The sequence below is a fragment of the Heterocephalus glaber genome, unplaced genomic scaffold (assembly GCF_053883595.1).
Source record: "Heterocephalus glaber isolate CG9 unplaced genomic scaffold, H.glaber_assembly_v1.0 deba00001497, whole genome shotgun sequence".
Classification (NCBI taxonomy): Eukaryota; Metazoa; Chordata; class Mammalia; order Rodentia; family Bathyergidae; genus Heterocephalus; species Heterocephalus glaber.
In genome coordinates this window covers 9966636-10038724 of record NW_028258320.1, presented here as the reverse complement: position 1 = coordinate 10038724, position 72089 = coordinate 9966636, and the positions used below count along the sequence as shown (strand labels likewise).

General features: G+C 49.3%; 1 long non-coding RNA gene across 1 annotated transcript; it reads right to left on the bottom strand.

The window, feature by feature from the left end:
* Positions 1-32461: 32461 nt before the first annotated feature.
* On the bottom strand, positions 32462-44589 carry LOC110349588 (uncharacterized). The gene is made up of 4 exons (XR_002395619.2): positions 44463-44589; positions 40437-40603; positions 39604-39866; positions 32462-38525 (listed from the first exon to the last, which is right to left on the bottom strand). It is a non-coding gene; the product is annotated as an uncharacterized LOC110349588 (long non-coding RNA).
* Between the last annotated feature and the right edge of the window lie 27500 nt (positions 44590-72089).

Genomic DNA, 72089 nt, shown 5'->3' with positions numbered 1-72089 from the left:
CCCTAGACCAGCAGCTTTCTGAAGGCAGAGTTATGTCTTATTCTTGTGTTCCAACTCCTCCATGGAGAGATGAGCAGAAGGATGACCACAGGTGAGTCCTTGGAGTTCTGCTAACAAGAATGACAGGATAGACCCAGGGGAGGGTGGAGCCTGGGACAAGGTGACTTCTGCAAACCAGTGACACGTTCCTCCAATATCTAAAATATCCCTGACTTTACCTTCTCAGCACCTCCACTTGCAAACACTAATCCCAGAAATAAACAAGGCAACACAATAAAAGCAGACACATGCAGATCGTTGCTTCTCTTCTCTCTGGAAGCATCTCTTATTTCAGCTATTCCTGTTTTCCAAGCCACTCTCACAGCCGTCACAGCTTTGGTTCCCTGAAGATCACCGTGAGGGGACAATAGAACCATTTCACAGAAAAAAATATGAGTCTGGCAAAGGCAAATAAGTGAACTTGAACCCTAAGATCTGACACAATTGATCATAGACAGGGGCTACGGAGAAAACTCCATGGTGGCTTTCCATCCAGGGCTGTACCATCAGACTGATAAGGTACTGTGTCCCAAAGGACCATCCCATAATAGCCTCCCTGTTTTCTGGTTTGATATTTCAAGTACCTTGGGATACGAGATGCCAGCAATCAGATACGCTCCAGTAATCAGCCGCAAAGAGTTCTGCCTGTGAACTTGTAGCACTTTACCAAATGCCTCCTAATCTGGCCACCTTCATATAAATTGCTCTAAAATATTATTTTATGAATATACAGTATCCAATAACAAATAGTATCTTTTTGTGAAATTAATTTCAATTTAGCCTTAACTAATACTAAATTGCTACGGAATTACATATTACATACACATTACTACAGAAAGAAGTTCATCATGATTAATGTTATTACAGTGAACACCAAAGGAATTAATAATGATTTGCAGTTATTATAAAGTGGTACTGGTGTAGGAAAAAAGGTTAAGTCTAATTAAATTCTGGCAACCACTTTAGGGCTCTGCAGCGGTGAGGATGCTGGGTTTTATGTTAATTAATTCTATATGAAAGGTTGCTGAAGTGTTTTAATATTGTTCAAAGAACCATGTCTTTATCACCAGTATATGTTTTGATTTTTTTTTCACAGTGACCCACCGGCAGGGGTGAGGTGTTAAATTCCTGGAAATCATGGAATGTTAGGAGGCTGAGTAGATTCTTATTCTGCTATCAGAGTAGTCAGGTCTAGTGATAAGGTCAAAGTCTCCCAATTGCTTCCAACAACCCAGACTGGAAAGTGGATAACTATGCTTTGGAAATTGGTCTTGGGTTTCCTGAGTTCTTTTCTGGATTGGACAGGGTTCCCTGATCATCCCTTCATATGAGTGGAGTGGGCAACTTGGTCATCCTAGAAGGACCTCACCTTGCCCAAAGTGGGACTTGGGTAGCAGTGTGCCTCCTGGTCCACCATTGTGAGTGGAAGTCAGTTTGGCTAAGCTTGGGGCTTGAAGGAGTCAGAAGATTCATGTCTTGCCAGGGTTCCATAGCTCATTTCCTTTGTGTCTCATGGCTAAGTCATTTAAATTCTGAGTCTGAATTTCCTCAGACTTCACAGTATTGTTTTCAAATTAAATCAGAAAATAGATAAGACAGAGAGGCGGGAAGCTCTAACAACTAAACAAATTAGCGCATTTATGTGTCTCCTGGTTGAAGTTCTACCCTTAACAAGCCTAATTTCTATACTCAGCCTTACAAGCATCTCAAAGATGGGGTCAAACCCTGAAGTAACATGTCGCCCTTATTCCGTGCCACTCAGAATTATCTAATCTAATATGTTAGACAGGGATGTTTGGTGGAAAGCTGTTTTGTTTAAAGTAGATTGTCAATCACTCAAATGCTTAAGTTAATCACAGCACACAGTTGGTATCTCTGGTCGTCTCATCTCTGCCAACCAAGGCCATAGCTAAGTGCTTGGCACCAAGTAAATTCAATAGATTTTGTTTGAAAGAAAGAATGAAGAGAAGGGTGGAAGGACAGATAGATAGATGGACAGACAGGTAAATGGATGGATGGATGGATGGGCCCCTGGCCCTGATTTTACCTTCATGACCTAATACAGATATAACATTTGTGATCATCTAAATGAGATCAAGTCCAAATTCCAACTCCCTGGCCTTGTGGTCACTCTGGGTACTGAGTGGTGGTGGAAGCAGCACAGGCTTTGGCAGATCTGCCTTCAGCTTTCCCTTCTCCATGTACTATTCCACATTCAAATGCCTCTCCGGGACCTAATTCCTACCTGCCCTCCAAACATCCATTTCTGAAACCACCTAGGAAGCCTTTCCTGACAAAATGTCTCAGTTCATGATGGTCTTCCCCTACTCCGAGCCCATGGAAAGTGAATGTGTAGCCCAGCAGCTCCCAAACTCAGGAGGCAATAAGAGGCATGAGACCCTGAAGAACTTACAGGAAGTTAGTTTGTCCTTAGAGGAAGGCTAGCTCAAGAGTTTGTTGAACTCTGATGGAGCACCTGCATTCTGTCTTAAGCACCCCCCCAAATATGGAATCGTTGTCATCCTCAGTTTTCAGAGAGGAAGCAGGCTCTCAGCCAATGAGGGAGCCACTCAGCTGAGGCCACAGGAGTCCAGATTGTCCCCGCTAACCTGTATTTACAGTCTGGCTGGAAGAGCAATTGCCACATGAAAACAAAGTGACTCTACCAGGGACAGTAGCCGATCCGATGAAGTACACCACGTGTGAGCTGGGGGGGGGGGGCAGTGGTGGGTGGATTGATTGATTAAGGGTCAAAGTAGAAAGGACTTAAGAAAGGAACAGCTAGCCCTGGTCACTTGACCAGCTACGTGACCCTTGGCAAGTCAATTAGCCTTTCTGGGCCTCCAAGGTCATCTGGCCCAAAGCTGGAGTGCTCATTCCCACCTCTGACTTCTGCACATACACACACACACTGGGCATGCGAATCCCGAAGGCTGACCCTCCCCATCAGAGCATGTGGTAGCCCAGTGAAGAGGACCTTCCTCTGGGGCTTCATGCCCTGCATGCCACTCAGTACAACAGGAGAAGGCACGAGGTCATCCCTTTGGCCCCCTTCCAACCCTCAGCTCCAGGGACATCTAATCAATTCTCTTGTGGCCTTTAGAGCGCCAGGGAGGAAGTTACCAGAAGCCAGAAATGCAGACAACCAGTTTCTGATTAAAAGGAAACCTATTGTGTGGAAGTTATTTAAAAAAAAAAAAAAAAAAAAAGAACCAGTGAGCTCCACACTGCAGGGCTGTGTCATCAGCCCCGAATCCATTCTGAGTCCATTAGCGGCCTAAGTGCTGGCGCTGAGCACCCAGACTCCGTGGAACCTCAGGAGTGAATCCCCCGAGAGCTGACTCAGCCCTTAGTCCTTGCAGAGGTAGAGAAATTGGATTCCATGCTCAGAGGACGACAGGTCTTTATTCAGAGGCCTGGGAGAGAGATAGAGAAAGAGAGAGGCTGCTGCCAAAGAGAGGCAGCCCAGTGTAGCCTTCAGGAACAGAGAGAAGGAGGCCCGGAAGAAGGAGGTGAGGGAGGATTGATTATTGCCCCTAACTACAGGCAGGAGCTAAACATGCTGTGTCATTAATCCCAACAGTGGGCTCTCAAGGTTCACATTTATTTATTTATTTATGTATTTATGTATTTATTTTTATTTACTTTTGTGTTTTTTTTGAAACAGGGTCTCCCTATGTAGTTCAGGCTGATCCTGCACTCATGGCAATCCTCCTGCCTCAGCCTCCTGAGTGCTAGGATTATAGGCATGTGCCACCACACCGGGCTCTCGGGCTTTCCATTATTATCTCCACTTTAAAGTTGTCATAACTGAGACTCAGACTGTGGAATGATGAGGCTAGCCAGACCTCGGCAAGTGCCCACATAGTGCCCAGGGCTGGCTACAAAGAAGTATCTATGAGGAGAGAGGAGAGCGGACTGCTATGGGGAACACCCTGCACTCTGCTTGGGCAGTGGTATGGTGGGGCATGGACCCCAGGTACCCGGCTAAGGCTCACCAGACCCTGAGCCCGTGGTCCCAGTCCCTGCAGAGAAACATAAACAACACTTGGGGGTGTGGGACAGGTTAGATGAGCAATGGTTTATTCATGGATATTTGTCTTGATGCAAATGCACAAGTGATAAACTTGGAGAAGAGAAAGACGTGGGATGCAATGCAGTCCCACCCACAAGAGAGTGACACAAAGAGGTGTGGATGTGCAAGACCTGTTTGCACACCTCCTGGCCCTGGAGGGTAGTGTGGATGGAACCACTCGTTCCATCCTCGGCAACACCAGACTCGGCGTCATTCCTCGTCTTCTTGCATAGAAAGTCCAGAGGACAGAGCCAGGCTTCCCAGGGGTCACTTCTCTCCTGCCCACATCCTACAGGTAGAAGTCATGTCTCCTGGGTCTTCTTCCTGATGTCATGGTAGCTTGTGACTTGAGTCCACATGGGCAGGTTGTGGGGTCGCAGCCACTGAGCTGTGCTGCTTAACCTGACCCATCTCATTAACTCTCTGCATGTCCTTTGGAAGTAGATGTCAGTCGTAGCAAATCCATGCTCCTAGCAAGTGGCAGAGATGGGAGGGATAAACACAGAGCAGGACCTGGGCCCCCACCCACTGGCTACAAACCTCTCTTCAGGTAGAATTAAGCCCCTTTGCCAGACATGATCTTCTGGACCCTACCTAACAGTCTCTAGGTCAAGATACCCACAAGGTCCTGTCCTCCTGACTCCACAGAGAAACAGCCGCCAAGTCCTACTGTTCCTGCTGGTGTGGAAGGGTGCAGGGGGCTCCCTAGGTAAAGGATGCAGCAGGGGCAAAGGGTCTCCCAGGCAGGGAACTCATGTGTGCAAAAGCCAGTGCTAGAAGACACCAAAGCTCTCAAAGGATAAAGGTACCCAGGGCCTGTGTAGAGCTCTCCCGGGCAAGGAAGAAGAGGCAGCAGAAGCAGGCAATGTCCTGGTACATAGACCGAGGATCGGGGTTGCCCCAAAACCCACAGAAGATACTGCAGCCTTTCATGCCTTTAAAGGGTCTCTCCAGCTGCTAGGAGCAGGGTGTGCTGGGATGCAGGGCTAACCCCAAGGCAAGAACACTACCCTAAGCTGGGCAGTGAGGACTCTGCAGCTCAGGGGTGCTGGGGACCCAGACTCACCCGAAAGCAAACACAGATGCAAACCAGCCTCAAGCTTTAAAAGTTCTCACTCGCCAGGAAGCCCTGCCAGCTCTCTCCAGCTCCCCAGGCTGGCTCAGGGGCCAATGCTCACCCCAAAGGTAGCTCCGGGTGCGAAGCCCTTATCTAGCACTGGGCCCTGGCTTCACCTCTCATGGCTGTGGTGCCTCTCCCCCCAGCTGTGAGTGTCCATGGTCAAGGACTCTTTCTCAGCTCTTGTCCCTCTCCTGTGCAGAGTAGCACAGGGTCAAACAGAAAGAGCCAGACCACTGCTGTCCAACTGAACTTTCTAGGACCCACTGTCCACAGGTCATGAGGATCCACTAGCAACCGGTCACAATTTGGCCACTTGAAATGTAGCCAGTGCAACTGAGAAACTGATTTCTTAATTTTATTTTTTTTTCAGTTAATTAAAACTTTAGCTATCAGACTAGACATTTCAAAAATAGAAAGGAAGGAAAGAAAAGAGAGGAATGTGTTGATACACCAACTCCTGTTCTGCATTTTTGATGGGCACATAAGAATTGTACACATTTGTGACTCACAATGTAATGTTTCAATATGTGTATACATTGTGTAATGATTAAAATCAGGGTAATTCATCCATTGCCTTAAGGATATATCATTACTGTTAACTGGACCCACCCTGCAGAGCAGAAACCCAGAATTTATGCCTCCTACCTAACCACCAGATTGGATCCCTTGCCCAACCTCTCTCCTTCCTCCATCTACCCTCCCCAGGCTCTGGTAACCACCACTCTAATCCCAGCTTCTAAGAGATCTTCTTTTTGGGCTCCACATCGGAGAGGGCTTAAGCCATGCTCTTCTTCCTGTGGGACCACAGCAAAGGCGGCTGTGGATTGGTGCCTGGCTTCTATCTGCCTTATGTTGGAGCCCAGCCCCAGGGGAGTCTAAGCCCCAGGAATCGAGCAAACAACACACGCTCATTGTGTCCAAAGCCTCAAAACTTACAGCCACAGGCCAAGCACATCAGGCAGGTAGGACCCTTGGACCCCAGCTCGTCCACCCTCCTTGTCCCACCAGCAAGATGAGAGCCCCAAGAAGAAAGGGATGGTGCAGAGCAGCCATGCAGCAGATGAGTCTCAGAGCGCTGAGTCCCTGGCCCTGCCTCAGGCCTCAGTCAGGTGAAGGCTGAGGCCTCTGTGACATTAAGGCCAAGAGAGGTGGCATCCATAGTGCCAGGTGTTACATGCCCTTGCCTGCCCCTCACCTCCCACGCTCCCAGCCCCACCTCCATCTCCGACTTAGCAATGTATTTCCAGGACACTCTAATGAAGTACGTCTTGAGTCTCCTTTCCACAGCTAATGAGGAGACAACAAGAATTTGACTAATACCAGTACAATTACTGGAGCAGTGAAGCGAGGGCCTCTGATTAGACGTGATAATTTGCTAGGCTGGGCTCTTCACATTAAGTTTGCAAACAGTTTAAAAATCACTTCCTCTATTTATCCAGCTAATCCCTGTTTAATGACTCCAGACCCGAGGAGAGAAAAGGGAAATGTCTCTTTAAAAATTAATAAATAAATAAATTAAAACACTAACAACCCAAACCTTATTTGCAGAGACTGTGGAGGTGATGGGAGTACGAAGAATTATCACCTTTTCGGGAAGACTCCACCGACACCACATAGCCCTGAAGGACCCTGCAGTCCCCAAACCTTGGTCTTTGCATTAGCTGTGACCACGAACCACCCTGGCTATCCCTTCTCCCACCAGGACTACTTGTTCTGATTGGAGAAACAAGATCATTCCCTGCTAGTGGCCTGAAGGGCTGATTCAGAAATGTCTGTAGGTGGCCACCGGTCTCCAAATACAAGGATGGACCCAGGTGAAATTTCATTGTAGTGTAAGGTTCTTCATCATTTTTCTGTGCTAAGTGTGGTCTCTGGGCCACCAATGGCCTCCCTGGGAGACTGTCACAGATGCAAGACCCCAGCCCCACTCGGCCCTGCTGATGTGGAATCTGCGTTTTCACCAGCTCCCCGGGTGACACATGTGTCCCCTGTGTCTCGGCAGTGCTGCTTTATGACATATCATTTTCCTATCTCCAGCCTGTGACCTGCAGACACATGGCTTTGTTGAGTTCCATACTATTGATCCTGCTGAGCTGTCCCCTGTCACTGTGAGTTCTGCACGGCTTTGTAGCAGGAATTATGCAAAAGAAGAGAACATTTGGGAATCACTGGGCTCAGCCAAGTTAAAATTATTTGTTTTCTGCAGGTTTTATAGCTTCTTTTTTCTCAGTACATGTTTGCAGCTCATGAAGTTCACATTCGTCTCGGGGAGCAGGTACATGTCCATAACACTGCCTGTGTCTTTTTCAGTCTCCTTCCCTCCCCCCTCTATCTCTAAATCCCCTTCCCCCGTTTTCATTCTTACTGTTATTATTAATCTTTGTTCATGTTCATGACATATAATATTTACATGCATTGTGGGGTTCTGGTACCTGGACAAGGCAAATCTCAATTCTCCCTACTTCGCCTTCCCCTCCTCCTCTCCCCTCCCCCTCAGTCTCCTGGACTCCTTCCCATTGGCAAGAGATCTAAGCCCTTGTTTCCTTCTATCCATCCTTCATTTTGTTCTTCATTTATACTTTGCCTTACTCAAATGAGAGATACTATATAGTGTTTAAACTCATGTGTCTGATTTATTTCACTTCACATTATGGTCTCAAGGTGCACGCATTTTCCTACAAATGATTCATTTATCCTTTATGGCAGAGTAATACTCCATTGTGTGTAAATACCACATTTTCTTTATCCATTCCTCTGTTGATGAGCATACTGGCTGCTTCTAGGATTTAGCTATTATAAATTGTGCTGCATGGTGATGTGTATATCACCGTAATATGATAATTTTAACTCTTGGGAAGATACCTAGAAGGAGAATAGCTAGGTCAAGTGGAATTTCTAATTTTAATTGTTTAGTTGTTTGAGAATGTCATACTGATTTTCATAGTTCTAGTCTACATTCCTGCCAACAATGGAGTGCTCCTTTTTCATTGTAGCCTCCCTCATTCTTTGACTTCTTGATGACTGCAATTCTTTCTGATACAAGATGGAATCTTAGCATGGCTTTAATTTGCATTTCTCTAATGGTCAGGGATATTGAACTTTTTTCATATGTTTGTTGACCATGTGTACTTCTCCTGAGAAGTGTCTGTTTGTTTCACTTAGCTGTTTCTTGCTTTGGGTCTTTTATTTTAGGTGATCTAATTTTTTGAGTTCTTTATATACTCTAGCTACTTTTACAGCTTCTTTATAAAACTAAATGAGCATTTTACTGTCTATGAGGGTATGTACTGTTAGGTGAAGTGTTTCCCAAATTCACTTGATGAGGGAACAAACCCCTCTTGATGCGTTCAAACCAGGCCACGTGCCCAGCAACCTAATGGGCACCCATTTAGAAAAAGCCATGAAAGACAAAGGGCGGTTCCCTACAATGACTGTATTCTCTGGTCCCAGCCTCAGGAGGAGGAGGCTCCTCTACCATAAAGGATCTCTCTATGTCTCTGTCTGTCTCTGTCTCTCTGTCTCTCTCCCTCTCCCTCTGTCACTTACCCCAGCACTCTGGTCTTCTAGCAGAAAACCCCACCTAAGCTCAAGCCCCTAGCAAGGACCCTCAAACCCAAGTGACTGGAAAAAGAAAAGGACCGGGAGGTTGGGAGGTGGGTGATGCCATCTGTGTTCTCATATGATTCCCACCAGAGGTGACAGCATTCACAGCACTTCTCTTCCAGTTCCTGTGGAAGTCAACACAATGACATCAGAGCTAAGAGCTGCTAAAGTGTGACTCCTAAGCTCAAGCAGTGCCCAGCACATTATGTGCTCCATAACATCTGGAGGCCCCATTTCCCAGGCAAGGACAGTGAGCCACCTGTAACACTCACCTTGATCAGGTCGACCCAGAGGGGCAAGGGGGCAGCTGGATTCACACACAGGCAGACTGACCCTGCTCCACCCATGCAAGTCGTCTTGAGGACACAATTATAATTGCATCCTAATTACCACAAACAAGCACCTACGTACTCAAAGGCATGACCCTGGTCTCCACACACTCTTAAGAAAAATTAAATTCAGGTTTACACATGAAAGCAAGTATACATATCCATTCACACAACAGCATACACAGTGCGATGAAAATGCACAGTAATGTTTAAATTTTTAACAATTTATTAGACTAATTAGTCTTGCCAGGAATCCTGCTCAATATACTCTCCTTTGATTGGGTCAAAAACACTTATCCCATCATCCTCGCCACTTACTGAGGCAGTTCTAGAAGTCCTCTTTTGTGAGTGTTTCTATAAGCTGTGATCAAAAGTACTGTGAATGCTGCTGCCCGGTGCCATGCAATGGAAAGGCAGGCTCGTAAAAACATGACAGTGTGTCCTCATCCACCTTAGTCACCAGATCTGGCACCCTGTGACTTCTGCCTCTTTCCAAAGTCAAAATGACCATGAAAGGGAAACATTATGAATTGACTCAGGACATCAAGGCAACCACAAAAGCACAATGAAGGCACTCTCCAAAGAGGACGTCGAGAACTGCTTCAGAAAGTGGCAAGACAATGGGATAAGTGTGCTGGTGTTCGAAGTGAGGGGGAGCGTCTTGAGGGTGCTCAGTAGCAATGTGTCTTTTACTATAATAAAGATATTTTGATCCTACAGCATATAGTGAGTTTGGAAATCTCCAGATTGGGAAGAGTTCCATGTAACTGCCAGCGGACGGCTCACGTCATCCTCATGGTGCTCCTGGAGTAAAACACTGATTCTTACCCCCGCCTAGTGGGAGGGGTAACTGAGACCAAGGACTGGCAGTGATCTGTTCAATGTCTTACACTCACTGAAGGTGGTTTGGCATGGATTAGTGCAGTTCTCCCTGTCCCTTGAGGCCTGAGTCACCGTGTGGGCCACCTCTAGCCATTCTACACTTCTGTGCTCCAAGAGACCCAAAGGCCCACCCAGGTCCTGAGAAATTCTGCGTAATGGGAGGATGGTGGGAGAAGGTGCCACTGAGGGAGAGTTCATGGGGTGAAGGCTGTAGTTGTGTTTAAGCCTCAGCTGTCACACACACTCAGAGCTCTAGTGTCACACTGCCCGAGGTGTTAGTGCAGACCTTGCCATCATCCCATACTCAAGCCACCTCGCTCTCCCCACTGGTGGGGGCCAGCTGTGTCCGCTAAACACCTGGAAACAGAGGCCTGGCTGTGGGAAGGCAGACAGGAGTCTGGAGGAAGTGGCAGGGAACCAGTACACAGTGAGGAGGTGACAGGACCAGTCTCCACCAGGCTGGGAGGGGTCTGGGGAACACGCCAAGGCCTGGGGCTAGGTCTTGCAAGCCTTCCTGCTTCTGCTCCAGGTGCTCTGAGTGCTGCTCCCTTTCTCTCTCCTGCATCGATGATGCAGTGGTACTCCTCTGTGAGCAGCACTGAGTGTGGGCAGAGGAGGGAGGCCGAAGCCCTCTGCCCAGGAGTTCCAAGGGGCTGCCCCTTGCACAGGTCACAAACCCATGGGAGATGCAGCATTCCCCTGATGGAGAAGCAGTGCTTCCCCAGGGCACTGCTGCTGTGCCACTGTATGGCTTCCACGAGTCACCCGCCCTCTCTGGGCTTAGAAACTCCACCTGGCCCCAGAAAATGAAGGGCTAAGTAGCTCTACTTTCCCAGCAGCATGACATAGGAGGAGGAAGGATTTTAGACCCAGATTGCCACCTGGGTTCAGGTCCTTGACCTCACTGCTTACCAGCTATCCCCTCAGGTGTGTCACTGGCTTCTCAGTTCCCTGGTTTTTTCCCCAGAAGAATGGGCACTGCAGTGCCAGCTGGACACTTGGGAAAGCGAGTGAGAACAAGTTAGACTGTGGGAAGGAACTGGCAGATAAGAAAGGAAATTTTGCATCATGGTTGGGATTCCAACAAAGATAACCTAAAGAAAGCCCTGGCTGAGGGTTTGCACGGCATCTGTAGGTGCCTGGGTGTAAAAACTCAAATGCCTGACAGCTATGGCACTGGCCTGTGGACAGAGCACGCAGACTGCTGCCTGCAATACGGAGGGATCTCAGGTAACACTGTTCCACAGAACAAAACAAGGTGTGAAGCAGCCCAGGCCGAATGTTTCCTCCAGGGTGAGAAACGAGGGAGATCACATGTAGCTATGTAGCTGCTGGTATTTTGCAAATAGAGCACTAGATTAGATGAATAAACAAAAACTGGGAGGATGGGGGAGTTTACTCATGGGGGCAGGCGGGTAAGGGAGGAAGAGACAGGGGTGGAAATGAATGTACCTTTTCATTTTGTAACCACTTTTGAGTCACATTCAAAAAGATTCAAAAATAAAACTCAACAAAGTACAGGCTGCCTTGCAGTAGACAAACGGCTGGGGCAAATGGTGCAAGCCAGCTGGCTTCTCTAATCCAGATGGACAGGCAGACAGACAGATAAACAGCTTAGGGGCCAAGGTCCCCGAGGGGCTGAGGAATGGGCCAGCGGGCAGGGGCCGTTAGTACTGTGCTGCTGCCACCCGGCCCAGCAGGCAGCCTGCGCCCTTCTCCCTCAGACCGGACTGGCGGGAGCGGGAGCGGGAGCACAAGCACGCCACTGCCTCCTGCTTCCCGGAATGAATGCTCCCTCTAAGCTCATTGCAAAACATCCTGGCTGAAGCTGCAAATGGGAATGCAGAAGCACCCCCTGGAGAGAAGGAAAGGCTCCTGAGGACATTCTGGCCTGGTGTGAGGCCTGAGGTGGGAGGGGCAGGGAAGGCCAAGCTGCCCGCTGTTCACAGCCAAGCCCAGGCCCCCGGTGTGGCCACACACTCACCAGGCCCACATCTGGGTGAGGCAGTGGCTCGGTATGGGCGGTGATGGATGTCAGGGGTCCGCCCCACCCTACCCCACACTCTGGATGGCTTTGGGGGCCAGTGCAGAGCTTGTTAAGAGAGGAGAAAGGAAGGCCCCATGATCAGGTCTCCCCAGCCCCCAGCCCATCTCCCCAGGGTTCAGTTTAATGCACTAGCAGAGCACTGGGCTGGGGTCAGGGCCCAAGTTTACCACCTCGATGGGTCAGCCAGGCAGTCCCTTCTCTCCCTGAACCTCAGGTCCTCTATCTGTATTAGAAAGGAACTTGGGAGTATAGATTTCTATTTTCAAACATCTGGCTTAGAACCTGGCATGTAGCAAAAGCTCGTGCTGACTGCGGATGGAGGGTGTGTACCTCCTGCCCTGAGCACTTCCTGGAATCCTTGACTTCCTTCAGCATCCCAGGTTCTGTGTCCTTCCAAATTCCAGTAGTCACACGGACCTGACTTCTGCCTTGTCCTCTGTCCACTCTCCAGGGATCTCACGCCCCACAGCACACAGACTCGCAGCTTCGCCAATGACTTTCAGACCTCCGTCTTACTGGACTCCCCACCTGTGTGTTCCCTGTCGGTGGAACGCTTCCCCTAGAACCCCCAGCAATCTCAGGAGCCACTCTGACATCCAAAGCAGGAACTCTGGGCTCCCCCACCATCGGTCTGTCCTGTCCTCAAATGCCTTATGTCAGCGCTTCCTCTTCATCTCTATTTTCCTAGCCAGAACTTATCATCCTCACCACCATCCTCGCATCAGCACAGGCATCATCAGCATCCCCATCTTCAGCAGCACCATCACACGCGTCGCCTGCCGTCATCACTGTCACCATCGAGTTTGTCATCATCCTTGCCCCTTCCCAGGTCGCCAGTCTTCTATATGTGACCTTACTGACTCATCCTCTCCCTACTGCAGACATTGTTAAGGTCTAGATCTAAAATGTCCCCCCAATGTCCCACGTGTATGGAAGGTGATGAGGGTGCTGCACTATACTCACCAGGAGTCTCAGCCGTTAATGAGTTCACAGCTGAATGTACCATTAGGAGCAGAGTCTGGTGGGAGGTGGTCACTGGGAGCGAGAGCTGGAAGGGTGCATTCTTGTCCCTGGCTCCTCCTCCCTTCTCTTTCTGCTTTCCACCTCCATGGATGAGCAGCTATCCCCCACCAGGCCTTTTCACCATGCCATTTCTGCCTTGGAGCCAGGCCACTTTGGACTGAACTCACTGGAAACTGTGAGCCAAACCTCTCCTTTAAATTGTCAGTGTCAGGCATTTTGTCCCAGCAATGGGAATGTGACTAAGACAGACACTGTTTCTGAATCACAGGTATAATCATGATCTTCATGGATTGTTTGTTCCCACTGTCCTCAGAATAAAGTTCAAGTGATTTCCTTAGCCTTGGGTCATTCCCTGCCTTCCACCATGACCCATCTTGTATGCCAACAGCACAGAGCTCGGCCCCACCATATACTTCCGTGAACATACCACATCTTTCCACCTCTGACTCAGATCTCACCCTCCCTTCTCTTTGAAGACCCCATCCCCCTCTCTGCTCCCTGAATCCTATTAATCCCTCCAGGCCTAGATCCATGCTGGTACCTCTAGGGAGAAAGCACCATCCCCCCACTGGGGCTCCTGAGCCTCTCCAACTCCACCGCAGGAGCCAGTCCTGTCTACAGCTTTTGAAATCCAGGACTTAACAATAATTCGCCCACTAGACGGTAAGCCCTAGGGGTCTGGCACAAGAAGAAGGCTAAAGGAAGTACAGCAGCAGTAGATGAGAAAGGAAGTTGGCAAGAACAGGAAGGCGTTCTTCCCTAAATGTATCGATGTGAGGTCCAATATCCTTTATCAGAGTGCAGCCCACATCCAAGTCAGCCCAGCTCCAGAAGACGGAGAGGCCCTGAAGCCACTCCATGAAGACAAGACACAACTCCTCCCCCAGGCACACCAGGTGGCTGGGACAGGAGGTGACCAGGCAGTTCAGATACTCAGGACCTCTCATACACCAAATCCCTGTGCACTGCTTGGCTCATCTTGCTGTCTCCAGTTGGGTTTCGAGCTGAAGACCAGCACTTCATTCCCCACAATGACCTCCCTTCCACTCAGCTCTAAGGCCTTGCTCCTCAGAAAAGGCACCCCTCTTGTTGAAGCAGACCTGGGGAGCAAGCCACTGCCCTCACCATTCTCAAGTGAGAAGACCAGCATTTCTGCACTGGCCACAACCTTGCAGCATGACCTTGGGTGGGAGATATGGAGTAGAGGGCAGGGTGCCCCTGTTAAAGAAGGGTGAACCAGATGTACTCTTTCCCCAGAAGCCAAAAGGGTGGGTCAGTTCCTGACCCCAAGTGGTTCAATTCCTCTGGGACCAACTGTCCCAGAGATGCTACAGGCCACCACATCTGCGGATCCAAGAGCCTGGGCAGGGTCAGTTGAGAAAGTGTGACACAATTCTCCAGCTTGCCTACAGGGATTGTCACCCTAGGCGAGGAGAGCTCCAGCTGGGGAGGAGGGGACGGAAGACCCTAACCCAGCCCACAGCTGGTCTCCTTTCCTGGCCTTCGCATAGAACAACAGAGCGATGTGTCTCCCTGAGTTGGTCTTTGTTAAGCATAGGCCTCTCCTTTAGAGATAAAGAACCTAGGAGCCCAGACAACAACCACTTAACTGTCCTGGGCCCCTGGCCCTCAGGGTCATCAAGAGTGACAACACACAGGCCTACTGCTCTGAGTAGGGCCCACAGTGCCTGGCACACCTGTCTCTCCCCTGCAGGCCAAGGGCCCCTGGGGCCAGGGCTGGGAGAGTCCACACAGCCACCGCAGCAAGGGACTGGGACCCCAGCTGGGTCAGAGCATGCCCAGCAGGAGAGCTGGCCCAATCCTATCCAACGCCCCTTGCCCTGTCACCTCTGCCCTCTGCCCCTCAGCCTCCACCCCCTGCCTCACTCAGCCCACTTCACATACCCCCTCCGGCACTCTCACTGTCACCACGTCTTGATGTCCCTAGTTCTCCTGCCCCCTTCCTCTCCAAATCTCTGTCCATTCTTCTCCCCACATCCTTCCTTCTCCTGCCTCCACTTCCTGTCCCTCCTGTACCCCAGCCCACCCAGGCCAGCCCCGTGTGGTCCCCAAGCCTGAGGCACACAGTCTGGCAAATGAGGCCCCCCCAGCCACCTGCCCAGGTTTTGATTCACATTCCGGCATTTGTTTACCTCTCTGCCGTGTCGCCTGTGCAGTTGAGAGCTCACTTTCACATTTATTACCGCATGTGCTCTTGGCAAAGACTCTGTGAAGATCGCAGAGGGAGAAAAGGCAAGAAGAGTCATCTCTTTTCTCTGTGAGCAGGAGAAGAGACGACACGAGGTCACACAGCTGTCCAAGATGTCTTCCCAACAGGAGCATCCGCAAGTACTGACACAGGCCTCTGTACCCAGTGAGCCCCGTCCGCACAGTTCCAGGACTGCCAGTTGCACCCTGAGAGGCTGCAGTGCCCTGCGCACCCCTGAACTTCTATGGGTTTGTTCTGACCCAGACTTTTTCAGTTCAGCTGCCTGACCACAGATGGCCACCTCCAAGGTCCCCGGTGTGCAACCAAGGCCTGCTGGTTCCTGGAAGTACCTTTCTAGGGACACCTCCTGGCCTTGCAGAGTGGCAGGAGCAGCAGGTCCCGGGTGAGGATGGCAGTCTTGGGACTGTGCTGAGCAGTGCTCCCACTCTCACTGCACAGAGATGCTGCATCCTTTGTCCTGGGCCTGGAGTGAGGCCAGCTGCAGAGTGGCCGAGAGGGATCTGGCTCCAAGGTCAGTAGGGAGGTGATGCTTTGGAGCACAGAGCTGAATGCTGCCGAGTGACTGCTCTGTGGTCCCACCAGCACCTACAGCTCCTCACATCCACCTGAGCTCCACATCTCTGCCACCATCTCTGATCCACGCTCCCTCCTGGGTGCTCCATGGGAAGCCAACGGTACCACTGCCTCCAGCCACCTGTGAGCAAGCTGGAGGGATCTGGGACTCCTCAAAACCCCTCACCCCCAACCAGGCTCTGGACCAGGTTCCAGAAAAGCCACCTCCCACAGGCTGCCTCCCCGGGGGCTCCTGCCTTCCATCCCACCCCTGCCTGTCCACTTGCCACCTAGGGGCAGCAGGAGACGAACAGCTTGGGCTCTGTGGCAGGTAGAGCCGGGCTTGAATTCAGCCACTTTTCTAAGTGTGCGACTTTGGCAAATTACTTGCTTCCAGAGCATCTTGACATTGCTGTGCCTCCTCTCCCCACTCTGTCTCATGCCTACCAAGTGGCCTCTAATTACAACTTGACTTCCTCTTAGAATCCCCACCCAGAAGACAAGATGTTGAATGGGGTCATGAGGCCACTCAACGTGACAGTTGTAGCTCTCCTTGCAAATTCATTATGTGTTATTCTTGTTTACCAAAAATAAAACACAATAGGATAAAATGTCCAAATGAGATGGAGAAAACGGAGGCCATCAACATAACACCAATGGCAACAACTAACATGAAGGCAGAGGAAACCAGGATATTCAGGGCTCTCAAAGCCCTGGGAAGCGACTGTGCTGCAGGCTTGGGTTAAAGTTTGCCACCTGTAGACCCACAAGTAGACAGAGTTAAACTGTAAGTACACACCAAGCACCTCTTATCGGAAGTGCATGAGCCCAGAAGCGTTTCATTTTTTTCAGATTTTGGACTATTTGCACATAAGTAATAGATACCTGGAGGTAATATACAGTATCTTTTGTTCCCCTGAGTTCTGACCATGAGCTGTTGCATGAGGTCAGGTATAGAACTTACCCCTTGTTAGTGTCATGTCAGTACCAAAACAATTTTAGACTTCAGAGCACCTTAGGTCTTGGATTTTCAGAATAGGGATGTTCAACCTGTACTAAGCAGACAGTAAGCTTCCTGACCCTGAAGGTATACAAGAAGAGTCTGCACACCTTGTTAGCAACGTTTCAGAGAGGTTCTTGAGTTTCTCTCCTCCTTTCCACTGCTAACACATTCACTCAATCACAAAGCACTAAGTGACTGTTAATTCTTTCTGTCCCCCTCCATCCCCACCACCCGAGCCAAGTGACTGTCCCCTTTTGCCTGCACAATGACAGCAGCTCCAAGATGTTCCCCTGCACCTAGTCCCCCTCCTCTGCTTGTTTGCTTCATGGAAGCCAGACTGAGTTCCAGAAGCAGAAAGAAGCTCAAACCTTCTTTGGGCCTCCAGTGCCCTTGGGGTAGGTCTGACTGCCACAGTGTGGCCCCAGGCCCTTCTTACCTGGGCTCACGGCCTCTCCAGCACCTCCTACCCAAGTGGACACTGTGCAGGCCAGGCAGAAGTGCCTGCAGCCTGCTTCTCCTCCCCACCTCTGGCCCTGCAGACCTCTGTCTTTACCAGCATGCTCCCCATTTCTCTATCAGGTTCACCTGGCTGTCTCACCCATCCATCCTGTTCCAGCTTCCACCTGTCCCTCTGGAGCACTCCTTGGAAGCAGAATCTGTCCAGGGCCAGCCTGGGCATAATTCTGAGGAAGCCTGCATCTCCCTCCTCCAGTATAACATGCACAGTGAGGGCCTTTTTTCCAGCACAAGACCTGGAGCCCAGGGACTGTGGTGTGGCCTCAGGACCCCACCTTTGTCCCTCACAGCTGTGTGGGAAAGGCTGGTAGAGCAGGGCAGGCTCCTGGAGTAGGTCCCACCTGGCTGGCTGTCCTAGAGCCTGGTCTGACCACCAGGAGGGAGAGCTAGGAGGCCACCTAAATAAATTTCTGCCCACCCCGTTGGCCCAGGAAGCACCACTTCACCACGCCAGGGCCTCGCCAAAGCCACAGCTCACTGGGGGCTCAGGCCGTGCTCCGTGTCTGCTGGAGTAACAGCCCCACACACCTGGCTGCCACAAAGCACCAGGGCCTCCTTGCACTGTGTGGGGTCCATTGCAGCGAGGCTGCCTGGACACTGGGTCTGGCTCACGTTATCTCAGCATCTTCAGGGCCCCAAGCGTCTTCCCCAGCTGGTTCCCAGGAATTGATAACACAGAGAGGTCCCCTCACCCTCCTTGTACCCACCTGGGACAGCCATGCAAGCCTGAGAGGCAGAAGAGTATGGGACAAGGAGGAGCCCCAAAGCCACAGCTGCCATCTGGGATCCAGGCCATGGGCCTCATAGCAGGAGCAACAGAAAGAAAGCCAGAGCGGTCACCCAGTCCCCCCGGACACTGTGCATTCCCTGCTTTACACTAATTATGGCTTGTACGTGCCAGCACCAGGTCTGTGCCTGTTACACACAGAAATGGATTCGCCCCTTACAGTGCCGCTGGGCAGGAGCTGCTACTACTGCCATTGTTTGACAGATGGGAAATGGGGCCACAGAGAGATTTAGAAACTTGCCCAGAGTCCCAGAGCCGTATGCATGCAGCCAGAATTCAAACACAGGCAGGCGAGCTGTACGCAGGCTATGCCACTTCCAGAATATTCCCCGGCCCTGCGGCCAGGCCTGAAGGCCCCATTCAATGTCGAATCCTTCAAGCTGGACCGTCATCACCCGTGAGCCCCAGTGGGAATGGCTTTGTCCACAATCCCACCACAGCACCGGCCCTTCCTAGGTGCTGAGGGAGAAAGGAAATATTTCAGAGAAGTGCTTGAAAAGATGATGAGCATCAGCAGACGCCTGTGGAAGTCATTCTGGGGCCCTCTGGGATCTTTTCAGAAGGACAAATTGATGAAAAGCTGATGAGGGAGTTAAAGAGCGAGAAGAAGGCAGCAAATTGGTCCTGGCCCAGCCCCGCCTCGTGCCAGCTCCCAGCCTTAGGCTGCTCGTGCCACCCTCCTGAGCTCAGTTTGTTGCCTTATAGACTGGGATGGGAAAAGCAACCTTGTAGTGAAAAGAGACGGGTAAAGAGAAAAGGAGGAAGGGATTTTTGAAAAAGAGAGAAAAAGAGAGAGGAAGAGTGAGAATCAAAGCATTATGTACATCTAACCAAACATAGAGTGAATGTTTAATTTTTTTAATTCATTATAGTAAAAGACACATTGCCATGAATCGCCTCACTTCAAACACACTCATCCCATCATTCCTGTCACTTTCTGAAGCAGTCCTGGGAGTCCTCTTTTGTGAGTGTCTTTAGTTGTGCTGTTGTGTCTGCCCTGATCTCCTGAATTGATTCCAAACATTTGCCTTTCAAGGTCATTCCGACGCTGGGGGAAGAGCCAGAATCAGACAGTGCCATCCAGTGAACATGGTGGATGAGCGCGCAAGCCTTTCCACTGGATGTCACTGGGCAGCAGCTCTCAGCGTGTCTCTGATCACACCTTATAAAGACACTCTCGAAAGAGGACCCACAGAACTGCCTCAGAAAGTGGCAAAAACAATGGGATAAGGGTGTTCAAAGCAAGGGGGAGGGTATTTTGAAGGGGATTCAAGGCAATGTGTGTTTCACTGTGGCACATTTTTTTTTAAAATGTAAACATTCGCAGTGTATTCTGAACACATCACGTAAAAACACTTGGCCCTGGCCCAGCACACAGTAGGCCTTCATAATGGAGCTCTCCTCTGGATTCTAAAGCAAAGCCAACATGGATCTGGGTGGGAGCTGGATGGCTTCAAAACAGAGGAGGAGGGGGTTGAAAAGCGGGGGAACATAAAAACATAGGAGCCTTAGAAGGGGAGGCCAGGCCCTTGAGGGACAAAGGCCAGCCTGACTGAGCCTGCTGGTTCCCTCCTAGCTATAAGCCACCTTAGAAGTCCTCTGCAGGCCCATTCAGAGGAGGTTTTATCTCATGACAGCTGAGGGAAAGGCTCCGGCTCCATTATCCTCCAGCTCACTCTCGATTCACAAAGAAAACACAATTTCTCTGGATTGTAAATCAGTGGCTGGTGACCCAGGGAAAGGGAAGCCTGAATCACAATTCCCAAGGAACATTTTACAAAGCCACTGAGAGAAAACAGTTTTCTGAGCCATGGATGGTGGTGCACAGGAGAAGGAGGTGTGCAGAGCTGACAGCGATCACTGTGAATATAAAATGAAGCCCCCACATGGGGAAACTGACATCACAAGAGCGGAAGGAACCGGCTCGGGTCTCTGGATACATGGTGGTCGAACAGAGGCTCACTTGGGGTCTCCCAGTCTAGAGCTAGTCCTGCTCACCTGGTGCCCTTCCCAGGACCTGGGAGCTAAAGGACTCACGAGGAGAGGCACACTGAGCCCTGAGCAGTTGAGGCCTCAGGTTTGCTGGGTAGTAGGAAGCTGTGCTCAGCTATGGAGAAATGAAGTACGGTCAGGCTGCCTGCTGTATCTCCGCTTCCACCCCTGCTACAGATGGGGGTGAGGCTCCAGCCTAACCCTTCCCAGTCCCCCTTTCTTGCTTCTGGGAGTATTCACCGGAATAACTCACACCTGAGTGCACCCCATGCCAGCCCCAGGAGGCTCTCAGCCCAACTTGGAAAGGACAACAGATCTGCATCAGTGCCTTGGAGAGACTAGAACATTCTACCAAGGGCTCAGGTAGGTTGGGGTGTGTGGGTCTGGCTTCTACCAAGGTCTAACAGAGCCCTTTTTCCTGGTAGTCAGGTGTAATAGCACATGCCTCTACTTCCAGCTCTTTAGGAGGCTGAAGCAGGAGGATCACAAGTTTGAGCCAGCCTGGGTAATTCAGCAACTCAGTAAGACCCTGCCTCAAAAAAAGAGGGGGTGGCTGGGGATGTAGCTCAGTGTGAAGGTACTAGGTTCTCTCCCGAGTACAGAAGGAGGAGGAGGAGAAGGAGGAGGAAGAAGAGGATGAGGAGGGGGAGGAAGAGGAAGAGGGGGAAGAGGAGGAAGAAGAAAGGACTATGCATATATGAATGTGAAAGTTCCAAGAGGCTAGGACGGAGCAGTAGGACAGGCACTGACCCCAACAGGCTTCCACAGTATGGGCCTAGGTGGCTGTGATCTATCCCTTCCCCCCTCTAAAGTCTGTCTTTGCCTTTCGCCTTCTTAGAGCATGGCTCCTCTAACATTTCAGCAGGACCATAGCCCATCACTGCTCTTGCCTGTGCCTCAGGTTCTCTTCTGTGAAATGGGGACAGCAAGCCACTCACCTCCCACCCCCACCACCAGGGCTGCTCTGGTCCCAACCTGCTATGGTTCATTGGGACATCATGGCACCAGCAGCCTGGGCCTGCTGTGGGGCCTCTTTCTCTCCCAATGCTCTTCTTCGACATTTCCTGCAAGACATCAGCAGAAGGATGTGAGTCACACAAGGTAAGGCTGCAAAGCTACCAAGGCCTCCTCGAGCCACCAGATCTGGTAGCTCAGGAGCCATAGCTTCCACCCTGACCCCTGTTGCTCCTGATGCCAGCAAGGCAGCAGTCCAGCACCATGAATACAGAGAGGATGCAGGACTGGGACACTGTAGGCAGAGTAGCACCACAGTGAATCTGTTGGGCACAGGAGAGCTTGTGTCACTGCCACTCTAGGTCACCTGTGCCCAGCAGTCAGTATCAGCCCAGACCCTTCACCCTCAGCTCAGCCAGCACCCCCATCCTTCTCCTGCCATGGGATCCCCACGGGCGGTTCCTGGTCTCCATCCTTGGGGCAGCACTATCACCTGCCCCATCAGAAACTTGGCCCTCACTCCTAGTTCCGCCTTCCTGTGGTATCCTCCCAGCTGAGCCATTGCCAGTTGGTTCCACTCAAACCCTAAATTCTCTTTCTCCTTCTTTCTCTGCACCCACCTAAACCCTCATTCAGCCTCATCACATGGTGCTGTCCCACAGATGGGGAATTCTTTGGGACATGGCAATTCCTCTTACAGCACCTTATCCCCAAGCCTAGAACAGGGGGACCCAGCAGGTGCTTAGAAAAGATTTCCCAACCAGAACAGACCAGAAAGTCTTGGATGGTGGAGACTCTTGAGAGGGGTCTATAAGCTTGAGTACATGTTATCCCAATGGACCCAAAGGGAAAACAAGTTGAAAGCATACCCCAGAAACGTCCTCTGACAGAGGGACCCCCCTGGCAGAATGACAAAGTGGGGAGGCAGGATAGGAAAGGCCACCCAGCCCGGACACTATAGGGCCTTGAATGCCACACTAAGGCACATGTTTGGAGGGAGATTGACTTTATTTACTTTCCTCCCCATTTGTCTTTTAGACGCAGAGGACTCTGACAGCATTTGAGGAAGACAAATTGGGAGACAGACCAACATTTGGCTCTGAAAGCTTTGCCCAGCCTCTCATGAGATCACATTTCCCTTCTTTGGGCCAAACTCTTTAAAGCACTTTGGCATCGGGTGAAAGATTGTCAGAGCCAAAGAGCTGGCGAGGGCACCTTGGCTGGAAGCCAAGGTCATCTGGGGCTTGCTCCACTCCTGCTCTGATGCCCCATCCTGGTAGCCCCTTTGGACCAAGGACCCAAGGCAGAAGTGGCCAGGGAGACATAAGGGACGAGACAGAGAGCAAGGTACCACCTAACCAAGGGTGTCCACTGGGGTCCCTGGAAGGTGTCTCTGCAGAGCAAGCTTCATGGCTGGGAAGCTGGAGAACCCACCTCCTCCTAGATGCCAAGAGGCCAGTGGATTCTCGTCTCAGCCATTTGGAATGAGAGTGAGAGCACCTGGAGGCTGTGACAAGTGCCCTCAGCATCACACCTCCCCTCCTCCCTTTTTCACTGCCCTCCTTGGACTGAGCTGAAGCACACACCCAGCAGCGCCTCCCGAGGGTCTGGAGCCCACAGGGACTGCACACCGAAGTCTTTATCCTGAAATCCTTCAAACTGTTCATCACTGTATTCGCATCCCCTCCTTAAGGCACAGTGTGTATGCCACCCCTTCCAAGGAGTCTCCCTGGGTCCCCCTCAGTCTGTGCTAGGCACCCCTCTTTGTGCATCTTCCCTCCTCTGCCCTCACTGACCTCCCTCAAAGCCTTAGCATTGGAAATAACCAGATGGAGCAGCTGCCTGTGCCTCCCTAGACTGCATCTCCTCCAAATGTTCCTGGTTCAGTGGGCACTGTAACACTGGCACCTAGCAGGTGCCCGATCATGCCCACGAAGCCCAAGGAAAGTAGGATAGAGAAGGTGGGTGGGAAGAGGACCAAGCTGGTGGGGAGGAAATGGTGTCAGCCTCGGCTGGGACGGAGGAGGGAGTGAAAATGAAGGTGGGGTTCAGGTGTCTTCAGTCTTGTGCACGCCTCAGAACACCTAGAAGGGTGCCAAACCTGGAGAACTGGCCCAGCCCAGGGCTTCTGGTTCTGCAGGTCTGCACCCCCAGGGACTGGCATTGGAACAGGTGCCAGGAGATGCTGATGTTGCTGGTCCCAGGATTGTGCTTTGAAAACCCGACCAGACCGACCAGGGTGGTGCAACTAAGTGTACAGAAAAGGAGTCCAAAAACAGGAGGTGGCAGGCTGGAGCCAGGCTGTGCAGGGCGTTAAATGGGGGCTCAGAGACGGCACCAGCACTCAGAGGTCCAGCGGGCAAGAGGAAGGAGGAAGAGCTCTGTACCCAAAGGTTGGGAGGCAGAGATATCCACAGCCCTGAGTGTAGCTCCCAAGCCCACCCGACTGCACTGCCCCAGGGGCCGCACTCCCTCCTGTGTGAGGGCGCACAGTCCGGGCCTCCCACCTCCTGAGAGCAGGTGTGCCTGGCTGGGGGACAGCCCTGTGAGGGCTTTGCGCACAGGAAGGCCCCCAGCAGATGTGAGAGCGATTATTATAATCTCCCCTCCCCCAGATGGCATGGTCCCGGTTGCCCCCTCCGCCGCCTGCCAGGCCCCTCTCAGCGGTCCCTGGGGACAGGACAAGAAGGGCCCTGCCGGCCAGCCGCGCACTGGCCGCCTCCTGGGGGGGTTCTAGCCCTGCCTCCTTCGTGCGGGGCCTTTCTTCAGGTGCAAGGACCCAAGTGGCTATCAGCAGGCGACTCCTCTGCAGGGCACCTCAGGCGGTCGGGAGGCAGTGGCGGGGGTGGCTCGGCACAGCCAGGGAACAAAGGCCGGCGGGGAGCTGGCAGGGCTCCACCAGGGTTCAATGCACAATGGCCTGGGGGGCTGGCGGCTTCGCTCCTGGACTGCATTTGCATAATGTCTGGGGCAGGAACAGGTGCCCGGTCAATAGCCGATTGTGAGGCTGCTCTGTCAAAAGAGAAGGGCCTGCATTGAAGGCCAGGCTTGCTATTGCAATGCAAATAGCATTCAAAGCCGACCAGCCTGGCCAGGGCTCCCGGGAGCCCCAGCCTCATGAAAGCCACCGAGCCAGCCGGGCTGCTGCCGCTGCTGGTGCCCGCTTTGTCTGAGGCCAAAGGGTGGCATCAGCAGTGGGGGCTGGGAGCCCGTGGCAGGAAGCAAGACAGCCCTTCTAGGAGGGCTTCCGGGAAGAGGAATGGATGTGGCTGAACTTGGGCTGGGTATTGTAAGGAAACCTCGCAGTTTGTTTGAAGACAGCTCAGAGTAAGGCCCCAGGGCAGTGTGCCACAGTGCCATCTACAAGGACCACTTATGCCCACCCACCCAAGATTCAGGGTCATTTGTCATGGCCAACGCTTACTGAGCTTTGTTACAGATTGGCACCACTGTGGCTCCTTCATATGGGTTAACTCATTCAATCCTCAAAGCAGCCCTATAAAATAGTGTTCTTACTCTCATTTAACCAAGGAGAAACTGAGGCACAGAGAGGTTAAAGGCTGCCAGCTATCAGGTGGCAATGCTGGGGAAACAACCTGGTCTAGCAGTTATCCTTTTCCTGTGGCGATGCTGAGGATCAAACCCAGGGCCTCACACATGCCAGGCAATCTTGCTACCACTGAGCTACTCCTGCAGTCCCAACGTCATACCCTTGATCTCCGTGCCAGAGCTGCCAAGAGGATCCCTTAAAGCAGAAAGTCCTAGCTGGACCGGAACCCGTGTCCTCCTCCCTGGCTGGCTTTCATGTCTAACTGAAGAAGTGTCACACAGGCAGAGGCATCAGATTGACTCAAGGACGGACAGAGGGGAGGTGGCAGAGGTGATGACACCGAGACCGTATTTCTCCTGACATCAAAGGTAAGGAAACACCCACTCTTTACCTCGTGGAATTATCCCCAATCATGGGGACCTTTATTTGGCAGGTTGTGGAGGCTGACCAGAAACAGAAAACCCAGAAGCAGGCCTGACCCTTACCCTGTTGCTAACAAGCCAGGTGGAACCTGACAGTGATGTCTGATCTCTGGAGCTCAGTTTTCTCACTTGTAAATAGAAGCCTCTGCTGAGTCACAGCCCAGAGATGTGGGGAGATCACAGTAATGTGACACGAAGTGGGTCCCTGATCCTGTCATCTCCTGCCTCAGAAATCCCTGGCCCCACCCAGTTTCATGTTGAGATGAAGAAGGACCACAAGTATTTGGGCACGTGTGAGAAGCGTATTAAGTCACTCACTTGCAGTCCACTGGCTGTACAGGGTTCGTTCCTTTTTTAAAAAAATTTTTCATGAAATTTTCTGGGAATTCCCCCATGAAAGCTACCACAAGCTGCTATGCTCGAGATGCTTGGCCCAGATAAAAGAAAACTCCCTACTGCACTGGGCAGGCTTGAGGGACTCTCCAAGCTTCCTTGGGGGGCCTGGTTGTGCTGGAATTACAGCCCTGGGTACCTGTTCTCCCAGAAAATCAATGGTGGCTGCCTGGAGGTAGTGTTGAGAAGGGTGCAGGTACAGCATGGAGGACCTCCGCGATCCCCCACCTGGCCCCCTGTGGAACCCCTGAGGCAGTCTACCTGTGCAATGTTTGACCTATGGCTGCAGGAGGGATCCAAATGAGGAGGGGACCAATGGAGTCTCCAAAATCCTCGATGACAATCTCAAATCAGAGACACTGATTATTTTCTTTTACACAGAATATTCCTGAGTGTTTTTAAATGTACCACTTTTAGAATTAGAAAAACATCTTTGGGGGAGGAGAAACTCTCCATGGTAAGATGCTTGCCTAGCAGGTGCATGGACGAGGCCCTGGTTTTGATCCCCAGCATCGCAAATTAATCAATCAATTAGAATTAGAAAAACCATAAGGTTTTTTCAGTGAAAAAGTTTAAAAGCTGGGAAAGGACCTTCCTGTTACCACAGGAAAGGGAGGCATAGGTTGGTTGGGTAGAGCCATCAAGATAAAGGTGGCATTAGTGGCAGGGACAGCTGTTGTCAGCAGTGTGGTCACATACACTTGCAGAGTACTTTCCCCGTGTCCTCACCCACTTTCCAGTTGGTCCTCATCAAGATGCTAGCGCAGAAGGAAAAACAAGCTCTACTGACCCTCATGTTGCCTGGGAAAAATAGAAGCTTGGAAATTTCACGTGATTCATCCAAGGTCACAGTTAGTGGCAGAGCTGAGCTGTGACTCCCGGTGATAAGCTCTGGGGAAAGTCAGGAATGAGCACCAGGGAGCCTAGGGGGAGCCAGAGCCCTCTTCCCATGGGGCTACATCCCCAGCTCTTTTCTAGTTTTATTTTGAGACAGGATTATGCTAAGTTGCTGAGTTGCCCAGGCTGCAGTCCTCCTGCCTCAGCCACCCAGAGTGCTAGGATGACAAGCTTGTGCCACTACACCCAACTTGAGTTGCTGCACTTGAGGAGGCAGCTCAGGCCCCACCAGCACTGTCCACAGGGTTGTTGGTGCTGGAAGCGTGGACTTTTCCCAGTCATGACCAGGGTGCCCTCAGGATCCCAGGCCCAGGGCCGCATCAACTCCCTGCACCCAATGCACCCTTCTTCTTCTGCTGCCCCAGCCCCAGCTCTCCACTAAACTACCGATGCTCACCCTGCTCAGCTGGGTGCAGCAGCTGCCATTGCCTTGCCCTGGCTACCAGCAGATACCCAGGAGGACCCAGGACCCAGCATCTGAAGGTCCAGTGCCTGATCCCAGTAAAAACACCAGCATCAAAACAAGGAGTGCCCAAATTTCTTATTAAACATCTGGGAAAGCAATCACAAGTGGTTGATGGGTTTGTTTCATGAGCAACTGAACTGGGTGTCCATCAGTGGGAAGCAGTAAGAATGAGCTGTGGTGGAAAGATCTGGAGTCTGTGAGGCCTAACTCTACCTTAGGCAAACCAAGTGGCCTTAGCTGAGCTGCTGCCCGCTGGAGTCTCTGTTGTCACAGTTACAAAATGGGAGTCACAGAAAAATGCACCTGAAGAAATGACAGGAAAATATAAACCAAATGACCAGGAAATTTAGAAGGCTCGGTGTAATTGAAACCAAATGTCTCCTCAACCCCATCCAGAGGAAGCCTCCTTCTAACCCTTCCAGTTACCACCTCTAAACAGTCTGCCTGTGACCTTCAGGATGTCCTTGAAGAGGAAAACAGGTCATTGGGGAGATTGCTGCTTTCTTTCCAGTGGCTTGGATCGGGAGTTTATGGGGCTGCTTCTGTGGCCCGCTGAGAGACAGAAAGCCCTCCACAAAAGTTGGTAGTGAGTCACTGCAAGGCTGTGACCTTGCAGTTTACCTTATGGCCTGATTGGCCATGGACTTACAGTTGAGGGGATGAGGTGCTCACCCCTGAAATCACAATCCTCAGGCTGTGAGCATCCATGGGCCCCAAGAGCCATGCCAGGAGAGGCCATACATCATAGGGCTCTTTCCAGAGCTCAGGCTCTGAACAAAGCACAGACCCAAGTTTGAATCCTGATGCCCAAGATCCAAATGCATGGGCCAGTTACCTAACTGTCCTGAGCCTGCTTCCCTATACGTTATAGTTATTTCTACCTCTCAGAATTACTGACAACAAAATGAGCCTATGGTAAGGAAGACAGGGACAGAGAATCAGCGTGTTCACTTTGCCCAGCCCCTCCCCACACAGCCTCCTAAAAGACAACCTGACCATGTGCCACCCATGCAGTTCTTAAAACCTGCGAAAGTCCTCACTGCACTGAAATTCGAAGTCTTTAACATGACGCCCAGTCTGTCTGCCTCCATCCCTTGTATTTCTCACCAGCTGTCTCTTCCCAAGATTTCCCCAAACTGTGCTCCAGCAGCGCCCCCATCCTAGGGTCCCCAGATTGTGCCACCCACCTCTCGGCACCAGTCCCTACAGGCGCCTGCCCTTGCTCCGTCCCTCACCTGCTCAGTTCCCAGCTCTCGCCTCTCTCCTTTGAGTCTCTCTTTTTAAATGTGAATGATATTTATTTTTTGAATAGGCAATCCATTCACATGATTCAAAATCCAAAAGGCACAAAGAGGCGCAGAGTGCAAAGTGCCCCCTCCTGTCCACACCTCAGCCTCCAGGCTCCCGACTGCACTCCGCAGGAACAGCCCTCGGCCACAGGTCTTTGTCCTTCTGGGGGAAAGATATGGAAACAAACCACCCATACTGTGTAGGAATATCTACATGTACATATATATTCATTTTCTTCACTTTTATACAAACAGTAGTAGAGTCTGCATTCCATTCCTCTTTTATTTCCTACCTTTTTCACTTAAAAGTATATCTGGGAGTTCAGGACATATTAGTACATAAAAGCACTACCTGTTACCTTGTTTTGTTTTGTTGCAAAGACTGTATAACATTCAATTGCATAAACCCACCATAAATGATTTAGCCAGTCTCTTATATGATGGTCATGTAGGCTATTTCCAGTCTTTGATGACTCAGAAAATGCTTTCCTGAATGATCTTAGGCACCAAGAATCTTGCACACATATAGGGGATATAAATTGCTAGAGAGGGGCTTGCTGGGGAGAGGCTGCGTGCACACATACGCTGAAGCATCGCCAAACCATCCTCCAGAAGATTTGGTCAAATTGATCTTCAAAGTGTGTGTACCACGGCACACCCTCCAGCAACACATGTGTGTGTCATCCTCGACATAATCTAGGGTGGACAGGGGACTTGTCCACAGACACCTCTCCCCCTGTGAGTGGGAGCGAGTTTTCCTTAGGATGTAGTTGCTGTTGGAGCGTTTGTATTCCCTTCCGTGAGCTGTTTGTGCACATCCTTTGGCCAGATTCCTATTAGGTTGTTTATTTATCTTAATGATTTGTAGGAGCTCTTTATTTACCAGCAAAATCAATCTTTTGCTATGACTCAAATTAAAATATTTGTGGTCCTTGTGGGAAGGCTCCTTAAAGAAGATGGTATGTTAGAGGAATTAGGTACCTCTCCCCCATGCTAAGTGACAGCTGAATGAATTGATGGACAGCAGATTGAATGAACAAATGAATGAGTGAATGAATGAATGAAAGAATGAGGCTCATCCTGCTCAGCTTCTTAGCCAAGTAGCCAAGCCAGAAGACCTGGTCTTGGCCTGAGCCCATTAATAGAACTGAGACCTCAGTTTAATAGTTGCCCACTCAAATGAAGCTCCCAGGGGATCAGGGGGCTCCTGTTGCCTCTGCTTCCTTCTCCACTACACAGTCCCCTCTTCCTGGACCTCAGCATCAGTCAAAGCTCTGAAGGGCCCAGCAGCAGGACTGCTGCTCCCACTGCAGAATCTCTCTCTCCTCTGCCTGTCAGAAACAGAGAATTTATTGCCTCATTCACTTTGATCAAAACCTGTTTCTGGAGACCTTTATGATAGAAGAGTAAGAAAAGGAGTAGAGTGAGGGAGGAAGTGTTGATGGGAGGGATATGGCCTGGAATATATAATCTTACAGAGAAAAGCTCTTCGGCAAAAGGCCAAATGTGGGACCTAGGCATGTCTGGTTTCTCTGGAAACCTTGCTTCTGGGTGGGTGGGGAGTTGCTCGGCCTGGTCTTCCTCTTACAGAGAATGAGGTGCTGGGCCTATCCCTGCCCCTCAAGCCCCCAGTGGTCTGCATGGGACAGTGCTCCAATCGCCCTGGTCTCTGCTCTGCTCAGCCCCAGCTGCACTTCCCTGACCCCACCTCCTCCTGGAGCTGCCCACCCCCAGCACTGAGGGGCTGACCTGCTGCACCAGGCAGAGGACCAGGCCCAGAGGGGCCCTGGACTCCAGGGCCCTGAAGGGAAAGAGGCATTTGAGGAGAGCCATTGAGCTCTCCTGTTTTCTGCAAGGCTCCAGTACCCTCGGGCTCAGGGTCATCGAGTCCCTTTCCCAAGGAGATGACAGCAGAAAAGACAGGCAGCCTGTGCACGGCCACAGCCCTGACCCCACTCAGACACAGGTATCCGCCCCCTCACCTCAGCCCCTGCACCCCACAGCCCACAGCTCTCAGCAGATTACTTGGGGTACTGGAAGGGGCTCCCCAAAGAAGGAAGGGAGGGAGCTGAAGGCAAGAGCCCTTGAGGCAGCAGGAAAATGGGACCAGTGTGGCTGTAGGACAAGCTGTACCAGACCGCATAGGAGGAGGAGGAGCACAGAGGTGAGGGAGATACGGACAGATGTAGGCATGGGCTGCAGGGCAGACTGGCCAGACATCAGAAAGCATGGGCAGGTGTGGGGAGACCAGGCATGGGGGGGCAGGTATGGACAGGCACAAACAGGTGTGGTCAGGTGAGGGCAGGGTGAGCATACAGCCCTCAACAGGTGTGGCATGTATGGGCAGGTGTGGGCAAGTGAGAGCAGGCTGAACATAGACGTCCATGGACAGGTGTGGCAGGTGTGGGCAGGTAAGAGCAGGTGAGGGCAGGCTGAGCATGAACAGGAATAGATAGGCATGAATACGTGTGGACAGGTATGACAGGTGAGGCCAGATGAGGGCAGGTGAGTATAGGTGAGGGTAGGCTGAGCATAGACAGGCATAGACAAGTGTGGAGAGGTGTGGGGAGGCCAAGCATAGGCAGGTATGGACAGGCATGAACAGGCATGAGCAGATGTGGGCAGGCTGCACATAGTCATGGACAGGTATGGCAGGTTTGGACAGGCATGGACAGGTGAGGGGAAATGTAGTCAGGTGAGGGCAGGCAGAACATGGACAGGTATAGACAGGTGTGGACAGGTGAGCACAGCTGAGCCAGGCTGAGCACAGAGACATGGACAGGCATGGACAGGTATGGGCAGGTGTGGGCAGGTGTAAGCAGGTAAGGATAGGTGCAACAAGGCTGAGCATGGGCAGGAGTGGACAGGAGTGGACAGGAGTGGACAGGTGTGGGCAAGTGTGACCAAGCTGGGCACAGGGCCCCCTTCTTCCCAACTTTGGGCAGTGCCCCATCCTCAGAGTTCGCCGCCTCTCACCCTTCTCCTGAAGTCCCCACCTTCTGGACTCCCTTTTAGTGTTTAGCATTTCTCCCTTCCCTCACTCACTTGGCAAACCTGGGCAGGGCCTTGTTGCCTGCCAGGCTCCGCACCAGCCCTGGGGAGAGGCCCATTAATAAGGCGCATGAATAAATCACGGCGTCTTCTGAAGAGAAGAGCAGTTCTGAGTGCTGTAATAAAGTGCTGTGTGAGTGCAGAGGAGGGAGCAATTAAAACTGTCGGGGAGAGCATGACATGCAGGCCAGGAGGGTACCTCTGAGGCCTGTTGCTCTGGCTGGGCCAGCAGGGTCACAGACAGCAGCCATGTCACACAGACGGCAGGCTGTGCTCCTGGAACCAGGTCTGACTGAGGGACAGGGTGGAGTCAACCAAACCTTCAGGGCCTTGAGTGCCGGGAAGGGAGCTGGGGCTCCTCAACCCTGGGACTCCTTGATGAGGAGAGTGCCATGGTGTGGCCAGATGAGTGGTAGAGAGACCCTGCTAACCCTGGGCTTCTAACCATGCCCTTCCAGCTTCATTTCTCTCCATAGCACTCCGTCTGTGGACTCCTCCGATTAGATCGCACTGCACGAGGTGACCACTTTTGTATGTCGAAATGATGGGATTGTACAGTTCATCTCATAATTTACTACTTGTCCTTCCCCCTCCCTTCCCTATCCTTATTAAAATTTGAGATCTGTGAAGAGGAGGATTTTAGTCTGTTTTGTTCATTGCAAGATCCTCAGCCTAGCACAGATACCAGCTCAACAAGTATTTGCAGAATGAATGAATGAGTGAGTGGTGGTTGGGTGGATGGACGGGAGGGTGGGTGGTTGGACGATGAATGGATGATGGATAGATGGTGGATGGATGGACAGATGGATGAATGGTTGGATGAATGGTTGGATGATGAATGGTTGGATGATGAATGGAAGAATGGATGGATGGATGGATGCACGCACTGAGAAGTGGACAGTGAGGAACTGGGGAGAAGGGCTCCTCTCAGCATCCCCTCCTAGGCATGGACACTCCCAGAGAGCCCAGATCTTTTCAAATTCTATTTTTTCTTAGGACATGTTTGCAGTGTACAGTGATTACATTCCTCGTAAGGAGTTGGTATGTGAACATAACACATCTTAGTTCCATTCTTCATCCCCTTCCCCTCCCCCTGCTCTGCATCTCCTGTCCCCCTCCCGTTTGCAAAAGATCTCTCTCCCTATTTCCTAGTATCTATCTTTTATTTTGCTCTTTATTTATACCTTGGGTTTCTCATATAAGAGAAGCCATGTGATATTTAAGCCTATGTGTCTGATTTATTTCACCTAACATTATAGCCTCAAGGTGCATCCATTTTCCTGCAAATATACAAACTTACCCTTCTTTCTAGCAGGACATGCCCCCTGGAGGGAGATGAGCCTTCAAAGGGTCAGGACTCTTGCATCCCCTGGCCCTCTTGGCCTCAGCTTCGCAGCCTGCAGAAGGACCTAGCATCTGAGAAAGTGGCTCTTCTGCCTTGTGACCTCTGCAGATCCTGTCACTGTGACTGCCTATGACTCTATGTTTTGACCCAACCATGTGGATACAAAGACGTTTTGACTCAGTCTGAAAAATAAACCCTGGAGTTTCAGCTTATTCTTCATAGTCCCCAGGTACGGTAGGAATGATCATGGCTGCCCCTCCTTCCCTCTCCTGTGCCACAGGCATCCCCAGGCCCTGCTCCTGGGGGTGAGGGTGGGGGGTGGCAAAGGGGTGAACATAGAATCAGGGTGTAAAAAGCCAAGGAAGGAAGGACCAGGGATGGCTGAGTGTAGGTGTATGAGAAGGGGCATCTGCTGGCCACGTTACCTGGAGATAAAGGTCAACGTTACCTGGAAATGATGTGGAGATGATGCACACAGCCAAATCAAAATGTGCCCCTGCTTTGAGTCACCTCCTCTGCACCTTCTGGGACAGGGATTGCAAGCACAAGTGCAGCCTGGATTGCAGACACAAGGACAAGAGACCTCTTTCTAACCCTAAAGGTGTGTTCTACTCATGTTGCCCCCATTTCAGATTAAAGAGTTGAGGCTCAGAGAGTGGAAAGAATCCGTTCAGGATGGTGTGCTTTGCAAGGTCCAAACACAAGTCCTGGACTCTGCATCCAGGGCATTTGAACCGAGCCTGGACACACCTACAGGCATCCTGGGGCAGGGATGGCAGTGACCTGGGGGAAGAGCTGAAAGCTGACCAATCAGTGGGGACAGAGAATGAGAAGAGCCAGGGAGAGTGAAGGAGGCAGCCCCTTGATATTGCAGACAGATGTGCCCAGACCACCTGCTCCAGCTGTCTGCACCTTTGTGAAAATGGCCAGCTCCTGATGGACCAGGAAAGCATGCACTTGTGACCACAGAGGATGCCGGCTACTGAAAATCCCTGGAACCACAGGGCCAGCCACTGCCCATGGTCAGGCACTGCTCTCCTCCTGTCTGTCAGATGGATTTATTAGAAGCAGCCCTCGCCCACTGGATCCCAGGCACAGCCGCCCCCATCAGCCCCCAGTGGGAGGTGGGTGGAAGCAGGATATATGTAAGCTCATCTAGAGATGGGAAAAAAATCATTCACATCACTCCCAAAATAGCCAATCTCTGCTTTGCAGCAATTGCCACCCTCTTGGCCCTAAATCAAATTCTGCTCTAAGAAGCAAACTCGATCTTCTCTCTCCCAAGTTTTGCTTTTTATGAGATCCATAATAAATTGGGGTGTATTCAGAGAAAAGCCACCAAAAGTTATCAGAATCAAGACATGACCCTGAGAGGTGGAAGGACTCTGCTGGGGCTGAACTGAGGCTGATGGTGACCCTGATGTTCAGGTGGCCCAGCTGTCCTGAGTCAGTGTCACATGGACAGATGCAAGAGCTCCAGAGTAAACTGAGACCATCCCTGACTTTGTGGACCTGTCACTCTGCAGGGAATGCACTCAGCTGCCTTGCTCTGTGGAAACATTAAGGGCTGCAACTCCACACGGTGCTGGTGGCAACCATTAGAGCCCAGAGGACAAAACCCTCTCCAGGAGCACCCCAAGATGAAGAGATGCCTAACCTTCCGCTCCTCTATAATTGGGGTCCTCTAGACTCCACCTCTGGGGCTTCTCACAGCCAGGCACTACTCACATTTGGGACTTGAGGATTCTTCTTTGCAGGGCTGTCCTGAGCATGCTAGGACATCTGGAAGCATGCCTGGGCTCTGCCACTAAACACCAGTAGAATTCACCACTCATGCCAATCCAAAGTGTCTTGAGACTTTTCCAAATGTGCCCTGCAGTTTTGCCCCTGTGCTGAGTCTAGGACATCTGAGGACAGCTGCCTACCTCTAGCCCCTGGCTCATGGCTAAGCTCCCTACTCCTCCCCTAGGGCCCACCTGCCTGCGTGATGTTGCTCCTTGGGTGGCTTCTCAAACACAGCCAGCCCTGTACCTGGAGGAACAGTCACATACACTCCCAGCGACACCATCTCTAGCCACACAGGGGCTCCTCCTCTGACCTCCCAACACAGGGTTTTTGATGGAAGATCTCACCTCGGTCGCTTTCCTGCTGGGTAACCCAAAGCAACACACATGCAGGAGTCACATCTGAGAAATGCCAATAATAACAGCCATCTCCCAGGGCCATAGTAGGAACAAAATGTTAAGACAGAGAAAAGTGCATCTGTGGTCTCATTTGTCTGTCATGCCATGAGTTCAACAGACACCTGTATAAAAACCTTTAAATAAGTCACATAAAGGCATTAAAGCATAGCCTTGTGTAAGCAAAGGAAATGTTGTATTTCAATACAAGAGATGCCACTGGCTGACAGGTGGGTGCTTAGCAAAAGATTGAATGAATGGCAGCCTATATGTCTATTAACAGATGAATGGTTACAGAAAATGTGACAAGAGAGAATCTACCCAGGGCGAGTGGAGGAGTGTGTAGTGAGAAGCAAGGGGCCCAAGTAAGGGGTACACAATGGAGCACTACCCTGCCAGAAAGAAGGATAAACTTGAGCTGTTTGTAGAACAGATACACCTTGAGACTATAATGTTAAGTGAAATAAAGCAGACACACAAGCTTAAATATCACATGCTTTCTCTTATATGAGAAGCCCAATAAATAAATGTAAATAAATTGCAAATTTAAATTGGATGTGTCCAGCTCCTTTGATGCAATGCAAATTGTGGAAGAGCCAACCTTGTCAAAAGCAAGTATTAGCAGCTAAGATGGTAGCCCTACTGAAGACAACCCAGCCCCTGTGAAGGCACAGCCTGGCAAAGCATTTGCTGTCAGAGCATTTTCTGGCTGTGTGCTTGACGGAGTGGGATTAATCCCTGGTGGCCTCTCCCTTGCTGAGTAACTATAGACATGCCCCTTCCTTTCTATGGGCTGTGGTTATTCTTAACATGAGGGCTTGGCCTAGATGACTTTAAAATCTTTTCCAGCAATAATATCCTATAGTCCAAATCACCAACCTGAGGTTTAATTCCAGGAGGTGTTGTATGTGCATGTGTGTGCATGAGTGTGTACATTTGTGTATGTTTGCAGTGTCCTTTAACTTGATTGATGCTTCACATTCAATGCTGACAATCCAGACCGTAGAGACTTCACTGCTAGCATCCACTGCCTTCAAAACAGATCAGCACTGGAGAACAAGCATGCTATCCCTAAAACACATAAGTGCGCCTAGTGAGCTTTTGAGCCCCTAAGGTATGCGAAACAGGTGCACATCATTCTGTGACAAACATTGTATGCAGCTCTCTTTACAAAATCCATGTGTCTCTTTTACTCAGAAAATCCGGTGTGCCATTTTAATAAGGCTAAGAGACTCACTCTTTATTTCCTGAATAATTATCTTCTGATGGCTGCATGAGCCGCTCATGAAAACATCAAATTATTTTGATCCAGCAAAAAGTAAAGTAGAGTTCAATCCACTCCAGTATCGCCGCTGGAATTAACAGGCGGGTCCTTCCAGGAAGGTGATCTCTTTGATTCCATGTAAATAACAGAATAATTTGAAAATCCATTGTTCTCACTGTAGCTTGTCTTTAGGTTTGCTGGTCCTTTTATTGCTATTTGGGGCTTTATTAAATATGTATTTTTAAAGGCTATACCCTGTGTGCCTTTGAATGCTCCAGATATCCTCCTAGCTCTAGAATTCCCGAGATTAGTCTGTGTTCTATTCACTTCCATGGAAACTGACCTAAAAACTAAGTAAATAAAATACTATCATTCCCTTTCTGAAAAATTCCCAGTGACTCTTAGCAAGTTCGGGTCTAAATCTCCAAGTGTGGCCTTCAGAGCTATCCGAATTCTCCAATTTGCCCTTTCTTTCCCAGTGATCTCACCTGCACCCCATTTCCGGCCTGTTCTTGCCTTACTCATGAGCTCAGGGAGCTTCTCCACTAGCTGCCCAGTACTCACTCTCTCTCACTTACACCCCAAGTCCTTGCTCATGTGTCTTCTACTGGCACAGATTTCATCACCCTTTATTCACCTAGGAAATTCCTGCAGCTCCTGAAGACTGGGCTCCACCACTTATTATTCCTCAAGGGATCTTCCTAAATGCCCTCATTTACCTGCTCAGCAAATATTCCTGGTGGTGCCAGTCTTGGTGCTCATGATGCAGAAATCCACACTGAGAGGTTGGAAACCGGAAGATGTTACCAAGGAAGCAAAACTAAAGTACCCCATATAGCCACACAAGGTTGCAGTGCTCACCACACAGCCCACTTCATGGTCACTGGTGCCACTGGAGTGACCAGAGGCTCCAAGGACAGATGCACAATCCAAGTGGAACGCTAGGAAGCCACGGGCCCTCACAGGAGCTGGCAAAAGCAACATAGATGGGTCCTCTGCAGGGACACCAGGAATGCCACCCCAACCCGGGCAACTGGTCTGGCTACTGGACCTGCCAAGGTGCAGAGCAGGGCAGGCCCTGAGCAGAGGCTGAGCCACAGAGGCAGGAAGGCAGAGAGATCAAGGCTGAAGGAAGCTACTAGGCCCCACACTTGGGAGACCAAAAGGGTCTCCCATGGGAGAGGGACAGTCTGAATTATCTGGAGTAGCTGGCACATGGATGATGACCTTGAGCCACTGTGAGCTGAGACCCCTGGCCTAGTTCACCATGACAACACGGCCAGCTCTGCGGCAGCTGCACATGGACACCGCTCAGGCTGCCGAGACAGTGGCACCTGGCTTTCATGGCCTCCCTAGGTGTCCCTTTAAAAGAGAAGATTCTCAGGGCTGGTTTTCAAGGGTACTAACACAGGGAAATGGAGAGAAGGGGATGTAGGGCTCCCAAAGAAGCACACTAAGAGTTGGCACTTTTAAATGACCAGGCATGGATAGAAAAGAACCATGAGCTAAGCTCCTGCTCACTCACCAAGGAAGCCCAGAAAGCTGTGGGTCCTGGTACTTTGTGTCCCCTCCTCTGTCCCCTACACACACACACACACACACACACACACACACACCCCAGCTGCTAGGAGAGGTCCACAGCATGGTGTGCACATCCATCAGGCAAGGGGTGGATCCCAGGACCTTCGTAAGAGTCCACACTGCACAGGAGGAAGGAAACCAGCGCAGATGTCCAAGGGGAGAACGAAGAGTCTCCTCTGTCGATCTGAGCCTGGGTCCCCTCTTCCGTAAAATCTTTCACTTTGGGAATGATGTTGATAGTGTACTTGGGACATGGTAGGAGCTCCCTAAGTGGTTTCATGATTAATTATCCTTCGTGGGGAAGGAAAGGGATCAGGTGAAATCAAACTGAGAGAAAATTAGAAACTAATCGAACACCTAGGCCAAACACTTTCATTTGTTGTAGTACTTTGCTTTCCAAAACTTGCCCACATCAGTCATTTCTTCTGCTGAGTCTAGGCCATCTGTGGTCAGTTCTGCAACCCCTGGTGCTGAGTTCAGTAACTTGCCTGGAGTCACGGAGCAGTCAGAGATGGGCCAAACAAGGGCCAGCTATCCTGTCTCCCAGTCCAGCACCCACCCAGGGCTTGACCTTGACTTCCCTGGTAAAAAGCACAAGGACAGCATGGTGACATGGTGCTCGGAGGGCGTCTTCTCTCAGGCCACCCTTCTGAGGGTGCAAGAACTGGGTGGGAGAGGTTGGGAGGCTGGTGAGCAGGAGCATCTGGGCGACAGGGTGCAGAGCTAAACTTGGCTGTGGTGGAGCCTGGAGATGCTAGGTCCCTGTGGGTAGTCACACTACTCCACGGAGTCTCTGGAGCCAGCTAGGAATCTGGGGTGGGATTTGGAGGGGGCAGCCATCCCTCCAGGGTGAGTCTGGTATAAGGTGGAGAGGGGTGGCATGGACCAACAGGGAAAGTTGGGGCTCAGAGCCAGTTTCTGGGTTCATCCAAGACCTAGTGTGACAAAGGGGGAAATGAGGCAAATTCTCTATCATAAACTTGAGTCAAAACAGCTCACCCAAGCCCTGCAGGTTCTGACCCCAAAGCTGCTCAACTAGTGCTAAACTTGCCATCCCTGGCAGGGCTGGCCCCAGACCTCAGGCCCAGGAAAGGACCTTGGGTTGAAACTAGTCAAAGTTTCAGAAAGCCAACCCATTGGCTAAGCCACAGTTTGTGTCCCCCTGGCCTAGGCCAAGAGCCACAGGCTTTCCTGGCAAGGGCAGGGTGGGCTCAAATCCCAAATGGCATTGGTCTCTTTTGATATTGTACTCAGATTCCTCAAGCTGTAACCACAGGGACCCTGGGTGAGGTGTCCATTCTACCAAATCTTTGCAACTGCTGATGAATCTAAAAGTATCTATTAGTGAAGAGATATGAACAATGACATTGGTCTTAAAACTGACTAATCAGCACCCAATGTCATCAACCTAGACATCCTCTGACAATTCCACTCTGGACCTAAGTGAGGTCCTGGATCCAGTAAGGGCCATTCTGAGAAGAAACTGTCCCAGATTCTCCTCTTCCCCCTCCTCCCCAGGCCCTAGTCTCCACCAGACTCATATTCCTCTCACCTGGACATTGGGCCCCCTCCTAATGGCCCCCTACCCTCATGATCACTTCTTCCTGGTCCATCCCCAACACAGCCACCAAAAGGGCAACTCTGTACCTCTGCTCTGCTTCAGCCCTTCCAGTGGTCCCATGGCCCTTGAAGTCCAGCTCCTTAGCAAGTTCTTCAAACCACCTACCTTCCCATTTCATGTTCCTACACAGGCCCTCTCTATGGAGCCACAGACCCATGTACTAGCCCCAACAGCCCCCCTGACAATCCTCAAAAACATTACTAATGTGTCCAGCCTTCTTCACCCAAGCTGTTCTAGCCATCTGGTAGACCCCTCCTTCATGGTCTCTGTCCATCAAAATGCACCTCTTGTTCCAGTACTTAATTAAAATTCCTTTACGACCTTCCCCCAACCCAGTGGAAGCATGCCTTTCTCAGGGCTCCTGTCCCCCATAACAGAGGGTAGACACTAACCTCCTGGCCCATCATCGGGTGTGTGGTTTTGTAGGAGGGAGCGTCCTGGGAACATGGACAAGGTGTGGTCCATCTGTGGGCCCTCCTGGATGTCTGGCGCACTGACGATGCTGGATGGACATTTCTGGAATGTTCTTGCTGTGGACAGAGACTCATTCCTCCATGAGGACAATCAACATTTGGGTCCCAGAACTGTGTGGTTGTTTTGAAAAGAAAGAGTGGAAATCACTGGCCTTCCAAGCAAATCTGAGCTGAGGGTGTGTCTGGAACAAAACACAGAAAGGGAGGTGGGGTGGAGAAGGGACAGGAAGCCCTTCCAGTCTCGGGTCCCACCCAGGAGCATCTCCCCTGGGTCCTGGCGGGTGGGAGCAACAGCCCTCGCAGCTCCTGGTGGTTACTTGGGCAGACCTCTGGTCTCCTCTCTCAGCCGAGGGTGGGGTGGTTTCCTCTGCCAAGGGAGCCCTTGGGGTCCCTGGGGAGGGCAGAATGGGAGCATGGCTCCAGCTGGCCAGGCTAGCAAAATGGTGCAGGCTGGGCAGCCATATCAATCCAGGAGATGGCAGAGGAGGAGGAGCAGAAGGAGAAGAAGGAGGGCAGAGGGTGGGCCTGGCCTGCTGTGCTCAGCAGGTACTGAATCTGCTCTCTCCCCGACCATGCTGCCTGCACAGCCTGAAGAGGGTCTGTTTGCAATTACAGCTTGTTTGGATTATTAGGTCAGAATATGCATCGCCATGGGCTTAGGATAAAAGGCCAGGGCAAGGGGCCTTTCTCTTTCCAAACCAAGTCTCTGGCTCTTGCACACGTGTGTGTGCCTGCCTGTGTGTATTTTTTACCTCTTCCTTGTTTAACCAATTTCTTCACTTCTTGGCTCCAGGAGGGTGGTGGCTGTGAAAGTGGTGACACTGTGCTGTGGGGGTGGGAGGCCTTGGCAGCTCCACGGGACCCCACCCTTCGGAGAGGCCACAAGGGAGGCCTTTTGACTCATCCACAAGGAAGCTGGCTGCCAGAAACAGAAGGGTAATGAAAAGGGAGTGTTGGGGAGTCCTCAAAGCCCAGGCCTGGAAAGGACCTCAGTACAGCAACTCTACCAAGTGATTGGGCATTGGGTCGCTCCCATTCCTCCAGCAATGGAGAGCTCGCTACCTTTGGGGGCCACCTGGAGATGAGTTCTAGGAAGGGGAATGCACCCTTTCTCATAGGAGCAGTGAATCTTTGGCTTCAAAGACTTCTCTAGGACAACTGTGCTGGTTTCCTAAACACACTGAGTGTGATACAGATCCAAGCTTCATTAGTACACTGAGTAAATGCATACTCCCTGCACTCTGATCACCAGAGCAAGCAGCATGTCACCTTCCTCCTCCCAAACAGCCTACCTCTTTCTTCATGGAGTCTGCGCTGTTCTCTGGTAATCCCAGTCTAAGACCTCCTCCTAGACCTGAAGGGGAAAATGGTCTCACAGGCACAAATAGACATGCCACCTCTCCCTACCCTGAGCCCCATCATCTGTCTTTACCACCCAGACTGCACCCTAGGATGAGTTTCTGGGCTCCCCACTGCAGCTCTAAATGGCACTTGAAATCCTCAGGACAGACATGAAAGGAGATGGGAGAGAGACCCACAGAGACAGAGGCAGACTGCAAGAGCAAGAGAGATAGAGCTAGTTGGAGAGAGATAGAAACCGAAACAGATAAGGGAGAGAGGCCAAAGAGACCAAGGTCTCTTGCAGAGCCGGGAAGGCTCACGAAGCTCCCTCTCACCCACATCGCGTTGCAGCCACTCCGGGAAACAGACTCTTATGTCATGGAGAGGATGATTCCTTGGAGAAAGGAGGACAGATGGGGGCTCCAAGAGAAAGGGGTCCCAGAGTTCACCCCAGCTGATACCAGGAGAAAGGGCAGGTGGTCAGGACTGGCTTGCTGGGGGGCCATGCATCTGCTCAAACCAGCACGGTAGCACAGGTAACCGCAGCTCATGCCGAAGTGGGGTCTTGGGATTAAAAGGGGTGCTGTTTATGCTGTCGCAGGCCATAGGCACAGTGAGATCCATCACAGGCAGTCAGGATGTGCTCTCCAGTTCCAAGTCCCCAGCAGCCTCAGCGAAGCCCAAAGTCGCCGTCAGTAAGCGGGCAGCTTGAGGACATGGACAGGTCTCCTTCCCAGTGGCACAGATCTTCCTCTCAAGGACAGATTGCCCTGTCCCCTTGCTCCCGGGCATCTCCTAGGTGACCATGGGGCCCCTCCCCTGAGCACCCCTGTGTGTGTCCAGGCTGCACACAGACATCTGCCTGCCCCACAGTGGGGCCAAGGTGCTGTGTTGAGAGCCAGCCTGGCCCTGCTCAGGCTGCCACCAGCCGGCCACCCTCCTCCAGCTGCCCAGGCACTGGGGTTTGTCCTCAACTGGAGATCAATGACTAGCCCCTGTGCTTCTCCTTTTCAGCCTGGACCCAGGTTCCAGGCCCGGTTTTGCTGCCCCATGTCTCTGTCCTGGCCCAACCCACCTCTGGTCCACTCTGTGCCCATTCCCACCCTCTCTGGTCTTGGTTCCATCATGAGCTGCAGGCAGACAAATGTGGCCCAACCAAACCCCTGCCTCTCCCAGAGCTCTACCCTCTTCCGGATTCCCAAGGTGACCCCGGTTGTCCACAGCCCACACCGTTCCCCAGAGATGTCCAGCGCATCCTCCGCATCCCTATGAGAACAGAGTCACCCCTGTCTTCTTTGTCACTTCCCCTTCCCCCTGCAGTGCCCAGCACAGGGCTGGCTGTCATCCACCCCGATGAAGCAATGACTCTCTCCACTCCAGCGGGGGCCCAGTTGGGACACTGGGCTGCGTTCTCTTCCAGTTGTTCCGAAAGATTGGATTGATTTAATAGGAATGCTTCCTAACGCGTGAACAATTATTATTGTTTTAAATTAGCAAGAAGAAAATGCTGCCATCTTCCCCCTCCAAAGCTGCTTCCAGAGAGGCCACGCTGTAAATTCCCAGCGCCTGCCCGGGAGGAGCTAGACAAACAGCCGAAGGAGCCGTGAGGAGAGCTGCTGCCAAGAACATCTCCCAGCCATATTTTTCCCTGAGGGAAGGGGAGGAAGCTAAAGAGCAGGGAGGGATTTTCTTTTCTTTTCATTTTGAAAGAGAATCTTATACCTCTTTCCTGCCACTCCTTCTAGCTGTGTGAGAGATGCCTGAGGTTGAGCATGTTCAGTTGACTGTGCTGTGAGAGGAAAGACAAATTTAAGGGAGGTAGCTGAAGGGTGAGGGTGCGGGGTGCACCATGCCACCCCATTCCCCACATCTTCCTTGCTCGGAGAGCCCAGCACGCTCACCTGCTGGCTGTTTCCAGCTACAAGACAGGTGAAGGTAGGAGCCCAGTGAATTCCAGCACCGTGCCATCTACTTTGGGAGCCTGGCCAGCCCTGTCCCTGCTGTGTGCCTCAGTTTCTCCATTTGCCCCAGGAGTCATGGCTGTGAGGCTCTCTCAGAGGATAATAGCTCCCCTTTCCGTGAGACCAGGTCATCGAGTCTTGCCAACACACTTTGGCACTCATGGGAAGGGACAGAGCAAGATCTACAGAGTGGCCCAAGGCAAGCTGGGGTCATGAGTCCTGGGGAGTCATTTCCATAGGGCATCCCGATCTGGAATCCTGAAGTTTGCCAGGATTGGACTGTGCAGAGCAAAGCAGGCAACAGTAAAAGTGACGATGATTCGCAGTAGCATAACCTGTCCAGTGGAGCCAGTGGCCTGGCCCTTCTTCTGAAGCCCAGCTGCAAGTCCGGCTTCCCCATCTTCCCCTTTCTGTGGATCAGCAGCCCAGGCCCACCTTCCTCTTTTGCTGGGGGCAGAGAGGGAGGGCATCCTGGGAGCCCTTTACTGAGGTGTTTCATTTCCCCAAATCTTCCCCAGAAACTGCAGGAACATATATCTGTATTTTGCAGGTGAGGTGCCTGCCGCCTAGCAAGGGTCTATGAAAAGCTTGCAGGTGCAGATGTAGGACACGGCAGAGTCAGCTGTCTTCACCTGAATCACCCCTCCATTCATTCCCCAGACATTGACTGCCACTAGGAGTGAGGGCCCCTCAATCCCACACCCCACCACCCAGTCAAAGGCACCTGGGTGCCTGGGAGACTCCGAGGGTGACAGCAGGACCCTGGGCCTTTGGGCTACACCATTCCAGTTGGCTTCTGCAAGCTGAGTATCCCGGGGAGCTATAAGCCATGGGCACTGTAAGCTCAGGGAGTTTAACATTGTTTATAAAACCTTTTCATACACAGTTAATGATCCTGATGAGGGCCTGAAAAAGCAGTCACTAATGCCATGGCCCAGCTTTAAGGAGCATTTTATTATTACATACCACTCTACAAATTAATGAGGGAACCCTTGGCCCATTTGTCAGTGGGGTCCACACCCACCTGGCAGGGAGGCCTTTGTCCTGTGGCTGGCTGGGCTGGCTCCCCGCTCCACCTGCCTACCCCTTTGCCCTATGCCTGCCACCCTCATGCTGCCAGCCCACCATCTACTGCCCCTGAGGGTCCCATCTTGGGGCTGGCATAGCCCCAGATCGTTGGGCCTGGGGTCTGGACCAGGCAAGGCCAGCTCCCCTGCCAGAAGAGCTGGGAAAAGGAGCCCCATATCTGGGGCTGTTACAAGAGAAACAGATGCCTGGGCCCCAGCCCTGAGTCAGAATTCATAACTGGGGCCACAGAGCTGAGCTGTGAGCCTCAGACACCACCTGCCTGACAGTCCTGTCTCTGCCCCCAGACCTAGTGACCTTAGACAGATCTCTTTGGTTTTGTTCAGTGTCTCCCATCTAGAAATGGGCACATCATTCTGAGCTCTCAGTGGTTTGTGCATAAGACATTACCTCATGTGAGCAGAATGCAGGTTGTCATAACGTGGCCACTCCTACCTCTGCTGTTAGGATGGTGAGACTGGCATTTAGAGCAGGAAACCACCAAGGCCTAGGTAGAAAACACAGGTGACAGAATTATACAAGGGACAGTTGCACAACACTGTGGATGTACACAGTGCTACTGAATTGTACATTAATGTGGTTGATTTTATTTTACATGAATTCAACCTCAATACAAAGAAAACAAAAACAGTCTCATTCCTTTTCATCTTACAGGTGACATCTTACTGACCTCGGAGCCTTAGCCCAGGCTGTTCCCTCTGCCTGCATTGCTCCTCTTCATATTTCAAGGTTCATCTTGGAAATCATTTCCGCCAAGCCTCCTTTGCTGTCCTCCACAGGAAGTGCCCTAATGTCCCAAGTCCCCTCTGCCCAGGAGTCAGCAACACTGCCTGTTCAGTGTCTACTTGCTGTACACTTGCTAACAATTCCGGAGCACATGTAGCTGCTCAATTCTTACCAGGGAATGGGAAATTAACTCTAACCCCTAGCTGCTGTGGTCCTACCCCAGCCATGCACTTGCTCAGCTGTGAGAGGCAGAAGCCAGTCCTGTGCACCCCAGCAAGAAATTCCCTGTACCCTCTTCGCCCCACTGCGAGCTCTTCTGACTGGGCATGAAGCACAGCCCCATCCCTGAGCCTCTCCTTCCCAGTCATTCTCTGATCTGGTCACAGCCACTGTGCCAGGGCCTCTGCCTATCATCCTTGTTTCTCCAAGACACCACTGTTTAGGGTGTCAAGGGCTTGTCACAAACAGACAGCAAAGGGCCAACCCAAGGAGCCCTCTCCCAGAACCTCTTCACAGGGTCCGAGCCATGTGGGTGTTCGGCTTCCAATATTCCTGCTGGAAATGACTCATATGCAGGGCCTCAGCTTCCCCAGGTCTAATATAAACAGATGAAAGATTTAACGCCACTGTCGTTGAGTGAAGTGACTAAGGGCAGCCTTACTATTCTGCCTCCTGGGTTGGAATCCCAACTCCACCCCAGCCCAAGTAGGTGATCCAAGCAGGTGCTTCATCAAGACATGCCTTGCTTCCTCTTTGTAAAATGGGTAGGATTCCGGTACCTACTTTCCAGGTAGTACTACAAAGTACAACTTAGCCCGGGGCACTGTAAGTACTTAGGAACATGAGCTTTGATTTCAGAAGTCCTTTTCCTCTCCTCCATGGCTCTGATCCTTCCTGTGTCCTTCCCTTACAGAGTGAGGAATAGTAGCACATGAGGCCTGGTTTGGGCCCTCACCCTGGGATCTTTTGGCCACAGGACCTTGGATAGATCATGAAAACAGAAAAAGGCATTTACAGAGAAGGAAATGGATCTGCAGCAGGCTGAAGCTGGCCTCATCACCAACAGGGTGAAAGTGGCCTACAGGAGGTAAAGAGCCTGGAGCAGGAGCTGCCTGTTCCCTGGCCCTGCCACTGTAGTCAAAGACCCGTCACTGCCCCTATTGAGCCTCTGACTCCCCATCAGTCCCAACCCTCCAGAAGTGCACAGCAAGCATGAGGGACAGGTGGGCAGGACAAGGTGCCTACCAGCTCGCAAATATCATCCTCACTCCTGGAACAAAAGCCTGGAGTGAGGCAATCATGATGACTCCTGGGACCCTCACGTGACTTCCCTGATTGACAGCTCCACTTGGCTTTGACAACAGCCTTTCAAAAATTAGCAGGGCCGGGAACAAGCTGAATCAGCCCACTGCAGACAGGCAGCCACCTGGTTCCACACTACGAAGACACAGAGGACACTTGACCACCAGACCACGGTACTGAATCCTGCTGCTCCCGGCCCAGAGGTAGGGGCTTCTGAGCCTCCGTCCCACTGCTCCTGGTCCAGAAGAAGGGGCTTCCTGGCCACCATCATTCCCGCTGCTCCCAGCCCAGAGGAAGAGGTTTCCTGGCCACCATCCCTCCTGCTGCTCCCGGCCCCTGTCCCACCTCTCCCAGCTCAGAGAAGGTAATCCGTGCAGGCATCAACACACCTCCCTAGTCAAAATGAGAAAACACGTAAATAAGTCTCAAAACCAGACTTCCAGATAACCTACAGCAACCCCAAAGGGAAATGAGATGGAACACTCTGATACTCAACCACCTGGACCCACTGAACTGGCAACAAAAGGGGATCTAGAAAAAATGAAATCAGAAATAATTTCTCAGATAACAGGAGAAATTGTGCCCCTAGTGTAAGACATGATTAATAAATCTAGAGAGGAGCTGAGGAACATGATGGAATCCCAACATAGGAAACAAATGGAATCCATAAAACAGATGCAAATAGATTGCCAGGACATGAAAAACTCCATTGAAAGTCTACACAGCAGAATGAGCCAATGTGAGGACAGAATTTCAGATATAAAAGATAAGATTGCAATTAGTGACCAGGAAAAGAAAAATTGCTTCAAAATTATAAGGGAACATGAGAAATCAATCCAGCAGCTGCTAGATGATGCAAAGAAGAATAACATAAGACTGATTGGAGTCAAAGAAGAAACAGGAGTGCAGATGGCATAAAAAAATCTCTTCACAGAAATAATGGCAGAAAACTTCCCAAGCAGGGGAAAAGAGCTTGACCTACAGATAAGTGAGGCATATAGGACTCCAAATAGCCTGGATCAAAAAAAATCTACACATAGGCATATAATTGTTAAGATTCCAGAAACACAACAGAAGAACAAAGTTCTACAAGCAGTTAGAGAAAAGAAACAAATCACATACAAAGGAAAGCCCATCAGAATCACAGCAGACTTCTCAACACAAACCATCAAGGCAAGAAGAGCTTGGAGTGACATATTCCAACCCCTAAAAGAAAACAGCCTCCAACCCAGATTGATGTACCCTGCAAAACTATCTTTCAAAATTCATGGAGAAATAAGACACTTTCATGGCAAAGAGCACCTTAGGAACTTCATGAATACCAAACCAGCACTCCAAAGAATTTTACACAATATCTTAGGAACAGACATTGAGGATCACAACCCCAGGAAGCAAAGCAGAATGAACCCATCTGGCATGATAAGAAATTAAATGGAAAGGGGGAGAACTCAACAAAAAGAAAAAGTCATGGCAATGACAAGTCAATACGTTTCAGTTATAACCATCAACGTTAATGGTCTCAATTCACCAATCAAAACAAATAGACTGGCAGAATGGGTCAAGAAGCAAAATGCAACAATATGCTGCATACAAGAAACACACTTAATTCAAAAGGAAACTCATAGACTGAAAGTTAAAGGGTGGAAAACAATATTCCATGTGACAGGAACCCGAAAAAAAGCAGGAGTAGCTATCCTCTTTGCAGATCAAGTATATTTCGAACCAACACTGATTAAGAGAGATGAAGAAGGACAGTACATCCTTGTAAAGGGAAGAATCCAAGAGGAAGAGATGACAATCATAAATATCTATGCACCAAACACTAGTGCACCCAACTATATAAAACAAATACTAACGGACATGAAAAGTCATATATGCACTAATACAATGGTAGTGGGGGACCTTAACACCCCACTGTCACAAATACATAGATCAACTAGACAAAAAATAAGTAATGAAATACTAGGACTCAATCGAACTCTTGAACAAATGAACTTAACAGATGTTTACAGAGTCTTCCACCCCACAAAATCAGAATACACATTCTTCTCAGCTGCACATGGGTCATTCTCCAAAATAGACCACATACTCACATATAGAATATGTTTAAGTAAGCGCAAAGGAATTGAAGTTATCCCCTGTATATTATCAGACCATAGTGCGAGGAAATTGGAGATCCATAGCAAAAGAAACTCAAAAAATTTCATAAAGACATGGAAATTGAATGACACACTTCTGAATAACCAATGGATCACAGAGGAAATTAAAGAAGAAATCAGACAGTTCCTTCAATTAAATGACAATAACAATACAACATATCGGAATCTATGGGACACAATGAAAGCAGTCTTATGAGGGAAATTCATAGCAGTGAATACGCATATTAGGAAAACAGAATGAGCCTAATTAAACAACCTGATGCTGCACCTCAAGCTTCTAGAAAAAGAAGAACAGGACAACTCCAGAGCTCATACAAGGGAGGAAATTATAAAGATCAGAGGAGAAATCAATGCAATGGAGACTAAGAGAACAATACAAAAAAATCAATGAAACCAAGAGTTGTTTCTTCCAAAGAATCGACAAAATTGACAAACCCTTAGCCAACCTTGTCGGAAAAAGGAAAGAAAAAGCCCAAATCCATACAATTAGGAATGAAAAGGGTGAAACTACAACAGACCCAGCAGAAATCCAGAGGATCATCAATACCTACTTCCAGAACCTATACGCCAATAAGATGGACAACACAGAAGAAATGGACAGATTCCTAGATACATATGAATTACCAAAGTTGAACAAAGAAGACCTAAAAATTCTGAACAACCCAATATCAACCAATGAAATTGAAAATTTAATTAAAAACTTATCAACTAAGAAAAGCCCAGGCCCTGATGGCTTCACTGCTGAATTCTACAAGACATTTAGAGAGGAACTGCTGCCACTACTGTTGAAACTCTTCAATGAAACTGAAAGGGAAGCAATACTCCCAAATTCATTCCTGGAAGCAAGCATCACCTTGATCCCCAAAGCAGAGAAAGACCCAACCGAAAAGGAGAACTATAGGCTAATCTCACTAATGAACATAGCTGCAAACATCCTTAATAAGATAATGGCAAACAGAATGCAGAAGATCATCAAGAAGATCATACACCCTGATCAAGTGGGATTCATCCCAGGGATGCAGGGATGGTTCAATATACGAAAATCAATCAATGTAATACACTATATCAATAGAGCCAAGGACAAAAACCATATGATTATCTCCATAGATGCAGAAAAAGCATTTGACAAAATCCAACATGCATTTGTGATAAAAACCCTCCAAAAAATTGGAATAGATGGTCTCTACCTCAAACTGATAGAAGCCATCTATGAAAAACCAACAGCCAATATCATACTAAACGGTCAAAACCTGAAATCCTTCACACTAAAATCAGGAACAAGACAAGGATGTCCACTATCATCACTCTTGTTCAATATAGTTCTGGAAACATTTGCCATGGCAATTAGACAAGAGAAAGAAATAAAAGGAATAAAGATAGGAAATGAAGAAGTCAAATTGTCATTATTTGCAGATGACATGATATTCTATATAGAAGACCCCAAGAACTCCACCAAAAGTCTTCTAGACTTAATAACCAAATTCAGTCAAGTAGCTGGTTACAAGATCAACACACAAAAATCAATAGCTTTCCTCTACACGAATGACAGACTCACTGAGAGAGAAATAGGGCAAATAATTCCTCTCACAATAACATCCAAAAAACTGAAATACCTAGGAATCAACCTAATAAAAGAAATCAAAGACCTCTTCTCTGAAAAACACTCTGAAAAGAGAGATTGAAGATGATATCAGAAAATGGACAGACATCCCCTGCTCTTGGGTAGGAAGGATTAATATAGTGAAAATGGCCATACTTCCAAAACTGCTATATAGATTTAATGCAATTCCAATTGAGATCCCAGTAGCATACTTCATGGACCCTGAGAAAACAATCCAAAAATTCATTTGGAATAGGAAGAGACCCAGAATAGCAAAAGCAATTCTAGGTAACAGAGACATGGCAGGGGGTATCACAATCCCCAACCTGCAACTCTACTACAAAGCTACTGTGATAAAAACAGCATGGGACTGGCAAAGAAACAGACCTGAAGACCAGTGGAACAGATTAGAAGATGCAGAAACAACACCAGACACACTCAGCCATCTTTGATAAAGGAGTCAAACACCCTCACTGGAGGAAAGATAGTCTCTTCAATAAATGGTGCTGGAAAAATTGGGCTTCAACTTGCCAAAGTTTAAAACTAGACCTATATCTCTCACCATGCACTAAACTAAAATCAAAATGGATTAAAGATCTAAATATTAAAATAGAAACTCTGAACCAGTTGGAACAGAGGTTAGGTAGAACCCTTGAAGGCATCGGTGTAGGAAAAGATTTTATGAACAAAACCTCAGTTGCCCGTAAACTAGCACAAACAATCAACAAGTGAGATCTCTTCTTATTAAAAGGCTTCTGCACAGCAAGAGAAACCACCAGCAGTGTGAAGAGACAACCCACAATGTGGGAAAAAATCTTCACCTGCTCTTCCTCAGACAAAGGTCTACTATCTTGAATCTATAAAGAACTTAAAAAGATCAGACCTCCCAAATTTAAAGACCCAATCCAAAAATGGGCATCTGAAATGAACAGACATTTCTCAGACAAAGAAGTAGAAATAGCAAATAAATACATGAAAAAATGTTCAACATCACTGGTCATTCGAGAGATGCAAATGAAAACAACACTGAGATTCCACTTCACTCCAGAAAGAATGGCTGCTCTCATGAAATCAACCAATAACAAATGCTGGAGGGGCTGTGGGGAAAGAGGAACCCTGCTCCACTGCGGGTGGGAGTGTAGACTGGTGCAACCACTGTGGAAATCAGTATGGAGATACCTCAAAGAACTAGGACTGGAAGTCCCATTTGACCCCGCTTTTCCCCTCCTGGGGATCTTCTCCAAAGAATTAAAAGAACCATACCACATTGATATATGTGTGTCCATGTTCATAGCAGCACAGTTTGTAATAGCTAAAACTTGGAAACAGCCCAAATGCCCATCAACTGGAGACTGGATAAAGAAAATGTGTTTTTTTAATAAAATGGAGTACTACTCAGCCATAAAAAGTGAGAAATTAGAGACATTTATAGCTAAGTGGATGCACATTGAGGCAATACTCTTAAGTGAAATAAATAGGACACACATGTATAAATACCAAATAGTTTCTCTAGTGTCAGAAACTGAAAGTGTAAATAAGGACTAAATGTATAATAGGTAATGTGAAATAGGAAGAAAAGGGGCAAAGGGGAAGGAAGTGGGAGGGCTAGGGGAAAGGATAGAAGGGAATGGGATTAATATGAGAAAATGGACAAATAGGAACAAAATCTTTGTAAATAGGAAGGAATGGAGGGGTTGAAGGGAGGGCTGGGCAAGGGTGAAAAATAAGAACCAAGAGAGACTATGTAAGGTGCAAATTTCCAATGATGAATGTCATTATATTGTATACCTAAAATGTACCAATGATTAGAATGAATAATCGATAATGCAAAATAGGAAGAAAAGGTCCCAAGGGGTAGGGGGAGGGGGAGGGGCAGGGGAAAGGAAAGAAGGGAAAGGAAAAATGATGAGAAATGGAAAAAATGGAAATAAAGTCTTTGTAAATAGGGAAGGGTGGAAGGAGTGAAGGGAGGGCTAGGAATGGGGAAAACATAAGAACCAAGATGCATTATGTAAAGGTACAGTTCCCAGTGAGAAATGTAATTGTGTTGTATACCTACAATGTACCAATAAAAGAATTTAATACAAAAAAAATTAGCAAGGCCAAAGCAGGACTCTTCCTTTCCAACCACCCAGTCTGCTCCTCCCTTAGCAACCATGTCTCTTGCCCCCCACCCAGAGGCTCACCCAGCCACCCTGCACCTCATCCTCAACAGCTCTCTTCCTTCTCCTCCATCCCTCCTTCAACAAGGCCTAGCAACTCTGCCTTGGAGGCTCAGGCCACAGCCACCTCCCTCCATCCCTGCTGCCAACAAGAGACCAGGGCCAAGCTCCAGCCATCTGCACTGGACTGTACAAGAGTCTCCCACTTCCCCTCTGAACTCAACTCTCGGGCCTCTACTTTCAATTAATTTGAAAAGTAATTGGATCCAATCCACAGTCTGCTTAAAGCCCTCTGAAATCTTCTTGTCCAGTTAGAATCAAGCATAAGTCCCTTGCCTGTCCTGTGAAGCCATGTGCAATCTGACAGCTGGATCAGGTCCACCGCTCTGCCTCTGCCCCAGCAGAAGCAAACCTGAGCAGGCAAAGTTCTCTCTGCCTTCTTTTTTACAGTGCTGCTTTGCCCATGCTAAACAAACACTCCACCACTGAGCTACAGCCCCAGCCCAAGTTCTCGGCTTCCTGTCTGCTCTTTCCCTGGTCTATCATTCAGTGCCCTCCTGCTGTGGTTTGGATGTGGCCAGTCTCCCAAAGTTTCGTGTGTTGGAAGCTTGGTTCTTGCCGTGGTGATGTGAGAAGTGGTGAGCCTTTAAGAGGTGGGGCCTAGCGGGAGGTGATTTGGTAATTGTGACCATGTCCTCAGACGGGATTAGGGAAGTTCCTATGGAACCCTATTAGTTTGTGCAAGATTGGATTGTGTTAAAAATCTTTTGCTGGCTTCCTGTCTTATGTGACCACTCCCACAGGTGCCACCACCATGATGCCATCTGCTATCAGGTGACACAACAAGAGCGACCCTCACCAGAGGTGGCACCATCCTGTTAGGACATTCAACCTCCAAAACTGTGAGCTAAATGAACCTCTTTTCTTCATGCTCTGCCACCTGCAGTGTTTTGTTACAATGGAAAACTGACTAATACATGTCCTCAGAGAGGCCATCTAACCACTCCAGGAAGTAGCTTATCTATGACTCAGTACCTCATCAGACTCCCTAAGTGCTCTGCTGGGAGATTGCTCACCATCTGACATTTTACTTACTTATTTGTTTCATTGTTTTTTCTTGCTTTCCATAATACTGAGAGCAAGAGCCATGTCCCTGTGACTCTCAGCTGTGTCCAGGAGCAGGTGCAGAGCCTGGCACATACTCAGTGCCCATGAAATATTTGCTGACTGAACACCTGAAGGAAGGAATGGGTGAATGAGATATAGCTTCCAAAGGCCTGCACTGATGCAAACTTTTACCTGGACAGGGGACTGGAGGTCTTGAGTGCAGAAAGTACCTTGATAGAAGTAGGCAAGGCTATAGGACAGTGCCTTTACACTTCCAAGTGTCCGCTGTGCTGGCCTCCTACCATGAATCCCCTACTCCCTCTTCACCTAGCTGAACAACTTCTGCTTCTCTTTTAATGCTTCAGCCCATCACCCACTGACAATCTACTTTGACCCTCTTCCTTCATCAAGTCAAATTCCTCCTCGTCCTTTGTGTTTCCTTTGTGTCTTATAAGCTGCTGTTCTTCAGGAGCTAGGACTGAGTCTCGCTGCTCCTGGGTAGCCATCTTGGAGCTCAGGGCCTGGTACAGTGTTGGCATCAGTAAAGGCTTGCCTATTACCCACGTAGTCAGCCCATGAAGACTTGGCCAGGCTTCTTCACACAGAAGAGCTCTGATGCCCAGGATCTTGCAGCTCAAATGGAGGGACCCAGAGGAACACATACCCAACAAGTGGTTGTGCTTCAATGAACACAGATATGAAAAGTACAGCAGGATCATAACAATAATCAAAAACAAATCAAGGAGAAAGTGGCAGATGTGGTGGGACACCAGTTACATGAAAGTTTAAAACCTGAAAAAAACACACTACATATTGTTATGAACACAAAAAATATGATTGAAAAATAAATATATGCATGAAAGTGAAAGCATCTTGGGAGAGAAAGGAAGAGGGACAGAATTGGGGAGCTGCATGTGGAGCCATAAATATGTCTATAGAGTTTTCTTTTAATCTGAAGTACATATGGTATAATATTAAGAGAAGATAACACTCACTGGGTAGCCCATGGTTGTTTTAATATGCCAGTAGACTCTATGGGTTTGAAGTGTTCCAAGGCATTTTATAGTTAAAACAATAAGATTACAGAGAAGGCACCCAATCTGGTGAATGAGGAGGGCCTGGTTGGTGAATGGAGGAGGGATGAATAGGCGACAGTAAATGGAAGGACATGCATGCATGCAGGGGTGGTGGATGAATGGAAGAATGGGTGGATGCATGGATGAATGGGTGGATAGAGGAGGGGCAGCTGGTGGGTAGGTGGAAAAATGAATGGGAAGATGGGTGGATGTGTGACTGGATGAATGAAAGGACAGACAGATGAATGGGTGTGAACAGATGGATGAATGGGCAGATATACAGATAAAAGGAAGGATGGGTGGATAAGAGGGAATGGATGAACAGATGAGGGGGATTGGTGGATAAGTGAATGGGTGGGTAAACTAATGATTTGATGAATCAAATACATAAGTGACAGAAATAGTGCTAGAGAGTCTCAAAGTTTACCCTGTTCCTTCCACATTTGTTGAGCACTTAACCGCTTGTCAAGCCTTCTGCTATCCCTGGTGTGGAGCATACAGGATTCTGACAAGTCCCTTCTTCCAGGACCCCAAAGCTGGGGCCAGGATTCAGGTCCAAAGCAGGGACAACACCCAGTGCTGCAGGCACAGCTGTGTGTGCACTGTGCTCAAGGGCCACAGTGAAAGGAGGGACAAATTCTCACAGGGACTTCACCACAGGGGAAGCTTTTTGTCTTCCTGGGGAGAAAAAGAACCTCGTATCCCTGGCAGTGGATGACTGAATCAGGAAGGGCAGAACAGGACTTTGGAGAGTCTGGGTAAGGGCTACTAGCAGAAGAGAGCAGATAACACAAGCAAGGGAAATAGAAACCCACTGGGCAAGGCCTGAATTGCCCACCGTGAGAGGTGACACTTCACTCTGAGCGTAGAGATACTCAAATCTGGCCAGCTGTCATTGTCATTGTACTGGACTAGAAAGAGGTTAGACCCAAATATCTGAATGGATCAAAACATGTGCTCCCCATTAACAGGTGGCTGCCCCCACTCCAGCCCACTCTGTTAATGGTGGGGGGGACCTGTGCTAACTGGCTCAGCTGTGGCCTCATCTGGATGAGCAGGAAGCCCCTCCAAGGCCCCTGCGCATGTCCGCTTCACATTGGGCACAGGTGTTGACCTGGCAGGGGAGGAAGGGAAGCCCGTGTACATCTCTGCACACTGACCCTTGTGGCAGCACGTTTTATTTCACCAAACAACTCCCCAAGAAGAATCTTTACTGCTCGGCACAGTCTCCCTGCTAATGAGGAGAGTATTTTTCTAACTACATTTCCCTTGAAATCCACCCGGGTTTGAGTTAACACCTTCTCAGTCTGCCAAAACCTAAGTCATTTTAAAATTAGTTCTGGAGGTTTTGAAAAAAAAAAAAAAACCCCACTGGGATGCAGCATTTTTCCCCCATCAAGTTGTGTACCACAAACTCTCCCCAGACGTCCAGCTTGGCTTTCCTTGGAGCCCGTGTGCAGCAGGTCTGGGAAAGGCCCACATCCTGGCCCAGCAGGGCCTGTTCTCTCTCAGATCTGGGGAGCAACCCTTGCAGTGGTGTTGGATCAATAGACTCCTAAGTGCATTTTGCCCTAAGGAGTCTCTCTGGTACTTAAAAAAAAAAATGTGGATGGGAGGGAAATGTGATCCATATGGTTTTGAATCATTAACACTTAAATCATCAAAATAGAGTGGTTTTTTTTTCCCGGAGAAATTTCATATCCAAGGTGCCTTTAGCAGTTCTTTAATAAACTATTTAAAATTCTGTTGTTCCCTTAAAAAATGCAAGCACATGCCCACATATGCAGCCCGCATATGCACAACTTTATGACTCTGGGACAGCAGCATTAGGAAACACAGCCTATTAGCCACCATCCATCCCCAAGACAGAGGTGGATGAGATGTCTTTTAAGGTACCTTCTCAGCGCTAGGGGTCCATGAAATCTTCGGAGCTCAGTTGTTCAGACTGAGAGTTCCATAGAGCTTTGAGCTCATCTGGACCAGCCCTTTCATGAGATGGACAATAAATCTGAAGGCCAAAGAAAGGCCTGATTCTTGAAGTCATAGTCAATGTTCCTGCTGCTGTTGCCTCATGTGACTAAATGGTAGGATGTGAGGCAGGGATTGAGGCAGGAAAGAGGATAGTGACTAATCATGGAACATATTCTATAGCTCCCATTGGTCTAAATAATTCAACTCCCTGCTTTAAATTGCAATCCAGTGCTGTGGAAGAGGACAATATCTTTTCCATAAAACATAGATCAGCCAGGCACAGTGATACATGCCTGTAATCCCAGCTATTTGGGAGGACAAAGCAGGAGGATCACAAGTTCAAGGCCAGCCTGGGCAACTTAGCAAGACCTTATCTCAAAATAAAAAATAAAAAATCTGGGAGTGTAACTCAGTGGTAAATTATCCATGGGTTCAAGCCTCACTACTAAAAAATTTTTAAATAAAATAAAAAGCCATAGATCAGCTCCTAAGTCTTGAAGCAATGGAAGGGATGAGTTAGAAAGACAGGTGATCCATTAAGAGACGAGGGCAGGAACTCTTTCTTGGGAGAAATAATGCCAGGGACTTGGGGACAGAAGGAAGAACAAAACTAAAAAGTAATTTGGAAAAAACCTGAAAGGACTTGGGGCCAAATGAATACAGCTATTGATGGAGAAAAAGCAGCAGGATTATAATTGTTTCCTATGGTCACCATGAAAGACTGTATAAGCATAGTAGCTGAAAGCACACACATGTGTTTTCTTATAGTTCTGGAAGCCAGGAGTCCAAAGTGAATCTTACAAGGCTAAAATCAAGTTGTTAGCAGGGCTGGTTCCTTCCAGAGACTCCAGAGGAGAAACCATTCTTGCTCTGCAGCCTCTGATGGCAGCCAGCTCTCTGCAAATCATGGCCACCTCACTCCAGCCTCTTGCTTTGAGTGTCCCAATTCCTTCTACTCCCTCTGACCTTCCTGCTTCCCTCTCTGAAGACCCCTGTGATTGTATCAGATAATCAATTCATCTCCCCATCTCAAAATCCTAAATATAATCATATCTGCAAAGTCTTTTTTGCCACCTAAGGTAACATTTACAGGCTCCAAAGATTTGAATGCCACATCTTAGGGAAAAGAGACATTATTCAGCCTGTCCAAAAAATGGGTCTCAGATTGCTGACTTGGGCAACCGAGTGATCCTTTCAACCAAGAACAGAGGAGGCTGGTGGGGGAGATGATCAGCTTCATGTAGGAAATAGTGATTTCAACTAGGAGCTCAGGACACACCCAGGAAGGGAGTCCTGATAGGGAGTGGTCTGTGTAGATCCAGAACGAAGGAGAGGGGTCTGGTCTGAGTGTGTGATTTTCAGGTTTCCAGCAGTGTAGACATAGGTGTGTCCACGGGAAAAAATCAGCCTCTTATTTCAAATGTCTTTCATAGGCAAGAGAGGACCAAGGTAAGGAAGCAAAGGAAGAACCCATTTGGGACATGAGACAGAGGAAGAAGCACTGACAGAAGGCGAGGAACAGTCTACAGTTGATCCAAGAAAGGGAGATGACAAGGCCGGAAAGGGCATCAGGGGGCGTAACAACAACATCCGATGCAGGCTAGGAACCAAATGCCATAGGATGAAGCTTGGACCACTCACTGGTGACCTCAACGCCATCTAAGCAGAGAGGAATAAGTGGCCAGGTGGGAAAAGGTTTGGAAGTTAAGTGTGCCTTCTTGGAGAAGCAGAGTCGTGCACAGGAGCTGCCTAAGAGAGATCCTCATTGCTGGGGTCGTCCTGGGGTGGGCACAGCACAGGGAGAATGGAAAGAGAGTGCTGGTCTCTCCCCCTTTACCAGGCAGAGAGTGGGGAAAGGTGGACACTAACATGGCAGATTGAGGATGGGAAGAAGAAAAGTTCATGGGATGCTGTGCAGAAACGGGACATGAAGTGATCAGACGAGAATGCCCAGGGAAAGGCTCTTCATGGTATTTGTGGGGCTGGGGAGAGAATAAAAGCCTCTGTGGCTCCATGCAAAGCCCAGCCCTTCCCAACCTTTCAGACTCCCTCTCCGGTGGACACAGGTCTTACCTCTGCACCTTCCAAGGTGTGGGGCTGAGGAAGTGGGAGTCCCCCAGGTGCAGCTCAGAAGCTGAGTGGGGCATGATCTCTGCCTTACCTTCTTGGTGCATCGTGAGAAAATGACTCAGGTTGAAAAGCAGCAACTGATTAGACTACAAGAGGAGCAGGGAGGCAGGAGCTGAAAGCAGTCACATGTGAACTTGAACTTTAACGTGCGTCTCTACCTCTTCCTCTCACCCAGGAGCCTCAACCTCAGGCTCCCTCCCATGACCCCTTATCCAGATCTCAGGGCTCCGTGTGACCTCAGCCAGCCCACTCCCATCTCTGGACCTCCTCATGAGTGAGAGACTTGGACTCAGTGGCCAGCCAAGTGCCCTTCTAGCCCTCCCTGCCTCTGAATCCCAGGCTTGGATGTGGAAGGGCTGTCTGAGTTGCCGAAGGGAGCCCCAGCCTCTTTGGAGCTGAGCCCAGGACTCTGTCATTTCGTAAACATGATGCAGGCCTGTGTGGTGCCGCATAGCTGTGGTTTTCTGTTTTCCCCAGCAGTAGCTACAAGGCCAGCGTTGCAGCTGAGACAGCCCAGCAGGGAGGGAGCGGGCAGTGGCACCGGGGAGGGCAGGAAAAAGAGTGCTTCTCTGTGCTGGCTCCTCTGCTTGGCACACAGAGTTTGCAAAAGGGAAAAAACATGACTGCCTGTTAGACCTGTCCTCCACCTTGCCTCAGCCACCCCAAGAAAAGTAGAACTTTCTAATTCCTTTTGCATAAGAAAAGACCCACATGCCAGGCTGTCCCTCCTCTGCTGTGGGGCACACAGAGCTCACAGCCTGGGAAACTCAGCCTGAGCAGGTCTTGGAGGGAGGAGGCAGTGCCTGGGGATCAGACTAGGCTGCCAGGCAGCCTGTCATGTGGGTGCACAGGAATGGGGCCTGGCACAGAGTAGGTCCAGATAATCCCAGGTTTAGTAAACCAAGTAGTCTGGATCTGGGGCAAACACAAGGTTATCCTTGGAGAGAAGTGATGGCCAAGGAAAATGTCATGGATGTGATGGGCACCTGGAGCCACCTCCCCACATCTGGCTGCTGAGAGATGGGCACTAGTTGCTAACCACACACACACTGGCTCTTCTCCAGCAGAGGGAAGCAGTCTTGCCTAAAGATGCCTGGGAATTTGCCACCCCCCAGGGGGCAGCCCTCTCCCTGTGACTTACTGATGCCAGGGTTTAAACCCCAGCCATCTTGTTTCAAGCTGGGACAAATCTCTGGTGCAATGTACACTCCTGAGCTCCCCCACCCAGGGAGAAGTGAGGCAAAGGCTGAACTCCATGCAGTTTTAGTGGTGTTTTGTTCCTTCACCTTCCAGCCTGCGTCTCTCACTGCCTTCCTCGATTCTCCAGAGAACTCCCCTCTGCACACCGCTTGCAAAGGAATCCATGCTTCAACTTCTGTTTCCGGTGAACCCGACCCATGGCAACAGGGAGAGCTTTCTAGATGAGCTCCAGTTCAGGAAGAGCCTTTGCTGTTTAAAGCTAAGGGAGTTGCCAAGCTGCTCACTGGGCAGCAGGAGAGAGCAGAGGGCATCAGCAGCTGGCATTTTCCAGGGCCAGAGCTCATTAGAGCAGCTCTGCACACCCAGCAGGGCTGGCATGCTTGGACTGCAGAGGGAGCAGAGCAGGTCAGAGAACAGTTCAGCTCCTGGAAGCCTCTAAGAAAGCAAAACCCACCCCAGCTCATGTAGTGCTGACCACTTTGGCCTTGACAGCTGGGGAGCAGCACAAACAGAAAAGCGGGGAGGAGGACAGCACAGGACAGGAAATCACAAGGCAGAGTTGGCAGAGGGTGCTGAGCTCCTCTTGGTTGACGACTTCACCACTACCACAAAGCCCTTAACTAGGTGGCATCAGCACTAACAAAGTAAAAAGGAAAAAAAAAATTACTAAGACAAGAACCATTGTAATAGAAACTGTAAGACAAATAACACACTGAAGGCCAGTACAGGACCTTGCATGCTGCCAGCCCATAATCTCCAACTCTTTCATTTTGTCCTCCCACCATACCAGGTAGTATAATCTCCATAGCATTCATCCACACGTGTGTAGCATATGGAGAATATGTTCCAAGAGCATCCACAGACGTCTAAAACCAGAGATAGCACTGCACCCTATATAGAGAGTTTGTTTTGTGACATACAAACCTATGATAAAGTTTAACTTACAAATTAGATATATTTAGAGATTTATAATAACTAACAATAAAATAGAACAATTATGCAATATGCTATAATAAAAATTATGTGGCAATGGTCTCTCTCAATTCCATATTGTACTTTCACCTCTTCATTTAAAGGAAGCACTTTATAGCTTCTCTTTGGCAGATCCAAACCACCAGCTCCACTAGTCTTGTGCTTTGGGGCCAATATTAAGTAAGACAATGGCTACCTGGGCACAACCACTGCCTCACTATAACAGTCATCTGATTTAGCTGCTAAGTGACTAATGGGCAGGTAGCACATACAGCATAGATTTGCTAGACAAAGGGATGACTCCTGTCTATTCCAGGCAGGATGGAACAGGACAATGAGAGACTTCATCGCATTATTCAGAGTGGCGTGTGATTTAAAGCTTATGAATTTTGTTCTGGAATTTTCCATGAAATATATATGGACCACAATCATCAGTCGTGGGTTACTAAAACCTCAGAGAGGATTCAGTACACACACATAGCACACGGCCCCACATGCTGTTGTTCCTATGGGCTGCTGAGCAGTGGATGCTACACTGTGCATGGCTGCGAAGAGTCAGGAGGATGCCACCTTTAGATCAGCAGTCCCCAACTTTTCTGGTGCCAAGGACTGGTTTAATAGGAGAAAATTTTCCCACAGATTGGAAGAATGGCTCAAGTGCATTTATTATGTACTTTATTTCTACTATCATTATATTATAATATATAATGAAATAATTATACAAATCACTATAATGCAGTAAGAGCACTGAGATTGTTTGCCTGCAACTAGATAGTCCCATCTGGGGCTGATGGGAGACAGTAACACCTAAAGTGTGTTGCATATGTCCAGTCTATTTCATAATCTCATTTTGGTTGCTGTCACTGCAAAAAAAAAAAGTTGCTTCACAAAGATTGGATGCTAGAAATGGAAGCAGGCTTTTCAGTGATTTTTGTGGCAACCTCAGAATATTCCACCTTGACTTTAATCCACAATACATGGCAATTTGAAATTGTCTCAAACATACTTTTAAGATCACCATCATTTTCAATCACAAGCAGTTGATCCAATTTTGATATGGACAAAGTACATTTACCTGGCTTATTCACAAATGGGTTACAGGTTCATCCTTCCCATTTTGGGGATCTTTTGTGGTTGGGATGTAATTGCTCAAATTCTTTTGAAAGCTGAGAAAAGGGATCATTTACCTATCTCTACTAATGTTTGAAATCTCTGTTAATGTTTGAAACATGTCAAAAATCCCAATGTTCACTCATCACCCCCATGACTCCAGTTTGGTTTTGAATGCATCCATTTTATCTGCTGACTTGAACACAGTTGTAATTTTTTCCTGAAATGGCAGATTGAGTTCATTGAAAGGGTTCACTATGTCACACAAGTAAGCAAATTTTTTGGCCCATTCTATGTCCTGAAACTCACTGCCAGTGGTGACTGGTTTTTCTAAAAAGAAATCTCTGGAGCAACTATCATAGCTCAAAAACTCTGGCTAGTAATCTACCTTTAGAAAGCCATCTCATGTCTGTGCATAAGAGAGAACATGTATGCTCTGTGTCCATCTCCTCAAGAGCTATCCCAACAGATGTGAGTGAAGGACATGTTCTTTAATGTGGTTGATCATTGCAAAACACTGTTAAGTTCAGGTGACATTTTTCAGTGAGCCAGAATTAACCAGAAAGCCATCCAGTCATGGCAGCTATATCCATCCATGAATATACCAACACAAAATGACCAATTCAGTTTTCCTGATATTTAATTAATCAAAGTCTTAAATAGTTCTGCAGCTGTGATGTTGATTGGCAACAAAGGAACATGTAATGTTATCTTCATGGCATCCTCCTGAAAAATATATCACACAAAAACAAGCATTGTTATCTTCTCAGTATCAGTAGTCTCATAAATCTGGGTTGGGTACTACCATGATTCATTAATCCTCTAACAATTGTGCCTCAATTTTGCCCCATCTATATCATCAGTTTGTCTAGTTCTGCTGCTAGCTGAAAGACGAACACTTACTACCTTTTAAACTGCAGCCTCTTCTAAAAGTTTACTACAAAAATGTCCTTAGTAGCAGGCAGAATTAACTCTTACCCAGTAGTAAAGGGGTTCTTGGCTTTAGCAATGCAGTTAGCCACTAACAAAGATGCTCTCAGTGTACACATATTTAATGAAGCAGTGGCCTTCAATAATTGCTTCTGTTCTTCATGTTCACTTCCTTTCACTCAAAAGACTTGTCTAAATGCAGGGTGCTTAATTCAAAAATGGGCATCTGAAATGAACAGACATTTCTCAGACAAAGAAGTAAAAGCAAAAAAAAAAAAAGAAGTAAAAGCAGCAAATAAATATATGAAAAAGCATTCAACATCACTGGTCATTCGAGAGATACAGATGAAAACAGCACTGAGATTCCACCTCACCCCACAAAGAATGGCTGCGATCAAGAAATCAACCAATAACAAATGCTGGTGGGGGTGTGGAGAGAAAGGAACCCTTCTCCATTGTTGGTGGGAGTGCAGACTGGTGCAACCACTGTGGAAATCAGTGTGGAGATACCTCAAAGAACTAGGGCTAGAGGTCCCATTTGACCCAGCTATTCCCCTGCTGGGTATCTTCACCAAAGAATGAAAAGAATCGTACAACAGCAATATATGTGCACCCATGTTTATAGCAGCACAATTTGTAATAGCTAAAGCTTGGAAACAGCCCAAGTGCCCATCAACCGGAAACTGGATAAAGAAGATGTGTTTTTCTTATAAAATGGAGTACTCAGCCATAAAGAACGAGAAACTAGAGACATTTATGGATAAATGGATGCATATCGAAGCCATATTCTTAAGTGAAATAAATAGGACACACATGTGTAAATACCAAATAGTTTCTCTAGTGTGAGAAACTGAAAGTGTAAATAAGGATTAAAATGATTAAAATGAATAACTGATAATTTGAAATATTAAAAGGTCCAAACGTGTAGGGGTGGTGGGAGGGGAAGGGGAAAGGAAAAATTATGAGAAAAGAAAAAAAATGGAAACGAAGTCTATGTAAATAGGGAAGGGTAGAGGGGGTGAAGGGTGCATAGGTAATGGGGAAAAAATAAGAACCAAGATACATCATGTACAGGTACAAGCACCCAATGATAAATCTAAATGTATTCTATACCTAAAATGTACCAATAAAAGAATTTTTAAAAATAAAAATAAATGCAGGGTGATTGATCTCCATGTGGCAAAGCAGTTTTAAAGGTTTCATTGCTTTTCTGGATACCCATATACTGCATATTATACAAAGCAGGCTTGGGGATTGGGAGTCACCCCTTTTGCCCCTATAAAGCTGCCACTAGATGCAGCTTAATTGTCATTTGCCACTCACTGATAGGACTTTGATATGAGTCTGCAAGCAATTGATTTATTATGGGCTCTGTGCTGTCAAAGCTCTCTGCTAATGTGAATCTGTATTTGCAATCACTCCCTGGCACTAGCATCACTGCCTCAGCTCCACCTCAGATCATCAGGTATTATATTTTCAAAAGGAACTGGCAATTTAGAACCCTGACATGTGCAGTTCACAGTAGGGTTTGAGCCCCTGTGAGAATCTAATGCTGCCCATGATCTGACAGCAAGTGAAGGTCAGGCAGTAATGCTAGCAACAGGGAGCACTATAAATACAGATAAAGCTTCACTCACTCGCCTACCACACACCTGTTGTGTGGCCCAGTTCTAGGGATTGGGGAAACTTGCTTTAGATGACAGACAGAGAGAACTCTGCCTCAACCCATTGCCCTCTCTGGTACAGGGCAGCTGCTGTCCTGCAGCAAAAATGGGCAGAGCTAGAACCTACTACCCAGGGCCATTGCTCTCCCCCTTTTCTAAGAGTGACCAAGCAGGTTCTAGAGCTGTGGCAGAGAATAGTTGCCTTGGAAACTGTTATGGTTTGGTCTAGATGCCCCCCCAAAGCCTCATGTGATCAGAGGCTTGATCTAAAGTGTGTGAAGCTGGAATTGATTCATGATGCAATGCTAGGCCCAAGAGCACTAGGATTAAAGGTGTGAGTGCTACCCTCCCTAAGTAGTCTGAATAAGGTAAAAGGGACAAGGAGACACTGTTAACTCTCTTGTTACCTTTGCTGCCTTGTACATGCCATGTTCTTTCTCCTCTGTGATGTTTGTTTGCCATCCCAGCCTCAGAGCCAGCTGATTATGGACTGAAACATCTACGAACAGTAAGCCAAATAAACTCCTTCCCCTCTAACTTTGGATGTTGGTTATTTTGTCTCAGCAATGAGAGAAAAGTAACTAACACAAAAACCAAGCCTGCTCAGCTGTTCCCAGGTCCCACAAATTGAAAGAAAGAAATTGCCAGGGCCAATGACCTGTGACCTTCCATAAGGTCAGCTTCGGGGGTGATGAGCTTTGGGTACTACCTTCATTTACTCCCAAATTTCCCACATTGAGTGTCTCCAGGCTGTAAATTTAACCCTTGAGCACTTCCCCCTCACTCTGAAGGTCTCCCAGGAGCTATACTGGCCTCCGTGAAATTTCTGAAATACTTGATCTTAACCCAAGGCTCCCAGGCTCAGAGCACTGAATTTGGAGTCCACACAACAGGGGGTCACATGGTCCTGGAGTCTGCCCTCCACCACAGCTCTGCCCCCTCCCAAGGACAAAGTTTCAGCCTCCTCTGTGTATGAGTCATCATTGTAGGTTATTCTGTGTAACAAATATACACCGATCTCAGTGGCTTACTAGGTGCCATGGTTTGAATGTGTTCATGTGTTGGAAATTTAATGCTCAAAGTCACATATTCGTAATATTTGAAGATGAGGCTTTTAGGAGGTGATTAGGATTAGATGAGATCATGAAATAAATGTCTACTCTTTATAAATTATCCGGTCCAAAGTATTTTGTCATAGCAACAGAAGACACCAGGACAGCTTTATCCTCACTCACATGAAGGCCTGCATCATCCAGGTAGCTCTCCTTTACCCTGTGGCTTTGGCTGACCTCCAAGGCCACGGCAGAATGGGAGAGAACTGCATCAGGAGGTACACATTCCTTAACTCCCTGACCACAGGAGCACATCCGGGTTTTGTGGGCAAAAACTTGTGCAATCTGAGAGGCCCTTTCTATGAAAAGTTTTATAAAATTCTAAATGTAAAATGCCCATAGCTGCTCCCACACCAAAATTACAAATACAAAATATCCATGGCTTCCTGAACCAGAGGAACCCTGATCTTCAGACTCCATGTTCCACTAGGGCAAATGGCCCTGCTGCACCTGGAAGGGACATATCCCATTGCTTACAGCCCATTGGCCAGAACCAGTCACATGGGTCCGGTCTCAGCCCAGGACGGAGGATGTATGAGAGAGTCCACAGCCCTTGTCAGTACCACCTGCCTGTACCAGCACAGGCTGGGCTCACACCAGCTGTGCAATAGAGGGTTCCCAAGTGGAGGTGGGAACTATGTACAAATGCAGAGTTCAGAATGATCCATGCTTTTGCCAAAGCACCTCCAAGGATGGCACGAGAGAGGGTGGAGCTGGGAGTTCTACCCAGCTAGGAGTTAGGAGGGCCTGGCCGCAGGCCCAGAGGGGTCCTTTCTCAACACAGAGTGCCTGACTTATTCAGTCCTCCTGAGCCTCCTGGCCCCATTCCCTATGCATGTGAACTGAGCCTTGTCTCCCAAGGTGAAGAGATGAACTCAAGATCCTAAAAATGTTTTGCCCCTAGCCCAGCCCTGTACGGAGTGAGCCACATTATACTATATTTTAGCATATCAGCTGTCATTCTTCCTTTTAGTCACCCAAAATCCAGTGCTCCCATGACCCAAATGTTCTGACCATGGGCCCCTGGAGTTGCCTTGGGTATGAGGACAAAGGTTAAGCCTCCCATTTCCTCTTCTCCAGGCTGTCCTGCCTCACCCTATCCACATCCCCAACCCAGGGAAACAGGCCAGGACAAGCAGAGCACACTGAGCTACCACATGAATTTCCCAAATTTTCCAGAAAGATTATAGCATTCCAGGTCAAAGAGGGGTTTAGAGATGAGCTTAGCTGTCTATGGTACTATAATACTCAGCTCCCCAAAGAGGTCCCCAGCAGTGTCAGTTAGCAGGACAGTCAGAAGGTCACAGTTCAGCTATGGGCAGCATCCCCCACCCCACACCACCCCACTAGAGCTGGTGTTAAATCTTCATAACTCCCCACCCTCTCTCTGTGGAATGTCATAGCACATCAAAATAAACACATCAGGATGCAACTACAGCCCACTTCAGATATCATTTACATATAACTTCATAGGCACCAAGGTGAGTCCAATTTAACAAGTTGACATGATGTTACGTTATGCACATATTCAATTAAACATCAATTAATTTTGATTCTGCAGTCATTTTTGAAGGGTGATCATTTTTTCCCAGCTATCAAATATTCTTGCAAAGACTGTCACCCATAGGCTCTGAGCTGGAGGTGTCAGTGAAGCTAGAGATAAACCAGCCCTGGACACCTCCCTCTCTACTGTGAATGGCCATGTACTTCTGGCCTTTCAGATAGCCCCACTGCTGGGTGGCCCACCTGTCTGTCATCCCCAGCTTCCACAGTGGGGATCTCATCTCTTTCTTATTCCAAATGAGAGAGAGTCCAATAAGGAGCTAGTGACCACAGGGGCTTTTAGGTCCTGTGGCCAGAGCAGGGAAAAGAGAAGAAAAGGCATAGATTGTAAGGAGACTGTCAAAGCATGACAAGAATCCTGTCTCAGACAAGGTCACGGAGCTAGGGAGGCATGTTCCCTGCCCCTCTGCTCCTCAGCTTTCCCGTCTGCAAGTGAGCAGGTAAGGATGGTGGACAGGAGCAATCTACAGTATCTCCCTTCCTCTCCAGATCTAAAGAGCTTCAAGTTCACCATGTGAGATTTATTCTGGGACACTGTGCTGCAGGAGGATCAGGGTCAACACAAGTGAGTGGGGCACCTTTACCCAGGAAATTGCATCATTTGTGAAGGGGCTGTTGGTGAGTGTGTGGCTTGCAGACTAGGGTTGGCACGTCTGTTTGTACATGTGTGTGTGTGAGAACCCTGGAGACAGGTGTGGACCATCCATTGTGCTGTGTTATAGCTTGGATCTGAAATGTCTCCAAAAGGCCATCTGCTGGGGGCTTAGTTGCCAGCTGATGGGCTTTGGAAGGTGATTGAGCCATGAAGATTCTAAGTTCATCAGCAGAGTAACCCAGTGACAGAAGCATAAATTAATGGCATTATTGGGAGAGATAGAAACTGAGGAGGTAGGGCCTAGTTGAAGGAAGTGAGTCATAGGGTTGTGGCTTTGAAAAGTATATTTTGTCCCCAGCCTGGTCTCTCTCTTCGCTCTCTCGCTCTCTCTTTCTCTCTCTCTCTGCCTCTCTCTCTCTCCCTCCCGCCCTCTCCTGGCTGCCAAGAGGTGAGCAGTTTTCCTCCACCATATGTTCCCCACCATGATGTTTCTTCCCTACAATGGCCCAGAAACTACAGAGCAAACAGCATAGACTGAACCTTCGAATCAAACCCAAAATAAAACTTTCCTCTTTCAGTTGGTTTTCTCAGGTATTCTGCCACAGTGACAGAAAGCTAACACGGTGTTCATGTGTTGTTTAAATGTATGTGCATGCACTGGTGTCCTGTGTGTGTGTGTGTGTGTGTGTGTGTGTGTGTGTGTGTGTGTGTGTGTGTGTGCACGCCCGCACTAGCAAGGACCCAGTAAGAAGAGATGGCATTTGTGGGTTCTAGCTGCTGTTACCTGTCTGGTTTCCCAGAAGCCTTTATGTCCTTCTGGAAGGTGTTCCTGTTGACCTGTCTTTTGTTTCTCCTGAAGGTCACCATTATCCTTGAGAACAAGGCCAGGTACTGGGTAGGTGTGACTCTGCTATTACCCTAGGCACCAACCATGGGTGAGTTACACTCTGCAAAGTGCTTTCTTCTTCCACATTCTCTTGATCCCCAGGTAAGACCTGTGGGGTCAATGTTGTCATGTCCCAGAGACTCGGTCACAGGCCTCCCTGCTCTACTTCTTGACTGCCCACAGATGGGCAGGTGGAGTAGGCCCTTAAGGATGTAGCTCTTCTCTCAAACACATCTTTCTCTGACTTCTTCCCTGCCCAGTCTGGACCCAAGGTCAGGCAGCAGCCAAGGTCAGCGTGGAGTGTCAGGCAGGCGTGGTGGACAGCAGCCCCAGCCCTGCAGCTGGTGTGGGTGGCACCAAGCCAGGGCATTGGGTAAGGCAGGCTGCCGAACATGCAAACGTGTTGGGTCTCGCCTCTGCCTGCTGCTCCCCGGAGCCACTCTGGCGGAGTTTCGAGTGGCCCAGTGCCAGCGCCCTTGGGGTCACTGTGCGGTCCCTGAGACCTCTCCTGAGCTGGGGCATCACTGGTTGGCTGAGTCTCTTACCACCACCGTGCCTGCAGCCCAGACTGCCTGCCAGACCCACTCACCACTATGTCCCTTCCTTCCAGCAAGCCATGGAGGTAGCTGCTTGGATGACTATTTCATGGGTAAGAAATAGAAGCCCATGGAGACAGTGAGTTCTCACACACACAGTGAGTTGGAACCAGCAGCAGAAATCCCAAGCTCTGACTCCAGCCAGGTCCCAGGTGAGCCCAGAAGAAGGTGCTTATCGGGCATCTGGTACCAAGAGCTTTACCAGGTACCACTCGGGTAGGAACTCTGTAACTCACAGCTACCCAGTGAGGTCAAGAGCATTGCTGTTCTTTGAAGAAAAGGAAATAGGTGCCAGGCCACAAAATGAGAAAGTGGCAGATTTGGATCCAAACCCAGTTCTGCCTGCCTCAATGATCTTCCAAAAGCACACAAGTGAAAGGACTTTGCCTTTGCTTCCCACTGCTCCCTGGTGCCTCAGGGACTACAGGTGGCATCAAAAGCCCCCACCTGGCATCCAAGGCCCTCTGCAACCTCTCAATGTGACTTTCCAGCTAACTCTCTGGCAGGGTCCCTTCTCCTCCAGGCCCACAGCCACAGGACCACAACCCGCCCCCTACACACACACACATGCTCTGTTTCCAGAGCTTTGCCCTCTGAAAGCCTCCTCCAGCTGCCAGAAATGCCCTCTGGCCTCTCTTCTCCCTGTCAGGTTCCCATGCCACATGGTGAAATCAGAGAAAGTGACCTAAATGAGGGTCATTTGAGGTGGAGTCCGTTAATCCTCTGGATTCATGAAACCACTTTCAAATTTGCTATAACATGATGTGGCTGAGGAGACACTGAGGTTTATGTGAGTATCTGGTCACCAGACCTAGAACATTTACAAGGCAGGGATGGTGAACAGTTTGTCTCTGTGTCCTACCGATGAGCAAAGGGACTGGCCCACACTAAGTACTCACCAAGATTGTAACGGGGACGGGTGGATGGATGGATGACACATAGATGGACAAATGCTTAGGTGGATGCTTGGGCAGAGAGGAAAGTGCCTGGATGGATGAATAGACAGGTACATGGGTAGGTACGTGGATGGACGGATGGGTGGACGGATGGACGGATGGGTGGACGGATGGACGGATGGGTGGATGGATGGACGGATGGACGGATGGGTGGATGGATGGATTTTATTCGTAGATGGATGGATGCTTAGATAGATGCTTGTATAGAGAGGACAGTGACTGCATAATGTAATAGATGAATGGATGGGTGGATGGATGAGTGGATGAATGATGGATGGATATATGATGAATGGATGGGTGAATGACTTGATTGGAAGATGAATAAATTAATGCAGGGATGAAAGAAGAAGAAATGGGTGAATTACTCATGTCAATAAGCACAAAACTACTCAGCACTGACAGCATGCTGAGGCCCTCTCGACTCTCCAGTCTCACCATACTCAGCCCATACGTTAAGGAGGTGCCCTGCTTCTCCCCCTTACAACCTTTCGTTTCAGGTCAGGAGGCCTCTTCCAGGCCCCTCGAGGGAAAGAATAGAAAGTATCTCAGGGAGACATGAGGACCCCTGCCCAGAGTGGCTGAGCTCACTTCCTGAAGCCCAGGGCTGCACTCTAGGAAGAGGGAGGGCTGCCCAAGCCCTTGAGATGAGCTAAGCAGGGAGGAGCTCACAGCTCCATCTTTCCATTAGCTAAGAGCTCTTCCAAGCCTGGCCTCTCCCAGCTCCAAATTCCACTGCCCAGCATAATTGGAGCCTGGGCCTGAGCCCAATATTGCTTCAACCCCCAAACCAAAACCACACTGGCTTGAGTAAGAGAGGCCTTGGGATCCACATCCAGGAGGGGCAAGAGCAGTAAGAAAATTCACCAACCTCTGGAAACAGCTGGAGGCAGCAGGTCTGAGAGGAGACCATGGGTGTGAGTGCTTCTCCAGGAGCATGAGGGGCCTTCCGGAGGAGGAGTGATGGTACTAGCTTCTCTCTGCCCCCCACACACACACCGCTCAGCCTCCAGACCCACCCACCGGGCAGTGTCACATCTGCAAGCAAGGCTCTGCCAAGTAAACAGCTGCAGCCCATACCCCAAGGCTCCCCGAACCCACTGCTGCCCACAATGGCCAAAGCCACATCCCATCCATCCCTCAGCACGGGCCCCTGAGGAGGGGAAGTGCACATTAATCACAGGGAGTCAGCTTCCGGGCAGCCTTGAAGATAGGCTGAGGAGCCCAGAGCTGGGAGGAAGCTCCGTGCAAGGTCTCACAAGAGATCAGGACTCACGCTGTGACCCTGCATGGTCCTTTAGCCAGCAGCCTTTCTTCTAGCACCGAGCAGTGCCTTCAGAGACAGCTGGCCCAGCTGTGGGCCTGGAAATAGGCAAGAGGGCTCCTGTTCCCCGTGCCATCATTCCTGCCGTCCCTAATCTGGGAGGCATCAGAGAAAGCCACCGTAGTCAGAGCTTTGAGCCCTGGTTCCTTGCCTTGCCATTGGTTTCTGCAAAAAGGGGAAGATCTCCAGTCCAACCCTTGCCTGCACATCCTAGAAGTCTTCACACTGTGCAAAGGGTACCCACTGAGGCCTACACTTGCCATCCTTGAGACCCACAGAAGAAAAATCTATGTCACTGGCCCAGTCTGAGTCACCAGCAAATGGGCCAACATGGTGTTTTTAAGTCTATGCATTTGCTTGCCTTCAAGTGGAATGTGCAGATTCTGGTGAGACAAATTATTCCTATTTATGCAGTGCCTGGCACGCCCCCTTCTCATATTGAAGTTACCGACATGGCCCCTGGAATCAGTCAGCATGGGCTAGGTTTTGCTGTAGGAACAACCAACCCCCAGTCTCAGTGGTTTAATAAAGCACTTGTCCATTTCTGGGTGTGGTCCATATCAGAATCAAAGTCCCATCTTCTGATCCTCAACTCTGCCTGTGACCAACGCTACCTAGGTCCCAAGGGCTGTGACCTCAGTTTGGAGCAGCTGTGCCATCCATCTCCCACAGAGATGCACCTCACTATGACAAAAGAAGCACTAGGCCACTGAGGTTGGAGAGAAGTCAGCTGAGCCCTGACCTCACTGTGCAATCTGGAGCAAATTGCTTATCCTTTGAGACTCCTCAGGAAACCTGGGGAAAGACTGCTGGAGATTTCTAGCGCCAGCTCTCCAAGGTCACCTGCATTCCTGGGTAAGCCAGCAGCAAGGTGGACTG